The sequence below is a fragment of the Ornithorhynchus anatinus genome, chromosome 5, assembly GCF_004115215.2.
Source record: "Ornithorhynchus anatinus isolate Pmale09 chromosome 5, mOrnAna1.pri.v4, whole genome shotgun sequence".
NCBI lineage: Eukaryota > Metazoa > Chordata > Mammalia > Monotremata > Ornithorhynchidae > Ornithorhynchus > Ornithorhynchus anatinus.
In genome coordinates, this window is record NC_041732.1 from 80,087,880 (window position 1) to 80,150,238 (window position 62,359).

Here is a 62,359-nt window from a genome sequence, read left to right on the forward strand (position 1 = left end):
CACAGTCTTCATCCTCATTTTATAGATGAGGTTACTGAGGCACAGAGAAGTGAAATGACTTGCCCAAAGTCACAAAGCTGAAAAGTGGCAGAGCCGGGATTAGAACCCACTACCAAGCCCGGGCTCTTTCCACTGAGCCACGCTGCTTCTCTACTGCTGCTGCTGCTGCTGCTGGGGAAGCAGCGTGGTTCAGTGGAAAGAGCCTGGGCTTCAAAGTCAGAGGTCATGGGTTCGACTCCCAGCTCTGCCACTTGTCAGCTATGTGACGGTGGGCAAGTCACTTCACTTCTCTGTGTCTCAGTTCCCTCATCTGTAAAATGGGGATTAACTGTGAGCCTCACGTGGGACAACCTGATTACCCTGTATCTACCCCAGCGCTTAGAACAGTGCTCTGCACATAGTAAGCGCTTAATAAATACTAACATTATTACTTGGTTATGAGGATGATTCCCAAACCTACACCTCAAGCCCTGATCTCTCTCCTCCGCAGCCTGGTATTTCCTCCTGCCTCTTCTTGGATGTCCCGCCAACACCTCAAACGTAACGTGTCCAAAACAGAACTCCTTATTTTCCCGCCCAAACCCGGTCCTTCCCTTGATTTTCCCATCACTGCAGACAGCACCTCTTCCCTGTCTTTACGAAGCAGAGTTTCTGACCCGAAACCTTGGCGTGATCCTCGACTCATTCAACCCCAGTATTCAAAGTCGCCGGATCTTGTCGGTTCAACCATCGGGACATCGCTAAAATGGGCCCTTTCCCTCCAGGCTGCTATCACGTTAATCCGAGCACTTATCCTATCCTGTCTTGATTACTGCATCAGCCTCCTTGCTGACCTCCCTGCCTCCTCTCTCTCCTCACTTCAGTCTATATTTTACTCTGTTGTCCAGATCATTTTTCTACAACACCATTCAGTCGATGTTTCCCCGCTCCTAAAGAACCCCCGGTGGCTGTCCGTCCACCTCCACATCAGGCAGAAAGTCCTCACCGTCAGCTTTAAACCACTCAATCACCTTTCCCCCTCCTCCCTTGCCGCCCGATTTCCCGTTACAATCCAACCCGCACGCTTCACTCCCCTAATGCCAACCTTCTCACTGTACCTTGATTTTATCTAGACATCTCACCGCTGACCCCTCACCCACGTCCTGCCTGTGGCCTGGAATGCCCTCCTTCTTCATATCCGACCGATGTTCTCTTCCCCCACCCTCAAACCCTTTATAATAATAATAATGTTGGTATTTGTTAAGCTCTTACTATGTGCAGAGCACTGTTCTAAGCACTGGGGTAGACACAGGGTAATCAGGTTGTCCTCTGTGAGGCTCCCAGTCTTACTGCCCATTTTACAGATGAGGTAACTGAGGCACAGAGAAGTGAAGTGACTTGCCCAAAGTCACACAGCTGACAAGTGGCAGAGCCGGGATTTGAACCCATGACCTCTGACTCCCAAGCCCGGGCTCTTTCCACTGAGCCACGCTGCTTCTCTAACCATTTCTTCCAACACCATATTGACAGAAGACTGTTCCCAAAGTCCCTAATGTTCTTGCCCAAACGTGCTGTGAAAATATTCATTTTGCTAGAACTGAGTGGACCGTAGACCTTAATAAGGGATGAATATGCATCTTGCTAATTGCTCATCCCCTTCAAGAGGCCTTACTCTCACCAAGCCCTTATTTCCTCTTCTCCCACTCCCTTCTCATGGCCCTGGCACTTGGATTTTCACCCTTTATTCACCTCTTCCTCAGCCCCACAGCACTTATGTGCATAATATATAATATTATGGCTGTCTCCCCCTGTGGACTGTAAGCTCATTAGGGCAGGGAACACGTCTACCAGCTGCGTTACGTTATATTCTCCCAAGTGCTTAGTACAGCGCTCTACGCACAGTAAGCCCTTAATAAATACCACCGATCGATTGATCGATAGTAAGTGAGCATGAGATGTGGGCTTGCATTTAATAATGTTGGTGTTCGTTAAGCGCTTACTATGTGCCGAGCACTGTTCTAAGCGCTGGGGTAGATACAGGGTAATCACGTTGTCCCACATGAGGCTCACAGTTAATCCCCATTTTACAGATGAGGGAACTGAGGCACAGAGAAGTTAAGTGACTTGCCCACAGTCACAGCTGACAAGTGGCAGAGGTGGGATTCAAACCCATGACCTCTGGCTCCCAAGCCCGGCCTCTTTCCACTGAGCCATGCTGCTTCTCTGCTTCACTTTGCAGAGTGGGTGGAGGAGAGACAAGTGGTAGAGTGGAGAAGAGGAAAGAGAGACAGCGAGCGAGAGAGAGGGGTCCAGTGTGTAGCTCCAGAAAAGTACAGAGCCCCCTGCTTAACGTGGGGGGAGTCGGCCAGGTCGGTGGCTGGGGAGTCTGCCGGGCTCGAGCTGGGCTAGGGGTGCCGGAGTTGTTCAGGTGGCTGGGGTTGAGAAGCAGCGTGGCTCAGTGGAAAGAGCACGGGCTCAGGAGTCAGAGGTCATGGGTTCTAATCCCGCCGCTTGTCAGCTGTGTGACTGTGGGCAAGCCACTTCACTTCTCTGTACCTCAGTGACCTCATCTGGAAAATGGGGATTAAGACTGTGAGCCCGCCTGGGACCTGATGACCCTGTACCTCCCCCAGCAATTAGAACAGTGTTCGGCACATAGTAAGCGCTTAACAAATACCAACATTATTACTGTTATTATTATTTAAGGACCAGAACAATCTCACTCCCTCCATCCCGTTTCCCGGCTCCTGGGAGTTTGTCAGAAACACACATGCCTGACCAGATTGCAAAGCCAAACTGCCCTCCAGGACCTGCCTTCACCCGACAGGCCGCTCTGGTGGGGCCTGAGATGCCTACCTCCTCCTCCTCCTGCCTTCTCTCCTCTCTCCTCCTCCTCTTCCTCCTGCTGCTTTCCCCTCCTCCTCCTCCTCCTCCTCCCCTGCTGCCAATTTCTCTCCCTCCTTTTCCTCCTCCTCCTGTTTCTGCCTCCTCCTCCTCCTCCTACTGCCTCCTCCTTTTCCCCCTCCTCATCCTCCTTTTCCACCTCCTGCCCCCTTCTCCTCCTCCTTTTCCACCTCCTGCCCCCTTCTCCTCCTCCTTTTCCACCTCCTCCTGCCCCCTTCTCCTTCACCTCCTCCTCTTTCCACGTCAGTCGTCATGCGCCTGAGGTCACGGCTGTGACTGTGAGAGTTCCTGAAGTCCTGGAAGCCCAACGGAAAGATTCGAAATGGGTCTCAGGCCATCAAGCCTCAACCTGATTGTTACGGCCCAGCTGAGGTCCTGGTCAATTAATCAAATTTACTGAGTGTTTACATTGTGCAGAGCTCTGTACTAAGCGCTGTGGAGAGTACACTGCAACAATCAGTGGACACAACCCCTGCTCACAACGAGTTTACAGTCTGGAGGATAATAATAATGATTATGATACCTGTTAAGCACTAACTGTGTGCCAAACACTGTTCTAAGTGCCGGGGTGAATACAAGTTAATCGGATCGGACACCGTCGCCGTCCCACATGGGCTCACAGTCTTTGACAGATTTGACGGAAGAGAGAACTGAGGCACAGAGGAAGTGAAATGACTTGCCCAAGGTCACACAGCAGATTGGTAGAGCAGGGATTAGAACCCAGGTCCTTCCGACTCACGGGCCCATGTCCTATCCACTGAGCCACGCTGCTTCTCAGAGGAGCTTACCGTCTATTAATTCGTTCATTCGATCATATTTATTGAGCGTTCCTGTGGGCAGAGCACTGTGCTAAGCAGTCGGGAGAGTACAACATACAACAATATAACAGATACATTACCTGTCCACAGTGAGCTTACAGTCTAGAGGGTCGAGGGGCCAGGGTTGAGCCTGGGTCTGAGCAGGGCTCTTGATGGTGTCCACGCACACATGAACGCTTTCTCTCTCTCTCCCCACCCCCCGCCCCGTTTTCCTCCCTCCCTCCTCTCTCCCCTCTCTCTGGATGTCCTGTTCCCGGCAGGACTCTCCGCCACGGGCTCTGGGCTAAGGAAACTTCGGTCCAGGGGCCGCCCGGCAGTCGGGGCAGGGGTCGGAGGAGCTCCCGTTGACTCCGGACGGCCCCCTCCTCTGAGCCCCGAGGCCCACGCCCGGCCCCAGCCGGGGTGGGCACACAGGCACTATTGTCCGGGCAGCGGCCGGCCCCCCCGCCGCTCGTTTGCATTGCCACGTGAGGAATGCGAGGGAGCAGAGGCCTGGGCACAAGTAGCCCACGGAGACCGACCCGGCGGGCGGGGGCTGCAGTCGAAGCGGCGCGGCTGGGCCGCTGACCCTTGGGGATCCGAGCCCTGACCCCAGCCCTCCGCTCCTGGGCTCTGGGGGCAGACACCTGCAGGGCCGCCCTCGCGCCCACCCAGGCCCGGGGCATAGCCCGAGCTCTCCCGCTAGGAGGGCAGGGGACCTGCTGAAAAACTGGAAGCAGTCTGGGGAGGGTGGAGCCGAGGGGGGCCCGACCCAGGGGGTGCTGAGTGAGTGAGGGGCCTAAGGGCGGGAGAGGGAGGGGGCGGGCTGGTTGATTCCCCCAGGGTCCCCATGGGCCTAACTAAGCAAGCGTGAGGGGATTTCTAATGAGGCAGGAGGGTGGTTAAACATTCTCTGCATGAGGAGGCCGGGACGGTGGAGGGGGGTCCCCCAACACCCGCCTTCTGAGTCCCTGATGCCAGGCCCTCCCCCAGGCCCCTTCCCGCTGCTGCTAACACCCCCACTCCTCTGCAGAGAGCCCCAGGAAGGGGAGGAAGTGTGGGGCTGAGCTTCCTCTCTTCCACTCCCCCCAGCCGGCCCCTCCGCCCCGCTTCCTTCCCGGGCCCTGGACCGCCCAACCCCGCCCGGGCTCGGCCCGGCCCGCCTTGCCCCATTCCCTCCAACCCCGGTCCTGGTCCCAGGTGAAGTGGGCAGGCGGCGGGGGAAGGGTGACCCCTCGTCCTGCCTCTCCTCTTCTGCCTCCCCTTGCCTGCCCCACCTCCCCGTCTGCTTCTTCCTTCCTCCTGCCTCCTGTCTGATCCTGACTCCTGCCTCCCCACCTGCCTACTCCTCCCGGCCTGTCTGCCCATCCGCTTAACACCTGCCCTCTCGGGTGTAGGAGATTCAGGACAAAACAGGCAGAGAGAGACACCGAGACCTCAGGAGAGTCCCATACAGTCTCCAGCCTCACCCTGTGCACCCAGAACCGTGGATGGGGCAGAAGCCGGCCCTGTGGGAGAGCAGGCTTGAGGAAGGGAGCCCTCGGCCCCGCGGCCCCAGCGCTCCGGACACTGGAGCGACCGTGGCCAGGGCAGGACAGGGGTAGGAGCCACGGACACGGGTCCCGGCTGCTTGGGAGAGGACAGGAGAGGAAGCAGCAGAGCAGTTACGTACATATCTATAATTTTATCGATCCCTTTGCTCTTCCCCCTTCCCAGCCCCAAAGCACTTCTGTACATGTCTGTCACTTTATTTGTATTGCCATCTGTCTCCCCCATTCTGGACTCTGAGCTCATTGTGGCCAGGGAATGTCACTATTTATTGCTGTATTGTACTTTTCCAAGTGCTTAGTACAGTGCTCTGCACACAGTAAGTGCGCAATAAATATGATTGAATGAAAGAATGAATGAAGCAGCAGGGGATTCTCTCCTCCCAACTTGAGAAGCAGCAAAGCCTAGGGGAAAGAGCATGGGCCTGGGAGCCAGAACTTGGGTAAGTCACTTCATTTCTCTCTGCCTCAGTTCACCTGTTCTCCCCCCCGTTTAGACTGCGAGCCCCATGCCGGATAGGGGCTGTGTCCAATCTAATTAACGTTTATCTACCCCAGCTCTTAGAACATAGTAAGCACTTAACCAATACCATGAAAAAAGAAACAAACTCTCTGCCTGCCCCTCTGCAGCTGCCGGGAGACACCCAGAGCCCCTCTGGGAGACAGGGAGAGGGAGAGGGGGCACCTCGGCGACCCACCTGGAACCGTTGTCCCGTTATTCCCTTCTCCTCCCTCCCCTTGGACCCTGATCCCATCCCTCCAGTCCCAGCCCCGGTTCTCACCTCTTCCCCTCGGACCCCCACCCCTTCCCTCCGGCCTCAGACCCGGGCAGGTTCTAACGCCCCTCCCTTCAGCCCCAGCCCCACACGGGTTCTGGCCCCCACTCCCCTCGGACCCCGACCCCTTCCCTTCGGCCTCAGATCCGTGAGAGTTCTGGCCTCCTTCCCTCAGACCGCCATCCCTTCTCTCCATCAGCAGACCTGAGCAGGTTCTGAGCCCCCTCCCCTGGGACCCCTTGCTTCCACGGCAGCCGGGAAAGCGGGCCCGGGTGAGCCCGGGGACCCAGTGGTACGGGGTTGGAGCCTGGGCCAGCCCCAGCGGTCCCCGAGGTCTCTGCCCACTGCAGGGCAGCTTTACCTCCTGTCCCGGCGGGAGTCACTAATCCGGGCAGGGCAGAGCCGGGCAGGGGAGCGGAGAGGACGGGAGAGGGGAGGAGGGAAGGGATTTAGGGGTCTCCAAGGCAGCAAGCACAATCCCCCTGCAGCCTGGGGCTGTGCCCCCCTTCCCGCTGCCTACCTCTCTCTGGGCAGGAGGCCAGACCCCAGCAGGACCTCCGAGTTCAACCTTCTGTGGGCATAGCGTCCACCCCGCCTTCCCACCCGAGGGGCCCCTTCCCATTCTCCTCTCTGGACCTCACTTTTTCTCTCAGTAACAGAGAAACCATGCGGCCTAGGTCATTCCATCCAACCTTCTGCCTCAGGGCGGGATCACTCCTCCCCAGCCCAGGAAGCAATCCCCCTGATTGAGGTTCACGGTCCTCCCGGTGAAGTCCTTTTTGATGTCTAACCTTAATCCCCCCCGCTCCAGAAAGAGGGATTCCTCTTTCCTGCTTGCCGGGCTGTGGGAGGAGCGGGCCCATTGAGGGCGGGTGGGGGAGAACTACCGGGACCGAACGCCCACGTCAGGGGAGATGCAGAGGCAGAAAGTGCCGGGGATCGGGCTGGCCGGACAGATCCGGATGGTGGACAGGGGGAGGGGGTGAGCATGAGAAGGAGGTTTGCTCCACTGGGAAGGGGTGCCAGGGGGTGGGCTGGCTTGTTGTCCTGCCCCACGACCCCGTGTCACCCCGTGGGGGCTGAGCCCGGCCTGGGCTCCAACTCCGGCCCTGTCCGGCCTCGGTGGGCGGTGCTTTGGGCATTCCCAGCCCCCGCACCTCCCCCTGCATTCTGGAGCCGGGAGCCTCCAACTGCCGCCGTCGCCGCTGCCTCTGCTGTTCCCACTTTTTCGGCGGCTGCCCTTCCCAACTGCCCTCCCCAGCGTCCGGCCGGCAACGGAGAGTGCCCGGCCATGCCCCCCGGGCCCCGGGCCTCCCCTCCCTGCTCACAGTGAGCTCGGGCCCTCGATCCCCCGGGCCCCCGGACCGTCGGCGCCGGGCCATGGCGAACTCCGGCTTACAGCTCCTGGGCTACTTCGTGGCGCTGAGCGGCTGGGTGGGCATCATCGCCAGCACGGCGCTGCCTCAGTGGAAGCAGTCGTCCTACGCGGGGGACGCCATCATCACGGCGGTGGGACTGTACGAGGGCCTGTGGATGGCCTGCGCTTCCCAGAGCACCGGCCAGGTGCAGTGCAAGCTCTACGACTCTCTGCTGTCACTTGATGGTAGGAACCCGGGCCCTGCTCCCACTCCCCACCCCACCCCAGCTCCCTCTCTTCTCTCTACCCCACAGCACCTTGCTCCTTCTCCCTACCTCCTTCTCCCTACTGCATCCCACTCCCTCTCCCTACCTCCCCCCACCCCAGCTCCCTCTCCCCAACCTAGAAGCAGCGAGGCTTAGTGGAAAGAACCCTGGCTTGGGAGTCAGAAGTCATGGATTCTAATCCCGGCTCTGCCGCTTGTCTGCGGTGTGACCTTGGGCAAGCCACTTAACTTCTCTGTGCCTCAGTTCCCTCGTGCGTAAAATGGGGATGAAGATTGTGAGCCCCACGTGGGAGAACCTGATTACCCTGTATCTACCCCAGCGCTTCGCTTAGAACGGCGCCTGGCACTTAGTAGGCGCTTAACAAATGCCACCACTACAGGTCCCGAATGCCATGCCTTCCTCCGGAGGCCCTCCTGTGCTCCCCGTGGAGTGGATAAGCGGCTGGGGCATGGCAGCAGGGTGGGTGGTGGGTGGCTGGGGTTCAATATGAGGAGAGAAAGGCACGGGAGGTATACCGGGCCAGGGAATCTTGAGGATCTGGATGCCTTGGCTGAGGTGGGAGGAGACTCTGAGGTGTTGGGGTTCGAGGACCAGGCACAATAGAAGAATCCTGGGGTCCCCCCTCCGCCCCCAGAGCACCCACACCACACCCTCGTCATCCCCCTTGGGGTAGAACTAATTTTGGCGGCTTCATTCCCCCCTTCCCTCTTCTTCCTTTCCCCGGCTGCCTCCCTGTCCCCTCTGTTCCTTTCCCTGCCGCTGCAGTCCCACAGCCTCCAGCGGGTCTGAACTGGGGGAAGGGGCTGCTCCCAGAAGCAGCATGGGGGGAGCCTAGAACCGTGTGGGGTGGGGGTGGGCGAAATAGGACCCCTCGGTGCCTTGGCGGGCAGCTGGCCCCTGGCCCCGGGCCCCAAGGCTTCTCTACCATGAGGCTGGGGGAGGAGGGGTGGCCCTGCTTTCTGGCAAAAACAGGTCTCCCGCTGCCCCTTCCCCCAGACCCCTCGGAACATCAGGAACATGAGCCGGGGCAGCGGGACGCTGGGGGTCAAGGGCGTTGACCAGGCCTTAGAGAAGACAGAGAGGGGGCAAGGGGAAAGGAGTGGGCAGAAGCACGGTCCAAGGCAGGCTCTTAATAGGGAAGGGGGAAGGGGTGCCAAGAAGCTGGCACTGGAGTGGGTGGGGGGTGGATCTTGAAGAGAAACGCCCAGCCGTGACCCCGCGGAGAAATCGGGTTGCTGGGTCCGGCCTTCTGGCCCTCAGCCCGGGCGAGGGGCAGACCGGAGTGGGAGCGGGGGAGAAGGGCTCAGGGAGCAGGAGGGCAGTGTGTGTGCGTGTTTGCGTATGTGGGGAGGGGAGGGTTGCGGCAGGGGGAGGCTTTCTCCACCCTGCCTCTTCCCCACAGTTCACATCCAGACGGCACGGGCTCTCATGGTGGTCTCCGTGCTCCTGGGCTTCATGGGTGTCGTGGTCAGTGTCGTGGGCATGAAGTGCACCCGGGTGGGCGACTCCAACCCCACAGCCAAGGACCGTGTGGCCATCTCTGGGGGCGCTCTCTTTCTTCTAGCAGGTAACCCCTCCCCCTGCCCCCGGGCAACCCCCCCATCCCCCGCTTCCCTGGAGCCCCGTCTGCCCCACGTCCCTCCGTCTCCCAGACCCGTGACCCCCTGTCCTCCCCGCAGACCCTCCCAACTGCCCCCTTTCCTGGCCAGTTCCTACTCCGGCCCCTCAGAGGTCAGGGAGGGGTCAGTTCCGGGGTGACTCTCAGGGAGAGCAGCCTAAAGCCACCGAGAGCAGTGTCCCCCCTCCCCGCTTGCTTCCTCCCACCCCACTGTGGCCCCGAAGGGGCTGCCCTGCCCCCTGCCCACCTCCGACCCGGGACTGTGTGTGCCCAGGACTCTGCACGCTGACCGCCGTCTCCTGGTACGCAACGCTGGTGACACAGGAGTTCTTCAACCCCAGCACCCCATTAAATGCCAGGTGAGGATGTGGGGGTGGGAGGGAGGTACGTGTGTGTGTGTCTTTGCTTTGGGGTCTCGTTGAGGCTGTTACTGCAGGGTCGCCGAAACCCTGCTGTCCTCCCCACCTCTCAGGGCCTTCGGTCTCCTCACAGCCTCTGCTGGGACAGGGGGCTGGGCGAGGAGATGTTCCCTCCCGCCTCCCCTCTCTTCTTCTCTCCATCTCTCCCTCTCTCTCCCCACTTTCCTCTCACAGGTGACAGATCACAGACTCTCTGGCTCAGGCATCCGCCTGAGTTCAGGAGCCACGTTAGGGGTGGGGGTTGGGCGACTAAATCCTGGGTCACTGTGTCCGGAGGGACTGTGTCGGGGCGGGGGGGTTGTCTCCAGGGGACTGTATCTGGAGAGGCTATGTGCGGGGGGTTATGTCCAGGGTGGACTCTATCCAGAAGGGCTGTGTGAGGGGGAGTTATGTCCAGGGGGATGGTTCTTGGGGGACTGTTTCCCAGAGGGAGCTGGGGGGGGGCTGTGTTCGGAGGGGCTGCGTCCGGGTGGGCTGTTTCTGAGGGGCTCTGTGTCTGGGTGAGCCACAGTGCTGGAGGCCGGGGTGGCCTTGGCTGGAGGAGGAAGAAGGGACAAGGACAGAGACAGAGAGCCTGGGAAAGGGGCGGAGGCAGAAACAGGAAGAGAGGGAGAGAGACGAAGCCCACGAGACAGTGGTGGATGGATATAGCGGCCGACATGGGCCATCTTCTGGGTGGCCGGTCCCAGCAGGGTGATGGGAGGCTTCCTGGCTCTACCTAGTCCTCCCGCCCCTCACCCCATCATCCCATCCCCCACGCCGGGGGGGGGAGGGAGGGGCAGGGGAGCCGAGGCTGCCCATCCCCGGGCCCGTCCAGGGCCCTGGAGGCCCGTGGGCTGGCGTTGCTTGTCGCCAACCCAGTCTCCCCTGCAGGTTCGAGTTTGGGCCGGCCCTGTTCGTGGGCTGGGCGGCGGCCGGCCTGGCCATGCTGGGCGGCTCCTTCCTCTGCTGTGTCTGTCCCGGCGATGAGCGAGGCACCAACCAGCAGCACTACCGGCCCGGGCCCGCTTCCGCCGCCCGGGAGTACGTCTGAGCCTCCCGCCAACCCTCACCGGCCCCCCAGCCCCCAGACCCGCCCCGCCCCACCTCCCACCCCACTTCCTCTGTCCCTCCCGGCCCAGGCGGCCGCCACCCTCTCCAGCCCCCCGGCCCCCGCAGGCCGCCCTCCCTTCCCGGCCCCTAGCCTCCGGCCCCACTTAACCTCCCCGTGGCCTTCGGCCCCCACCCTGGCTGCTTCACGCCTCGTCTGTCCGGCCCCGGGGACCTGGCCTCTCTCTGGCCACTGGCCCACCTGAGACCGCTCCCGCCCCTTCCCCACCAACTGCCCACCTGGGAGCGGTCAGGCCTCTACTCCGGGGTCGGGGAAAACTTCAGCCCCGGGGCACCGGGCAGATGGCATCCGGCAAGGGTCAGGGTCAGCTCTGTCCCCGCCCCCTCCATCCTCCACCCATCCCCTGACTGCTCGGGTCCGCTCAGCGGAGCTAACGGCATCTCTCTCTTTTGAATTTCAGACCCAAAGTGTCTGCGCCCATGAGGGGAGACCCGGGTCTGTGATTTCGGGGGCACCTGCCCTCCTGGTCCCCCTCCCGACCCCAGAATCCCCAAACCACCAGCCCCACGGCCCTCCAGCCCTGTCCTAGCCTGTCCACTCTCCCGTCCTCCCGGGGGAAACTGTTTCTGTGAATATTGTCCGTGCAAAGATAAGCCATGGTTTGTTTTTCCGAGTCTGGTTGCCTTCATTTGCGACAGCGATGGCCGGGGAGAGGGTACTGGTGAGGGAGGCAGTCGTCATCGTGAAGTGGTAATGAGCATCTCGCATCTCGGTGGGAGTGACAGTGTTAGAGATGGCCTCTCTCTGGAGCTCTCAACTGCAGGCTCGGGGGCGGAAACAGATTAAGTTTGGCCACCTCCGTTTCTGTCTTTGGGCTACCCACCGCCTGTTTCCAGATGCCTCTCTCAGTGTCTCTCACTGTCTCTGCTCACGGTGGGGCGAGGGAGGGAAACTGGGGGACTCGAGGACAAGGGGACAAGCTCAGGAAGCAGTCTGGGGTTGGTGGTGGGTGACACAGAGGTCCCAGAAACTGCCCTAAGGTCACCAATGACCTTCTTCATGCCAAATTCAACTGCCGACTCCACCTTATTCTAATCCCCTCAGATGCCTTCAATCCCGTGGACCATCCCCGTCTCCTGGAAACATAAAACATTCCCCGACACTGTCCTCTCCTGGTTCTCCTCCTATCTCTCTGGCCAATTCTCAGTCTCTTTTGCAGGTTTCTCCTGGCTCCTACCCTCTAATTGTGGTTGTCCCTCAAGGCTCAGTTCTGGGTCCCCGTCTATTCTGCATCTACACCCACTCTCTTGGAGAACCCATTCGCTCCCGTGGCTTCAACTACCATCACTATGCAAATGGTTCCCAAATCAACCTTTCCAGCCCTGACCTCTCTCCTCTGCAGTCTCACATTTCCTCCTGCCTTCCGGACTTTTACGTCTTAACACGTCCAAAGCAGAACTCCTCATATTGAGATTGAGACCGTGAGCCCCACATGGGACAGGGACTGTGTCCAACCCGATTTGCTTGTATCCACCCCAGCGCTTAGTACAGTGCCTGGCACATAATAAGCACTTAACAAATATCATTTTTATTATTATTATTGTTATATTCCTACTCAAACCCAGTCCTCCCCCTGATTTTCCTGTCACTAAGACAGCACCGGCATCCTCCCTGTCTCACAAGCTCGTAACCTTGGCATTATCTTCAGCTCACCTCTCTCAACCCGCATATTTGACCTGTCACCAAATCCTGTCAATTCTACTTTCTCGACTTCTCTAGAATCTCCCCTTTCCTTTCCATCCGAACGGCTACCACGCCGATCCAAGCACTTCTCTTATTCCACCTTGACTACAGCCTCTGCCTCCCGTCCCTCCCCACTCCAGTCCTTACTTCACTGTGCTGCCCGCATCATTTTTCTAGAAAAGCATTCAGTACACGCTTCCCCATTCCTCAAGAACCTCCTGTGATTGCCCATCCATCTTCACCCCAAACAGAAGCTTCTTCCCGTCAGTTTTAAAGCGCTCAATCAGCTCAGCCCCTAATACTTCGTCGATCTTCTACCTCGACCCAATCCACGCCACTCCTCTAATGCCAATCTACTCAGTCTACTCCCATCTTGCCTATTTTGCTGCTGACCCCTTTCCCACATCTTTCTCCTGCCCTGGAATTCCCTCTTCCTTCATGTATAACAGACCACCACCCTCCCCACCTTCAAAACCTCATTTAATCCCTATTTTACAGATGAGGTAACTGAGGCACAGAGAAGTCAAGTGACTTGCCCGAGGTCACACAGCACTCAAGTGGTGGAGCTGGGATTAGAAACCAGGTCCTCCCGACTCCCCGGCTCAGCCTCAGAGCATTTATGTCCATATCTGTCATTTATTTAATGTCTGTCGCCCACTCTAGACTTTAAGCTCGTTTGGGGGCAGGGAATGTGTCTGTAGACTCCCAAGCACTGAGTCCGGTACCCTGCACAAAGTAAGTTCTCAAATATCATAAAATGTTTGAGGAACTAGGGATGGAAGGGCCTAAGGGGGTGAAGTGCCCCTTTCTTTCCCATCTCCCTCCATAATCAGTGGTATTCATTGAGCACTTACCGTGTTCCCGGTTCACCTCAGCGCTGCCCTTCATCTTTCTCCATCTCTCCCCTTTCCCTTCCCTTCCTCCTCCTCTCCCGGGGGTCTGGGCAGACCCCTGTGCCCCTAAGCCACCCCCCGAGGAGACTTGGCAAGCTCGCAGTCCATGTGACCAGCCCCTGGGGCCAGGGGTGGCAGACCCGAGCTGAGGACCAAAATCAGAGCCAGGGGCGGGGGCTGCACAGACTTTGGCTTCAGAGTGAGGAGGAGAGAGGCTCGTTCTGCTGTCCGGAGCCCAGGTTGGTTTCCCCCCGCCGCTCGCTGTCCCCACAGAGCCCCCGGGCCCCAACACCTCCCTCTCCCCACCAGCTTCTCTCCGCCCCTTCCCCTTCCCCTCTGCCCTACAGGGCCTGTTCCTCTCCACAAACAGGGTGTCCCGGGACCAGGCCCCCTCTCCTCCCCTTCTCCCCCTCATACCTTCTCTGTGCCCTGTGCCAAGCCCCTACGGAAGGCCCCCCCCCCCCCAGCCACTGTCCTCTTATGGCGTAGTGGATAGAGCACAGGCTTGGGAGCCAGAAGATCATGAGTTCTAATCCCGGTTCCGGCACTTGTCTGCTCTCTGACACTGGGCAAGTCACTTCACTTCTCTGGGCCTCAGTTACCTCATCTGTAAAATGGGGATTGACTGTGAGTCCCACCTGGGACAGGGATTGTGTCCAACCCGATCTGCTTGTATCCACCCTGGTGCTTAGTAGAGTGCTTGGCACATAGTTAAGCGCTTAACAAATGCCATAGTAATAAGTATTATTATTCCAGACAACTCCCAACACCTCTCCCCTCCAGCCCTATTCTTTCTCCTCTCGGCTCCCCACCCCCGGCAGCGTATCTCTCCCCGTCATCCCCCCCATTCCTCTCCTCCATATTCCCGCCCCTACTTCCTATTCTCCCCCATGCCCCACCTCCACCCACTGACCCTTGCTCTTCTCTCCTGCTCCCGCTCACCTCTGGGCTCCCTCCATCCACTCCTCTTTCCTGCTCTTTTCCCAAGAGATCTCTGGTGACGGGGTGAGGCAGGGGGAGTGGGCAAGGGAACGCGGATGAAGCTACGGAGCTGACAGACGGAGCCAGTCCCTCCACTGGCCCACTGGCCCACGCTGACTTCAGCGGGGAGAGTGGGAGGGGGAGGGGATGAAGGGGAGGAAATGGGAGAGGATGAATTGGACAAGAGGTGGGTGGCTAAGCCCATGTGATGCACACAAGGTCCAATGCCCGGACCACTTTTACTGCCTATGGGCTGCCTGGCTCTCATCTCCACCGCCCTCCTGGTCACGGCCACCTGGACCGACTGTTGGATGGTCAACTCGGACGACAGCGTGGAGGTGAGCCTGGCTGGCATTTTGGGGAGCTGAGGGTGGTTTGACCCCGGACTCCGCTCCTCCGTGTGACCGCAAGGGGACGGGATCTTGGGAGGGGTGGCCGGGGTGGGGGGCATCGGGTGGGAGAGGCAGGCCTGAGGCTGCAGGGAGGAGGCGGCCAAGAGCCGGGGGAGAACGGAACCGGTTTATTTCGGGGGTGGGCCGGAGCGGGAGAATCACCTGACGCGTCGTCGGCTCGATGCGGTTTGACTCCTCCAGGTGAGTCACAAGTGCCGGGGGCTATGGCGGGAATGCGTCACCAACGTGTTGGATGGCATTCGGACGTGTGACCAGTACGGCTCCATCCTGGCCCGGCACCCACGTGAGCCCCGGGCTCTTCCCCCCGTGACCCTCACCCCCAGCTCCTCCACCGCCCCGGGCGCTTTGGAATTGGAGGTCTCACTGGCCTTCCCTGCCAGGTCCCCCAACCCACCCACCCCACCTCCCTTGCCTTTCACCTCTTCTTCCGCCGCTCCTCTCCTCAGGGCGGGTGGTGCTGACGAGGTCTCTGCTCCTCCTCTCTGGACTCCTCTGTGGCTCCGGGATGCTGGCGCTGCTCCCGGCTCTGGCCAGAGTCCGGCTCCTCATGGACCGCTGGCGACGGCTTGGCTTTGTGGCCGGGCTGCTCCTTGGGGCCGGAGGTGAGGGGGCCCGGACCTCGTGCCTCTTCCTCCACCCTCGCTCCCTCTCACGCCTCCCCTTGCGCCAGGAGTGGGACCCGGGGGCACCTGTCGGAGGGGGCCGCGAATTCAGCCCCCATCCCTGCTCCCTTCCAGGGTTCCCCGGAGCGCTGGGATCCTTCTGGTTTGCAGCAGAGGTGGCGTTGGAGCGGGCGGCGCTCAACCCGGCTCGAGGGCCCCTGAGCGGGCACTGGGAGTGGGGTTGGTCTCTCTGGTTCGGGATCGTGGGCTCTGCGGGCTGCCTGGTTGCCGCCCTGGGTCTTGCCTGTTCCCTCTCCGGACCCCCAGGTCAGTGCGCGTAGTTGCCCCCCTTCCCCGCTTCCCTAAGCAGGCCTCCCTCCCACCCTTTGGGCCCGCTGGTCAGTCGGCGGTCAGAGGGACGGGGCCTCTGGGGCCCCCCCAACTCAGGTCTCTCTTCCCCCAGGTAAAGGGGCCACTGGTCGCCGCTCCTGGACAAGCAGGCCGGAGCCAGGCCCCATGTACGCCTTGAACTCTCGCGTGTGAGGCGCCCGCTCTCCCTTTCTCCATCTCCCGCGCTCCCGCTGGACACTGCCCACTGAAGGCCGCTTTCCTCGACCCGCACTCTCAGCTGGACTCCCCGTGGGGGACCTTGAGGGTTGATTAGCCTGTCAGGCACCGCTTAATAGGGCTGGCACCAAGCAACATTCCTGATGCTCAATAAAATCCTCAAAACAATGGCAGCCTCTCGACCCATCCCCTGGGGCAAGTAGAGTCCTGCAGGGTCATGGGGGCAGTGTTCCTTCTTTCCCCCTTCCCTCTTCCTCCGTGCTCCCCCTGGCCACCCTGGTCCCGGTGGCCAGACCTTGCAAATCCCAGACAAGGAGCCGCCCCTGCCATCGCATATGTTACCCCTAGCGTGGAGCCTAACCTGATGCCATCGTGTGCCATTTTGCAGGAAACACACCCAAGTTTGTGCGATCCTAAAGCTTTCTCTGGGGACCCTTCCGCCCTCCTCCTCACTGCAGAGTCGCTCCATTCCCCACCCAGCTCGGTAGGGACTCGAAAGCCGCAAAACTTGGCAGCAGGAGCTGAAACATCGATAAACCGGGTGTAAAAGCGTAGGGCTCCACACCTCCAGACAGGAGCATCTGCCTGGGATAAAACCTCAAAGTGGGCACTTCCGAGCCCCTCCCTCACCTCCTGGGCTGCTGAGGCCCATCACTGGGCAGGGATTGTCTCTATCTGTTGCCTAATTGTACATTCCAATCGCTTAGTACAGTGCTCTGCATATAGTAAGCGCTCAATAAATACTATTGAATGAAGATGGAGGTGTGGAGTGAGGCATGATCCCTGGAGTCAAAACACCCTTGCCCCACGGGCTCTGGGGCCTAAAGCGGTGAGGTGGGGATCGCCATCGGAGACGGGGAGGGAAGAGATGGAACAGAGAAGTCATTGAGCAGAGATAGGTGAGAGATGCAGACTGACAAAGCCCCCTCCTCCGGGATTGCTGCCCCTCCCCACCTAGGGCGGGGAGGATGGGAAAGGAAAATGTTGAATCACAGGCTAGCCATCCTAGGAGGGGGTCGGGGGGAGTGGGGCTGCTGTTTATTAATAATAGTAATGATGGTAATTGTTAAGCACTTACTACGAGAGGCAGCATGACGTAGTGCATAGAACACTGGCCTGGGAGTCCGAAGGTCATGAGTTCTAATCCCAGCTCCGCCACTTGTCTGCTGTGTGACCATGGGCAAGTCACCTCATTGTCTGTACCTCAATTATCTCATCTGTAAAATGGGGATTAAGATTGCGAGCCCCAGGTGGGACAGGGACTGTGTCTAATCCGATTTCCTTGTAATAATAATGATGGCATTTGTTTTCTCCACCCCAGCGCTTGGTACAATGCCTGGCACACAGTAAGCACTTAAATACCAATTATGTGCCAAGCAATGGTTGGACACAGTCCCTTTCCCACATGGGGCTCACACTTTTAATCCCTTTACAGATGAGGTAACTGAGGCCCAGAAAAGGAAGTGACTGGCCCGAGGTCATACAGAAAGACTTAGCAGAGCCAGTATTAGAACTCATGTCCAATTTGAGCCCAGAAGGGCTAGGGTAGGGCTAAGCTCCTTGTGGAGAGTGAGCGTGTCTACCAACTTTGTACTCTGCACAAAGAAAGCACTCAATACAATTGACTCCCTTCTGATAACCAGCCTTAAGTCATTCGTATTTATTCATTCATTCAATAGTATTTATTGAGCGCTTACTATGTGCAGAGAACTGTACTAAGCGCTTGGAAGGGACAATTCAGCAACAGGTAGAGACAATCCCTGCCCACTGACGGGCTTACAGTCTAATCGGGGGGGTGGGGTGGGGGGAGACAGACAAAAAACAATAGCAATAAATAGAATCAAGGGGATGTACATCTCATTAAAACAATAGCAATAAATAGAATCAAAGGGATGTACAAGAGGATTAACAAAATAAATAGGGTAATAAAAATATATACCTATGAGCGGAGCAGAGTGCTGAGGGGAGGGGGAGAGGGGGAGGAGCAGAGGCAAAGGAGGGGAAAAGGGGGCTTAGCTGAGGGGAGGTGAAGCAGGGGGCAGAGAGGTAGCAGAGGGAGCAGAGGGAAAAGGGGAAGCTCAGTGTGGGAAGGCCTCTTAGAGGAGGTGAGCTCTCAGTAGGCCTTTGAAGAGGGGAAGAGAATTAGTTTGGCGGAGGTGAGGAGGAAGGGCATTCCGGGACAGCGGGAGGACGTGGCCCAGGGGTCGACGGCGGGATAGGAGAGAACGGGGGACGGTGAGGAGGTGGGCGGCGGAGGAGCGGAGCGTGCGGGGTGGGCGGTAGAAAGAGAGAAGGGAGGAGAGGTAGGAGGGGATAAGATGATGGAGAGCCTTGAAGCCCAGAGTGAGAAGTTTTTGTTTCGTGCGGAGGTCGATAATGAAGAATAGACTGGAGCGGGGAGAGACGGGAGGAAGGGAGATCAGAGAGAAGGCTGACACAGTAATCCAGCCGGGATATTATGAGAGCCTTTACCAGTAAAATAGCTGTTTATTGAGCACTTAATGTGTGCAGAACACTGCACGAAGCGATTGGGAGAGCACAATAACAGCTGGTAGACTCCCTGTCCTCAACTGTACATTCCAAGCACTTAGTACAGTGCTCTGCACATAGTGCTCAATAGATACGACTGATTGAACAAGTTTATCTAGAAGGCGGAGGGATACAGACAGTGAAATAAATTATGGACATATACATAAGCACTGTGGGGTTCAGGAAGGCGTGAATAAAGTGAGCAAATCCTAGTACAAGGGAGACATAGAAGGGAGTAGGAGAAGAGGAAACGAGCCTTTCGTAGGGAAGGTCTCTTGGAGGCGGTGTGCTTTTGAGGCACTGAATGTGGGAAGAGTGATAATCTGTTTGATATGAAGAGGGAGGGTGTTTCAGGTCAGAGGCGGGACAGGGGCACGAGGTTGGTGGCGATATAGATGAGATCTAAGGACGATAACTAAATTGGTATTAGAGGACCAAAGTGGGTGGGGTGTGTCGAAGCAGCAGACCACGAGGGAGCAAGGTAATTAAGTGGTTTAAGGTCTATGGTAAGGAGGTTCTGTTGGATGTGGAGGTGGATGGGCAACCACCGGAGGTTCTTGAGGAATGGGGTAACACGGTCTGAACGTTTTCGTAGAAAAGTGATCCAGGAAGCAGAGTGAAGTACAGACTGGAGTGGGGGAAAAACAGGAGGCAGGGAAGTCAGCAAAGAGGGTGATACAGTAATCAAGGCGGGATAGGATAAATTGCTTGGATTACTAAGGTACCAGTTGGGATGGAGAGGAAAGGATAGGTTTTAGCGATGTTGAAGACTGAACCAACAGGATTTAGTGACAGTTTGAATATGTGCGTCGAATGATGGAGCTGAGTTGAGGATAAAGCCAAGGTTACAAGCTTGTCGGATGGGGAGGACGGTGTGTGGGGGGAGGGGAATACGAGTTCTGTTTTGGACATGCTAAGTTTGAGGTGTCCATGGGACATTCAAGTAGAGATGTCTTGAAGGCATGAGGAAATGCTAGACTGCAGAGAACTGATCAGGGCTGGAGAGGGAGACTGAGGAATCATCCATAAAGAGAGGGTAGTTTCCTTCGATTAATAATGTTGGTATTTGTTAAGCGCTTACTATGTGCCGAGCACTGTTCTAAGCGCTGGGGTAGACACAGGGAAATCAGGTTGTCCCACGTGGGGCTCACAGTCTTAATCTCCATTTTACAGATGAGGTCACTGAGGCACCGAGAAGTTAAGTGACTTGCCCAAAGTCACACAGCTGACAAGTGGCGGAGCCGGGGTTCGAACCCAGGACCTCTGACTCCAAAGCCCGGGCTCTTTCCAGTGAGCCACGCTGCTTCTCTTAGCAACCTCCCAACCCCTCCACCTCAACTGCCTCTTCCCAGGGCTGTGCAGCTTCGTTGGCAAAGTAACCCAAGGCCCACGCGCTTTTAGGAACAACCGCCCTGCTGGAGGTGACACTAATAGTTACCGATCTTAGTACAGTGCTCTGTAGATAGAAAGCACTCAATACCATTGACTGACCCCTAGGGTCCACACTGCTGTCTTTCCTTAGTTTCCTCCCTCAAGTCATTCATTTTTCTACATATGACCTGGACTCATATGCTTCAAGCACTTAGTACAGTGCTCTGCACATAGTAAGCGTTCAATAAATACTATTGAAGGAGTCCCACCTCCACGACTCCCTGGAGGGCTGGGAGGGAATCCAAATCAACTCCTGGAGAGGCCGTAGATCTCAGCTAGCTTCTACATCCCTCCTTTCTCCCGCATACCTACCCCACCAGCCACCAGGGCACCCCCATCCCTGGGTGTCAGAAGGCACCCAGTCTGGAAGAGTGCCCCGAGGCACGCTGCCACTAACAGGAGACAAGAGGGACCATAGCTGGGACCAAGCGGGGATTCGTAAGAGCCTCATTTCTCTTAGGAGGGGCTCTCAGCCCCTCCCCCTGGGGTTACATCTTCCTTCTTTGGCTCTCGGGCCAGATTTTGGGCACCAGAAACCCCAGGACAAGGAGCCAGTTAGCCTTCTGCCTGCTCCGAGGCCAGAAGCGAAGTCAAGATGGTGGCTAGAGTTAGATACCGGTGGGCGAGTGCTGTGTGAGGGAGGTCTCCTCGGCCTCTCAGGTTCAGGGGCTGGCCTATAGCCAGCTTCTATGCTCACTGTGGGCAGGAAATATGTTATATTGTCATGTTGTACCCTCCCAAGCGCTTACTATGGTGTCCTACACATAGTAAGTGCTCAATAAATACAAATACCTACCTATTGATCGATCCCATACCTACCTTGAAGCTCCTGCCCCTAGTTCACACCTCTATTAATATTCAGCTGGCACTCTTGACTCCAGTGTGGGTAGGCTGTAGGCTTGACTAAGGCATTTAGGATACGCCCAATCCCCCCTCAGCCATTTTGGCCACCCCTCCCACCTCTGCCCACTGCAGCATTTGTGTATCCCTGGAGACCGAGCATTCCTGAAATTCCTGACCAGCTCGGGAGCTTTGCGGATGCCTCCCAAAGGGCCCCCAGGGGCATAGACTGAAGAAATCTGGCAGGGGTTAAAGTTCGCAGAGAGTCCAGAAATGTCCCCACTCATCCCAACCCTCAGGTACCAACTAGCAGCCCCCAGGGAGAAACAGTTTGCACTGGCAGAATTACGACCCAGGGTCGGAGAACAGGCTTCCAACGGAGGCAATGAAATATATGGAGACAGAGCATAAAGCTTGGCTGAACCAGTGAGTGTCCTGAAATGCAAACTGATCAAAACCTGATTTTTAAGGGAAAAAAGATTGGTATTTAAGTGCTAACTCTGTGCCAGGCACTGGACTAAGTGCTGGGGTAAATACAAGATAATCAGGTTGGATACAATGCCTGACCCACATAGGGTTCAGTCTCAAACCCCATTTTACAGATGAGGTAACTGAGGCACAGTAAAATGAAGTGATTTGCTCGAAAACACAGCAGACAAGTGGAAGAACTGGGATTAGAACCCAGATCCTCTGATTCCTAGGTCTGTGCTCTTTCCACTAGTTCATCTTGCTTCAAAAAGCCTCTCCCTCTCATCCCCCCTTCCTTGGGTGCAGCACACTCCTTTTCCCAGTGGAATCAGGACTCCCACACCAATCACCCCGGCAAGGTAGTCTTCGGGGGGCCCGCACCCCTACCCCCCGCCCCCCCGACTCCATTTCCAAGATAAAATTATGGTTTGGGTGCCTCAGGTGCTTTTTGTCCTCAGTACGAAAGGAAAAGACCCAAATACCTCAACCCGAGCTGATCTCTGCTAGAGAAAGGTGATGCAAAATCTCCTCCTTAGGCCTTCAGGCAGTCAGAGATGCAGATTTGTTATTGAAGTACTGAAGCAGCCGGGGGCCCACGCCAGCAGGGCTTAAGAGAGAGCCCACGGGAAATGAGGTTTCAGAGCAACACACTGCCCAAGTAGAGGTACCCCTTTAAGTGCTAGGATTTGAAGTTGTGGTTTTTCCCTCCGCCGGATTTGGGGGGCAGGTTTGCTTTGGGAACCCTGTCAGACCGAGCTGAGGGCTACAGACCCCAGAGCAGAGGGAGAGTCCATTAGTTTCCAGCTATTGACTCGAGTAAAGCAATTAAAGAGTAGACACAGCAGGCACTGGGGACCCCCCGCTGGATCGAGAGGCTGAAAAAGCCGAGTAGAAAGGCTTCTCGGGGCCCCAAAGCCAAGTAATTTGTAAAAGTTCATCCTTGGGCGGGTGAGGGGGGGAGAAAGGGCAGGGGGGAGGAGGGGAAGGAAAAAGCACCCAGTCCACTAAATCTGTGGCATTCGGGAAAGTACCAATCTGAAAACAGTCTGTGGAGTTTTTTCTCCAGGAAGCATAAGAGCCACTCCGCGCCCTAGTACCAGAACGCACCCAGCCTGATCCAGTTCAGTCCCAGTTTGTCCGATCAGTTGAGCCGGGCAGGTACCCTTCTCTTCTCGTAGCATCTCTAACGTTTGGTTCTCCGGTCCAGGTCACGGTAGGCCAGGCAAAAGCTGCACAGTTGTGTCATAGGGGATTTAATCCAACCTAGCCTCAGACAAGCTCCTAGCTTCCCTCTCCTCTGCCCATTTCCACTTGAATGAGGTGAAAAGGACAAGTTTAATCGGCCCATTCGCCAACAGAAGTGAGCATGAAAACTTGCTTCTTGAATATAAATCACCCTAGATGACTAACGACCACTCCCCCACCCCCCCCTCCTGGGGTAAACGTAAATAGAGACAAATGTAAATAAAGTTGGATCCTCGATCCTCAGTCACTGGGCATCTGGGGAAAGACACATTACGGGACACCCGGCACCAATCCTACTTACTATCAAAAAAAAAGAGAAAAATCACCACTTTCGCAACACTCAAGCCACTTCCAGAATTCGAAGTGAGGTTGTTTAGATGAGGAACTTTAGCACCCCCACATGCCTCCTGAGAGAATGGTCACACGCCTTTTTAATTAGATAAAATATAGTCAAATCAGGCATCGGTTTATGTACTACTCATTAAATCACAGTTCTACAGGGACAGCCTTCTGGGGCCAACCCCACGGCGGCCACGACCCCCAGCCTCACTCACCCTCACTCTGACGGAGCCAAAGTTTCCAAGCAGGCTGCAAGGGCCTCAAAATGGCAGCTCTGAAACCCACCTCCTCCCAGTCTCCCCCACTTCCTCCCTTACAACGGAGCTGGAACCTTCCGAACATCCTACCGGTAGGAAGAGGCTTGCTCCGATATTACGTTGTCGACGGAGTCATCTTCCGGCCCCCGCCTCTTACTCACCTACTCGTTCCGACTGGAAACGGTCGGCGAGGTTCCGTTGACATGAATGGGGAAGGGAGTGATGCGGGGGGCCGAGGGGAAAGAGGCACAACATGGATAGTACTTTGACGCCGACTCAGCTCCCTGCTAGTACTTGGAAGCGTATATATAAAATTTGAACAAAAAGGAAGCCAGAGATATACACAAAAATTATTTAAGACCTTTATTAACAGGTGCTTGCAGTTTGTTGACTTTTTGAAAAAATCAGGTGTACATTTCATACAAATTAAAAATGAGGTTCTTAAAAATCTCAACTTTGACCAGATATGAAACAATTTAAAAACCTTTCAAGGTATATTGAGAAAACCAGGCTTTTTAAAAAACTTGTTTGTCGTTCCCAAAAGGAGACTTCTTTAGGTAAAAATAATAAAAATCCCATGCTGCATAGATAATGCAGATAGTTCTAGTTATCTGGTCAACAGCAAAAAGCAAGCACTTAAGGTCTTCAGTTCCAATTCTTTTGTTCATTTCTTATTGCTGGAATTTCTTTTCTTCTTGTATGATGACTAAACTAAAAAGAGAGAAAAAAAACTAGTTGTAGCATATCAGGTGATGACCGTTATCCAATGTTAACCACCCCCCAAATAAAATTTTTAGTACAGCAAACCACTAGAGGAACTTGCTTGCGGTTCTAGGTACCAACAGAGGAAAGAAATAAATAAATAGGGTTATCCCAAATAGTTGCTCGATCTTTCAAACAGAGGATAATCTCATAGCATGACTGAAGCAAGGAGCACCACCTCTCCTTGAGGGCTGGGATAGAGGCAATTGTATTTTTCCCAAGCACTGAGTTCCGTACTTAGCACACAGTAGGGCGTTCACTAGATCCCACTGACCGACTGAACCTCAATAATAAATGTGGTATTTGTTAAGCGCATACTATATACCAGGCATCACTTATTAAGCGCTGGGGTAGATCCAGGATAATCAGATTGGACACAGTGCCCGTCCCACACAGGGCTCCCAGGCTCAATCCCCATTTTATAAATGAGGGAACTAAGGCCCAGAAAAGTGAAGTGACTTGAGAAAGGTCACACAGCAGGTGCACGGCAGAGCCCAGATGAGAACCTGGGTCGTTCTGACTTCCAGGCCTGCGCTCAATCCCCTAGGCCATGCTGGAGACAAGCAGAGTTTTCCCATTTAAAACAGGGAAGTGAGCCCAAGTGCAAACGTAGCTCGGTTATTTAAAAACACGCCTCCTGAGGATTCACTCTGGATTACAGTACCACACACTGCTGCGGCTGGACCACCTGCAACACTACGACGAGCTATGCTCTCTTACCCAGATAAGGCAACCTCGCCTACAGTTTCAGCCATGCTCATAATGTTACCACAGTGAGGACTTGGCCCCTTTAAATGGCTAACAGGCTCTGGCCAGGACCACTCAAGGAAAATATATATTTAAATGTTCCCTTTTGTTTTGGCCTTAAGCCACTTAGTCTTATTTATTTTCCTTTTCTGCATGCAGGACCCCCTGGACTGCCTCACCCAACAGTGGGGAGGCTGCCTGTGACTAAGCTCAGCTTGGTGATGACCAACTCGGTCTCAGGAGGTCTGAGTTACAGGAGACCGTGGCACCTTCCCTCTCCCTCCGGTTAGAAGGCCAAAAGTTAAGCAAAAGTAAATGACTCCTGTTGATGTTCTCTTTTTAAAATCTCCCCAGAGTCTGCTCTCCCTTCTCCACCCCTTCACAAACACGACAGATCTTGGTCTGCCTTAAAACAATTTTCACTCATCAGTTAAATACTTTATTTAAAAAAAAAAAGAAAGAAAAATAAAAATAAATCCTCTCCCTTCCTCCCCGCCGGCCCCAAATCCACCACCGTCTTTCTGCCCCACTCGTCCTGCAACTAGATGCGATGTTCTAACCTTAGCACCATGACCTCTCCCTATGCCAAAAAAAAGAGTATTGTGGGGAGGAGGCCAAAGGTTATTCGAGGCTTTGTGCTGGCCCAACCTGATCTTGCAGACTCAGCACCCCTACAACAGACCGGGCCTGTTGTGCAGGCTGATCTCCTGGCTCCTTGAAATTTACCACTCACCTCGAGCTTCCATCCCTGGACTTCTCTGCCACATGACTCACTTCTCCCACCCTGCTGCTCTACGAAATCCTTGTGCTTCTCTGCTTCGGCCAGAGCAGACTAATTACTAAATAAAGACACAGGGGGGTCGGCGGATCCACTGCTGGGCCCTGGCCCCTCTCCCCGCAGCTCTCTCTGAGGGTCTCCAACTGGCGTCAGGGCGACTTTATATGCCAGTAAAAGTGATAACGTGCATATAACGTGCATTCTGAAAAGTTGCTATTTCCAAGGCTCAGATTTCTAAGTGACGGGTTTATCACTTAGCTGCAAAGTTCCAAGGAGCCAAGGAGTCAAGGCACTACACGGACACAGAACCTCTTGCCGTCCTGGCAAGTAACAGACCGATTTACACTAGGAGCACTGCCCCATCCCACAGTAACTCCTTGCTGAGTTCGGGCTCCCGTTCGACTCACCCGGATGATGGTAAAGATGGTAAGCCGGTATTTACTCAGCCCCGCCCTGCTCAGCCTCGGGAGCGGACGTATTCTCAGCTGGTGGTTCGGCTGCTTTTGTCTCTTTGCCATCTTGGGGTTTAGGGTTTTCTGGGCGTCTGCGTCGGTAATTGAAGTTACGGCGGTACCGACGTTGAGGCGGCTGCTGACCCTGGGTTTCATCTCCTTGGTTCTCCTTATCCTCTTCGTTACCTTCCTCCCTAGGCTGTCTTTGACGAGGAGGGCCCCTGCAATCAAGGGAGGAAAAGCTTGGAAGGATGCAACCAATCTTTCCTCCACACCATCCCCAAGTAGGTCAAGTAATTAAACAGGAGTCTACTTCCTAGAGGAAAGGTGAGAAATCAGATCTTTAGATGCCTTTCCTGTTGGTAACTTTCTGGCTCATTCCCTCGTCTGTCTCTGGAGGCCGGAACGCTTTTAGACGACCCCAACTAGACCCTACCCACAATGATCCCGAGATCCGAACCAATCACACACCAACGCTTAAGTGCTTAGCAGTAAAGCTCACAGGCTTAGAGCCACCTGCACATTGAGTCAAATATTTCGCCCACACCCACCCAAAGTAAGATCTGAGGGTCACCTCTAGACTGCAAGCGCGTTGCGGGCAGGGAATGCGTCTTTACTGTTCTACTGTTCTCTCCCAAGCGCTTAGTACAGTGCTCTGCACACAGAAAGTGCTCAGTAAATATGGCTGAATAAACTGAACGAAAGGCATGACACTTCGGGGCAGGTTTACTCCAGGTCTAGACCTCCTTCCAATTAAGTCCGGTACTGAAAAGTCTGGGGGCTCGGCTCAAGCACAGAAGCCTTGAGCCAGCAAGGAGGAAAAATGGGAGGGGGGAAATTCTCACAGGAAGCTCAAGGAACATCTTCATAGGTGATGCCTTACAGACTATCGTACAAAATATTCAGGCATCCTTGTTTTTAGGTGAACTATAAAACAATCATGCCTTCCCTTTGTACGTAATGCTTTCCCTTCAAATTCAACTCAACTCATTTTGCTCTTAATGTACTTCTTTACTCCTCCAACTGTTTTTTTGGAGGGCTTCCCATTAGTTTTTACAGTATTCGGCTCAAATTCTTGTCCCCATTCTCCACCAGGCCCCCAAAACACTTTTCTGTTTCTCTAAATCTTGCTATCACTTATTTTTAAATATATTCTACAAAGGTGGAAAAAACTCTTTTTTAAAAATGGTATCTGTCAAGCACTTAGTTTGTGGCAGGCACTAAGCGTTGGGGCAGGTACAAGCTAACTGGGTTGGACTCACTCCTTGTCCCAGGATGGGGCTCATAGTGTTAATCCTCATTTTACAGATGAGGTAACTGAGGCACAGCGAAGTTAAATAAATGACTTGCCCAAGGTCACCCAGCAGAGAAGTGGCAGAGCTGGGATTAGAATAATAATAATAGTGGCATTTGTTAAGCGCTTACTATGTGCAAAGCACTGTTCTAAGAGCTGGGCCGGGGGGGAGGGGGCAGCGATTCAAGGTGATCAGGTTGTCCCACGTGGGGCGCACAGTCTTAATCTCCATTTTACAGATGAGCTGAGGCACAGAGAAGTGAAGTGACTTGCCCAAAGTCACACAGCTGACAGGCGGCGGAGCCGGGATTTGAACCCACGACCTCGGACTCCTAAGCCCGGGCTCTTTCCACTGAGCCACTCTGCTTCTCTAGAACCCAGGTCTTTCTGACTCTCAGGCCCACGCTCTCTCCACCTAGGCCTCATTACCCCTCTTTCTCATGAGGTGATGGCAGGTAGTATTCACCGTCATTTCTGACTGAAGCCTAACGCTTCCTCAGTGTCTTCTCAAGGGATTTAAAATTCAGCCGAGCGTTTCACTGAAGTGCCGCTTGCAACCACAGAAGGCCGTTATTAAAGCATTTACCCTCCTAGCCCCACAAAGTCTAAAAAGCATTAGGTTAAGATTAAAGTCCAGAACAAAACTGAGAACTATTACATACAGTTGAGCAGGTGGGAAATTGTCCCGAGCTCTCATTGCTGCCACTTGGCCATCACTGAAAATGAACAGGATTAAGTATTGAACAGTGAGGTGAGTCAAGTACCACCGCTAAAACTTTACTAAGTAGAACGCACAGGTTGGTACTTCCAAACGCTTACGTTGTCAATACTTCAACCCGACACGCATTCTAAAAACTCTACGTTCTATGCCCCCAAATTAACGACTACTTACTAATAAATCAATGGTACTTATTGAGTGCTTACTGTGTGTAGAGCACGGTACTAAGCCCTTGGGAGAAAATGCAACAGAGTTGGCTGACATTCCCTGCCCACATGGAGCTTACGGTCCAAATCTACAGGCTAATAAGCCTCTCTGACGATGCCGGAGAAATGAGACTTGTGAAGAAATGAGAAATGAGAGATATGTGAAGGCCCGTCTGCTATTTAAGATGGGAGGGGTCAGCCGTTTGTATTCAAGGGTTACTGACACCTGAATAATCTCGGTCCACAAGAGATCGGGCCCTTGAATTATTCTTCGTCCACAATGTATTTATAGAATCTTAAGGCTGAAGGAGGCCTTGGAGGTCATCGAGTTCACCCCACTGTCAGTCAGGATTGTATCTAATTAACCCAGATCCTGGAAGGGCCTGCTGAATAAGGGTTTGGCCAAGGTGAGAAGAGGAAAAAAAAAAAGTGCTCTTTACGGGCCACCTTCAAGAAGAAGAGCACTTGAGGCCGTTGCTCTTCTTCTTGAGCTGCCCGGAAAACAGTACTCCCTGCTGGCCACGATGCCCACTCTGCTCATTCTAAACTAGCCGGAGAAAATGCCCTACTAAAGCTCAGACAACTTGGTGAAAGCACCAGGATAAGAGAGGAGAGTCTCTCCCTTCTGCTGCCACAATAAAACCATTGAGGGACAGGAATCTACAGCCTCTTGGGGCCTCAGGGCCGGGAGAGAAGCCCTGCTGAAACCCTACTGGGCAATGGGGAAGTCACTGCAGCCCGCTTGGAAGAAAGAAGTGGTGCTGCCACGGTGGTTTTCCCTTGCCCTGCTGGTTTAGAAGGCTAAAGCCCCACCCCAGCAAAGGGTCAAGTCCATAGAAGCTACTTTCGTCACCCCACTTCCTTGCTTTCCCACACCTGCCACTCAAGGCACAATTTTACAGTACACAATATTGCCGCTATAATAAAGTCCTCACTACAATCTCAAGTAACAGTTAACACACCTGTGACAGCTCTTCAAAAGTTCACCGATCCCAACCATTTGTAACACTGCATGGGCTTTAGGGACAACTGGCTCAGGAGTGACCCATGAAACAAAAATAAATGGAAAGACACATTTACATTTTAGTTCAGAAGCTAACCTAAGAACCTCTTTCCATACCCAAACCCTTTCTGAGTAATATGCAACTTCATCTTCACTAAAAGTTGGAAAAAACACTGAACATAAATCACACCTCAATGGAGGTTGCTGATCATTATTCTATTCAGACCAAAAGGCCCGCTCCTCTAGACTCTAAGCTCACTATGGACAGGGAATGTGCTTACAAACTCTGGTATACTGTACTCTCCCAAGTACTTAGTAGAGTGCTCTGCACACAGAAAGGGCTCAGAAAAATACCACTGACTGACCAATTCTTCCTTCAATACTACTTAGGGAGGAACTCCTATGGGGATTCCGGGTGAACTCTGGGAACAAACTCAACATTCTAGAGAAATATTTATGGAAACTGCCTGGTTCTCCAGAAATCAGGAGCCTGAAAAATGGGCATAAATCTCTTATTTCCCCAGGGCAGAGAACTCCGTTTTTGGCTAGCCACATCCTCCAGATGAAATCTACAGTGCTATATGCTTCCCCGGCCGTCCCCCACCCCCACAAATAAAAAAAAAATCAATCTGGAATTACTTAAGTGTGAACATCAACATAATGCTCCTCATACTGGCTCAGCCCTCAGGAAGTGAAACTTACCTCCAAGGGCACCTTTAAATTAAAGGCACTTGGAAGCCAGACTCACATGTGTGAATTGTAACCAACTACTCTCTCACAAATCTGTTTAGGGAGAAGTAAAATAATGCAATGTCTAAGGACACTGGAGCAAAAATGTACGTAATTACTAGTAAATAGGCCTCAGAAGCTTATTACATCGGTCCGCACACAATATGCACTGAACCTCTCTGTGCCTCAGTGACTTCATCTGTAAAATGGAGATTAAGACCTCGAGCCCCACATGGGACATGGGCTTTGTCCAACCTGATTAGCTTGTATCAACCCCAGCGCTTAGAAAAGTGCCTGACATATAGTAAGCACTTAAATAACATTAAAAAAAAGAGAAATAGCACTAATTAACTGATTTTGGGGTACATTCTAAATTTTACACCAAATGGTTGGCTATTCTTTCAGTCCAATATGGTGAACCACCAAAAAAATGGGGGTTTGAGGGCTAGATTTAAGTCATGAATTAAATACAACTTTTAATTCAATTGCTCTTTGCTAGCTTCATGGCTTTAACTGTTACTTTAAGAGAGCTGCTCTACAATATAATTTCCAAGTCATTTGTTACTTCAATTTCATCTCTTTTCCACCACCAATCTCAGATTTTCTCACTGCATTACCACTCCCCAACCAACAAACCATCTTTCTTGTCGCTTACATTCAGAGTCTAGCCCAGGCCAGAGGGGAGAAAGTTCTTGCTCTACTAATGACAAAATATTTACTGAAATATCCTTACTCCTCCTCCAGTTTCTATTACTTCTTTTGCTGTAGTCATCCCGCTACCTACTAGCATCTCTTCACTGTCCCCCCACCTCCTGTTAGTTTGGATAGAGTGGATATTGTATATCCACTGGAATATAAAATCCTAGTAGAAAGACTGTTTTCTTTTGAGAACTTCCATAAGGCACCTCAAACAATATTTGGGGGATAATAATAATTGTGGTATAATTTGTTAAGGGCTTATTAGAGGCCAAGCACCATATTCAGCGCTGGGGAAGAGACAAGTTAATCAGGTCGGACACTGTCCCTGCCCCACGTGGGGCTTGGTCTAAGTAGGAGGGAGAGCAGATATTTAAACCCCATTTGACACATGAAGAAACTGAGGCCCAAAGTCACACAGCAGGCAAGTGGCAGAACCCAGGACTAGAAAATCAAGACTTCTGACTCCCAGGCCTGTGCTCTTTTCAAAAGACCACCCTGCTTCTCTTTTCTTCATGACCATGAAACAGCTTAATAGAAAAGGATAATGAACCCACTACAGATCTAAAACTCCTATGTTGGCCCTCTGATTTGTGGTGCAGTTCACAATTACTCTCAAGTTTTAAAGTTGTGTCTATCAACTGTGTTGTACTGTATACTTAGTACAGTACTCTCCACACAATAAGTGCTCAATAATTCCATTGATTCATTTATCAATTGATTAAAATCTTTCACTAACAGCTTCTAGTGACCTCACGATCAGATTATTTTAGCACACCTAGGAAGAGCAGCCTCTGCTCCTTCCAACTAGATTTTCGGAGTAATTTTTCCACTTAAATCATGTTCAACAACCCCCACCCACCCCCACCCCCTGAAGAAAAACAAAACTAGGAAAAAAAAACACCCTTCTAGATTGCAAGCGCTTCGAGAGCAAGGATCACGTCTACAAACTCTACTGCAGCCTCCCAGGCATATAAAGTGCTCTGCACAGAGGAGCCACGCAAATACTATTATTTGATTTTGAAAAAAGGGGGATTGCCCGGGGAGGAAGTGAGGGGTGGAAAGGTACAGCACACCAAAAACAAATGAGATCCAGAATATCCAAAAGTTTCCTCTGAGCCACTGATTGACTGCCAGGGAGCAGATCAGGTGAGCCACTGACAAATAGCAAGAGGCAAACAGAGGTCAATCCACATTTCTCTGCCACTGGTTAGCAAAAGGGGCCAACAAATGGGGACAAGACCACAAGGAGCTGAACAAGGACCATGGGCAATCTGTCCCCGGGAAAAGGGTGCACTATTTGTGAGTTATTTTACAGGGTACACTGTGTCTCATTTAAAATGTATGCCCTCACAGGTATCTGATGCAATTTTTTATTCCAGAATACGGAGCATTGACAGAGCATACCTGCGGAACCGTGGTCTATAACCTCGATACATATTCTGCCTCACTGGTCTTCCTTGTTCTCCTGCACCCTGGTTGTCAGCACCCTGAAAAACAACGCACGTCTAAGTCTACTGCCTGGAAGAGACTAACAACTAGGCAGACACCGGAGAAAGCGCTGAATCTAAGAAGTGTCAAAAAAAATAAAAATCCAGCCAACTAGGCTTGATTCAAAATTTCTCATCAGGAAGGAAGGCACATATTAAGGCAAAACACATCACCGGCCACGGTGCCATAGTTCACAACAGAAATTCCGGAGCTTATAAAAACATTATGACAAAATATAAGTTGGCTGTGTGATCGACACTCAGTGAATACTGTTCCTTCACCGTATTTTCGTAATAATAATAATGTGCTTCCTATGTGCCAAGCACTGTTCTAAGCGTTGAGGAAGGCACAAGGTAATCAGGTTGTTCCAAGGTGGGCTCCCAATCCTAATCCCCATTTTACAGAGGAGGTAACTGAGACCCGGAGAAGTGACATGTCCAAAATCACACGACAAGTGGAGGAGCCAGGGTTAGAACCCACGACCTGGCTCTTTCCACTAAGCCAACGCTGCTTCTCTATCATTATCATAATAAGAGTGGTATTTCTTAAGCGCTTATTAAGTGCCAAGCACTGTTCTAAGCGCCGGGGTACATATGAGGCAATCAGGTCGGACACAGTCCCTGTCCCACCTGGGGCTCGTAGTCTTAATCCCCATTTTACAGATGAGGTAACTGAGGGGCAGGGAAGTTAAGTGACATGCCCAAGATCACAGGGCAGACACGTGGCAGATCCGGGATCAGAACCCACTTCCCCTGCCTTCCGGGCCCGTGCTCTTTCCGCTAGGCCACGCTGCTTTTCAAACTGCTTTGTAAACTCGCGTCCGGTTGGGGCGAGGGGCATCAGCAACGATCCTGGCAATCCGGGGTGTTTAAACGTCCTTACCGGACCCAAGATGAATCCCAGAGGGGCTCGATTCCATACGACTGCCTAGGAGAACGAGTGCCGGGCTCACCTCCCAAGGAGGCCCGAAGGACCCAAGGTCTCGGAGCTCGGAGCTTTTCGGCGGGCGGGGAAACGGGGCCCACCCGTGTGTGCAGTGAGATGCCATCAAGCTTACCTCCATCGCTTCTCCCTGGACGGGAGGGTTGGCATACTGCGGTCGCCGCCCATAGGGCCTCCGCATGTAGTAAGGGGGGAACCGCCGCCTGCGGTAGGGACGGCGCTGTTGGGGCTGGCCTTCCGGCGCGCTCTCCGATCCCTCGTTCTTCTCCCCGCTCTCACTGTTCTGGTAATTCTGCTGGTAATTGCGTGGAGGGCCCCTGCGACGCGGGTAACGTCTGTAATGGTTACGGTCTGCTGCGTATTTACTGCCTTGCACTGGAACTCCACCAGGACCTGTAACGTTAGCTGCCTCCGCACCCTACGAGAAAGCCATCACGCGGGGTCAGGGACACGCTGAGAAACCGGGGACGTGAGCTTACAGAGTGCACGGGGCTCCTCCACCACCCCTTCCCCACCAAATAAGAACATAAGAGGGCATTTGTTGGACGCTTAGGACGTGCCAGGCACAGTTCTAAGCACCGGGGCAGATACGAGCTAAACGGGTAGGACAACGGTCCCTGTCCCACACAGGGCCTGCAGTCTTAATCCCCGGTTTACAGACGAGGGAGCCGAGGCCCAAAGAAGCGACTTGCCCACGGTCACGCAGCCGAGCCGGGATCAGAACCCGGGTCCTTCCAACTCCCAGGCCCCTGCTCTATCCGCTAGGCCACGCTGCTTCTCTAAATAATGACTGAAAAATCAGTTACTCACAGTTCTGAATAACTGCAGCCAGCAGACAAGGGAACCATAGAGCTTGATGATTTATGTCACTGGCCTTCTGATTCAGCTACCGTTCGAGCCACCATAACTGATGAGACCTCCAAAATACTTCCGAACCGAAGCCAACCTGTACACGGAAAACATCCTCACCTTTTCTCCTTCGACGACATCAAACTCCACAGTTTCTCCATCTCCTACACTGCGAAGGTACTTCCTGGGGTTATTCTTCTTTATGGCAGTCTGAGTAACATCGATTTCCAAAATTGGATTTTCAGGAGAGAATGTATTTTTTCATTTTGAATGTAAGAGTTCAAGGGGAAAAAAAGGAAAAAAACACCCCAGTCATACAAATTTCAAGGAAGTTACCCAACGCCAGCATTCAAAGTTATGGAAGTTATTAAACTTAATAAAACCCCAGAATTCTTTTAAATGGTGTTTTTTGGAGTGCTACGCGCCAGACACTGTACTAAGCACTGTGACAACCATAAACTAATCAGGTTGGACGCAGGCCATGTCCCATGGGGGGCTCACAGTCTCAATCCCCATTTTTACAGATGAGACGACTGAGGCCAAGCAGGAGTGAAGTGACCGGCCAAAGGTCACACAGCAGACAGGGAGCAAAGCAAGAATCGGAACCCAGGTCCTCTGACTCCCAGGCCCATGCTCTTTTTGTTTAGGTCACGTGGCTTCAGAATTCTGTTGAGACACTTCCGTCTCAGGAGAGAGTGATAACACTTTTCCCAGAAAGCGGCTACATTGCTCAAGACGAAACCCTTTGGTTGGTTCCGTTTACTCAATCATTTTGGTTGTGGGAGTGTTTCGTTTCCTTGAAAATGAATGAGAAGTTACTGAATCCCTAGAACCTAGCCAAACATGGTACGGCGGCTCCCCCCATAGCTGTTTAGCGGCCAGGCAGGTGTGGTGATGGGTGCTTCCATGCCGACCAAAGCCAACTCTGTTCATCAGCCTACTACTAGTTTGTAGGCATGGCGGCCAAGGATCCTTCAAATGTTCTACTTCAAGCTTTGGACAAGAAGAGTTCCTCGCGTCCTCGCATGGAGTTGGGTGGCTCGCCAGATTGTGTCACCTGGCCCATTCTGGCCCTTGCCAGAGGGTTATTCTCTCCAGAAACGCAGACCAGCCGTCTCCGGCTCTTTACGTCCACCAATGAAGTCGATCTCTCTACAACGCAAGCTCGTTGTGGGCAGGGAACGTGCCTGCCATCTCCTGTATTGCATTCTCCCAAGCATTCAGAACAGTGCTGCGCACACAGTAGGCACCCAAATACTGTCGATGCACTAAGATCAGCACCCGGTTCATGCAATGCAGACCTGCTCTTGCTCATGAGCATTTCCAACCTTACTGTGACACTTGATGGGGGATGGGGATGAGGAGATTCCACTTGTCCAGGTTCAAAAAAATCCCAAGGCGGCACGGTGACCAGGAAGAGGGGCAGAGGAACCGAGACAGGGAAGAAAGGTGAGATTCCCTAAGGGACTTCTCCTGTTTCCTAAAAGGTGGGTTTCCCACACAGGCTAATTCCTAACTCAGGGTGGGTTGACCCTATTTGGAAGGCGACTGCTAAAACCCGAGGCCGAGTCGGAGGAAGATTTGTATTATAAGGTTGTCACAGAACTTCTCAGGACCAAGAGCATCCATTCGCATTTCTGGCTATCGCTCCTGCTGCCACTACAAACAGAGCGGGCTAAGAAGAAGCCTGAAAAACTAAAATGGCGAACCATGGGAAGTCAGTGCCACCAAAACCCTAGGGGGAAGCAAGCTGGATGGAGGTGACAACATGTGGGTCAAAGAAAATTCAAGAGAAAAATGGGGATGACCGTATGCCAGGTGGGACACGGACCGTGTCCCAACTGATTACCTTAACGCTTAATACCTCAGTTATTACTACTACTATTAAGCAACTTGGAGAATTAGTCATTTGTTTAATCATATTTGAGTGCTCACTGTGTGCAGAGCACTGTACTAAGCGCTTGGGAGAGTACAATACAACAATAAATAGACACATTCCCTGCCCACAGTGAGTCTGGGGGCGGGGAGGTAGACATTTATATAAGTTACAGGTAAGTGGTTTGGGGGCGGGAGGTGGAGGGGGGAGGGAAGAACAGAAGGAGCAAGTAAAGGGTGACACAGAAGGGAATGGGAGAAGAGGAAAGGGGGGGCTTAGTCAGGGAAGGCTTGCTGGAGGAGATTTGCCTTTAATAAGGCTCTGAAGAACGGGAGAGTCATTGTCTGTCAGATTTGAGAAGGGAGGGTGCTCCAGGCCAGAGGCAGGAGGTGGGAGATGGGTCAGCGGCGAGATAGGCGAGGTTGAGGCACACTGCGAAGGTGAGCACTAGAGAAGCCAAGTGTGGGGACTGGTTTGTAGAAGAAGAGAAGCGAGGTGAGGTAGGAGGGGGTGAGGTGGATGAATGCTCTAAAGCCAATGGTGAGGAGTTTTTGTTTGATGCGGAGGTGGATGGGCAACCACTGGAGTTTGAGGAGCTGGGTGACACGTCCTGAACGTTTTTGAAGAAAAATGATCCGGGCAGCAGAGTGAAGTATGGGTTGGGGTGGGGAGACACAGGAGGCTGGGAAGTGGGCAAGGAGGCTAATGCAGTAATCCAGGTGGGATAGGATGAGTGACTGTATTAAGTGGCAACCATATGGATGGATGAAAGGGCGGACTTTAGTGATGTTGTGAAGATGGGACTGACAGGATTTAGCGATGGACTATGAATTGTAAATGGGGATATCACTTACTGGACTGAGATACGCTACCAAACCAGTTTCCAGAATTTTCTCAAAGTCCTTGGGTGCTAAAATTGTTCTTGATATATTTTAAACATGTAAAAATCTTTCTTATGGAATCATGGGTTAAGCTAACTTTAACAAATTCTTATTCTGGGGGCAGCAAATGTAATCTTCCTTTCCTAAAAGGTGTTCACCCAAATAAGAAAATTTTTATATCAATCATTATCACCTTCCCTACCTACTTTGAAAACTGGAGAGGTATTTGCTTTGCCTTCTAAATTTATTTTTTAAATTGGGCATCGGAGGCAGAGTGGACATGAAAAGGCTGCTGTATCCCTTCAATGCCATTAAAGTACTCAGAGGGAAAAAATGATTAAGGGGCTCAAAGTGGTTTTTATAGTAAATCACCCATTTTAAATGCTGTACTCACTAAAGTGCATATTTAGCTGTGGGATAGTCACTTATTTCAAGACCACTTATTTATAGGAGTCACCAACACTTTCCCCACCCTTTCCTTTTTATTTGGGAGGAACTTTTTTCCCCCTAGAAATAGGCCTGTAATTCAAAATGTATTTAGATTGCAAAGGCTTTCAAGAACAGGCTTTGAAATATTTGTGTGTGTGTATATCTTAACTGCCCATATTTGATCTTCAGCTCTAGAAGTAGCTCTGCCTGACTCCAAAAGGGAAAAAAAAGGCTGAAAACATATATGCCTAATAAATATAATGGTCCACAAAATTTAATTCAGCAACATTTAATAAATTACCAAAACGCAAATACATAGAAGAAAAACATTACCGCTACTATGACAGTTTTTTCAATGAATTATCTCAAAGACGCATGGAGGAAAAACACACTTTTACCCTTCTCTCAAACATAATCAGAGTCAAAAATATAAATGCATACTAAGTACTGACCTGGTGTACAAATACATCTTCCTTGGTGTCATTCCTGAAAAACATAATCAAAGAACAACATTATTCACAAGGAAGTGGAACTGGTATTTACAAAAGGAACAAATCTTGCCAAACAAGGCTTTTTGGCAAAAGTATCTAAAATCCTGTCCCAGATATTCTTGGAAATTGAATTCAAAATGGATTAGACAATGCGCTATTACAGAGTACCAGGATTAAGAACTGTAAAAAGTAAGCCAATAATAACAAATGTATAGCACTTCAGTCAAGTTTTTCCAACGAGGCTTTCCAGACAGTGTAGGCTCCTATCTTAAATTTTACTCTTATTTGAATGAGCAAACTTTATTTTTTGAAATTTCTTGTGAATATGAAACCAACCAGGTGTTAGAAACACCAGTTGGTAACTATGTAAGGCTGGACAGCAGGGATTGCCTCTATTTGTTGTTGAATTGTGCTTCCCAAGCACTTAGTGCTCTGCACATAGTAAGCGCTCAATAAATACAACGGAATGAATGAGAAAACAAATAATAACAAAACAAAAAAGGGTATCTGAAAATATACACCTTTATGGTTAGGACATTAATGCCAGCTTTCATAACGTTTTCAAGAATAGCAAAATGGGAAATGTCTCACATCTGCATACATAAAGCATTCCATTTTGGCCTTCCTAATGACTTCTAAATTACTTTTCTAACATGCCGGGAATACTAATTACTGCCACATTATAATGAAATGGTAGGTACGATGAACAAGGGTCAGGAAAGCTTCAAAAATTGAGCATTTTTTCCTCATTTTCCATTTCCCTAAAGAGATTTAAGCTGAATTATTAAATTCTGCATAGGTTCTAATTAATTTGCAGACTTCCTACCTGGAACGGGGAGGAGAAAGGTATGGAAGCTATTCTCGGAGATTAGTCACCTCGCCTGCAGATGTAAATACTAAGAGTGAAACTGGCTTTTTTAATTTTTTTTAACCCAGAGACCATTAAAACCATCCGAATGCTCATTGAGCACACCCAATATGCCCAGCTCTAGAGAAACTGCGTGACAACACACCTTCTCAAATCCCTTTCACCTTACTCTAGTTTCACCGAATGGAGATTTAAAAAAAGCATTAGCCTGCCCAAAAATTAAGGAGCAGAGATCCAGCCGAAAGTAAGGTACAGGTGCCTGGAGATGGGATGTACATCACACCCTTCAGCTAACCAGAAACTCCAGCTGGGCAGCCTTCCCTCCTCTGAGGGGTGGGAAAGGGTCACCTGCCTGAGCTCTCTGCACCAGCCTTGGTGACTGGCTTGCAACACCATACACCTGTCTCTCCTCCTCATCACTCATGATATTCCCCATCTGCAATACTCTTCCCTCACAAATCCTCCCTTGACTAAACCCATCTGAGTCAGCCTTTTAGTCATTTCAGCTGTCCTCGGGGCCTGTTTAACTGTAATTTATGTGTGCAACCAAGGGTTACTTTTCCACCTCACTCGTGCCGTAGCTCTTAATGCTCCTGACACACCCCTGTGCATATGGTGCCATGGGGGGAGGATTCAAGCTGCAACACTTCACTCGTTCATTCATTCAATCGTATTTACCGAGCGCTTATTGTGTGCAGAGCACTGTACTAAACACTTGGGAAGCACAATTCAGCAACAGAGACAATCCCTGCCCACAAGGGGCTCACAGTCTAGAAGGGGGGGTGTGGGGGAGACAGACAGCAAAACAAAAAGCAAAAAAAATAAAAAGCAAAAAACAACAAGACCAAAAGCAAAAAAAAAAGGCATCAATTTAAATAGGATTAAAGATATATACACATCATTAAGAGAATTGAAGAGAATTATAAATATGTACATATATACACACAAGTGCTATGGGGTGAGGAAGGGGGTAGAGCAGAGGGAGCAAATGGGGGCGATGGGAAGAGCAGAAGAAAAGGGGGGCTTAGTCCGGGAAGGCCTCCTGGGGGCCGTGGAGACTCTACAAATTTTACACCTTTGGGGAGCTTTGATTGTGACTGCTGGACTCTGGCAAAACCCCAAAGTCTCCTTTCTCACTGGACTTGTCGGACTCTCATCTGTGGGCGGCGAGCAGATTATGTATTGTACTCTCCCGGGTGTGTAGTTCAGTGCTCTGCACGCAGTAAGCACTCACACGTTCTTTTGTATTGGTATCATTTTAATCTTCCTATTGTGTTTGTGACCATACTCTTCCCCACCTATTTTCAAATTGTAAACTCCCAGAGTCAGGGACCACAGGTCACTGGGTGGGGTACTTCTTCCCCAGCGTCCGGCAGTCCTCTGCACACAGTAAGCAGACGAAGGCGACGACTCCTATTACTACTGTACCCAAATGTGCTCACATTGCCAAACATCGCCTAAACCATTCTAGCCAAAACACATCTGAGCAGAACCGAATGCCCTTCTGCAATTTTCGTCCATATCTGACTTTTACTTCACTCCTCCATTTGTGTCTTGAGGTCAGGAATTTGCTTTTTTCTTCTCATTTTGTATCTTTCAAAGCATCCACCGGTACTTTGCAGAGCAGGGGAGACATCTCCCTATCATGCTTTTCTTGCCTGAGCGGGAGCTCTCCCTTTCTGATGTTACATCCTTCCTTTTCTGCTTCTCCTCTTCTTTTTTTCCATTGCAGGGTTTGCTCTTGCTTTTCTTAACCCTCTCTTGTTTTTCTTAACCCTTTCACTGTTTTATCTGTTAACTTACAACTACATCTTGTAGCATCTGTCTGGCCAGTTGTCAGTGTTTTCAGTCATCAATAGGATCGACAGGTTTCGGAATGTGATACCTGGAAGATCTAGTTATTTTTAAAATGCACTGACTTTTCTTTTCCTAGGCCATGCCCTTCTCCCTACTCTAAAGTCTGGAATTCCATAACCAGTTTTTCAGTGACTATTACTCTCCTTACTTCCAAAACAAGATTCGGATACAGTCGAGACCCACCCGCTAATTTAAACAAGGTTACTTTAATATAAAGTTGAGATGATCCTGACTGTTCATGAAATCCATCTGCATTATTTACATACCCGAGAAAGGACTATTTTTGAAGGGACGCTTGCCATGACAGACGTCTGTGATTCATAAAACTAAGAGCTGAAATGAAACCTCAGGACTTTTAAACTTGATGTTTACTGAAAGTTATTTTTTTTAAAAAAAAACCCAAAACCCTCAACTAACCATCAACTGGTACCCACAAAAGAACACTACACATATAGCTAGGAAGATATTCAGAGCGTGGGTGTTACTGACAAGAATCTCTTCTACACCGTGCACACAGACAAGGGCTAGACATAAAAAAACAGAGTCAACTAATCGCTCTCCTCCAGGAAAAGGGGACACGACCATAGAGAATGTTATTGCCGTTAGTTACCTCAGACAAGACAGTGGCTTTCAAGTAAAACTTTCCAAGATTTGCCAGGATACCTGCAGCATGAAGTGGTACCTCTTAAATCAGAGGCAGCACTACATAAAACATCACTTGATGGGCATGACGAACCAAGACTAACTCACTCGGGGGAGACTCCCACTTTAGATGGGAGGAATGGTCAGGGGAGGAAGGTGTGGTTTAAGGAGATGGATGAGAAAGTTCTGGTTGTGTTGTACTGACTTTCCCAATCACTTAGTCCAGGGCTCTGCATACAGTAAGTGCTTAATTAAGTCATCAGGATTAATATTTATTGAGGGGCTTCACTATGTGCAGAACACAGAGCTAAGCACTTGGGAGAGTACAACACAACACAGCAGACTTTCTCTGTTCGCCAGGAACTCACAGTCTAGAGGGACTGTTAATGCAGACAATCATATAAATAATTTGTAATTTAAAGATATGCACAAGACATTGACTGACAAAAACAGAAGAGATCGGGATTAGACCCGCCCATGGTTAACATGACCCCAAACCATCTAAGTGGTCCCTCAGAACAATCTGGGAAACTCTGATTTAACTCAAACAAAAAGAGGTATTTTCTTGCACCATATCCCAGAAGGGCTGCAGAACAGAAGCAGCGTGGCTCAGTGGAAAGAGCACGGGCTTGGAAGTCAGAGGTCATGTGTTCAAATCAGGGCTCAGCCACTTGTCAGCTGTGTGACACTTCACTTCTCGGTGCCTCAGTTACCACATCCGTAAAATGGGGATGAAGACTGTGAGCCCCATGTGGGACAACTTGATCACCTTGTATCCTCCCCAGCGCTTAAAACAGTGCTTTGCACGTAGTAAGCGCTTAACAAAATGCCATTATTATTATTCAGCAAAATGCATCTCCCTCAGTTTGGAAGTCTAATCAATCAGTGGTATTTATTGAGCGCTACGTACAGAGCACTGTAATAAGCACTCGGGAGAGTATGATACAACAGTTAGCAGACACATCCCCTGCCCACCACAACCTTAGTCTACTGTGTAAACCCCAAAATTTGACTTATGACAAGTTTTTCCTGTCTTACAGTTCCTTAACCAGATTGTCCCCTCGGCTTCAATCTAACCAAATGATGGCAACTTTTCCTAGTAGTTCACTCTTGCAGTTTTGGAATTAAATGCAATATTATGACACTTGGCTTGTGACTTCCACCGAAACATGAAGCAACTGAATATTAAGACTCCTAGGGAGCCCTCGGAGCTATATACAGTGTGAGTCACAGGCAGAAAAGATTTTCCAGTTTTTGGGTTGAACTTTAATCTGAGCCTTGAAGCATTTTCTTAACCCCAGGCCATCATTTCCCAGAAGTTCCCCCCCGAATCATGCTTTTTAACAAAAATGCACAGGACTTGCCTACCCTGGGAAGACAGTAACAGAGGTAAAAGAGGATTAATGTTGCAAAAAGATCTCACTGTGCTCTTACTTGAAATCAGAGTTAATGATCCTGAAAAATAGAAGCCAATAAATTAAATCTGGACTAATACAGTATTAGTATACTGACCCTGGAAAACACCATTTTATATTAAACTGTTTCATCTGAGTTACCGAGTCGACAGTAAATGGGGGTTCTCGAAGTATCAAAACAGGAGGGATCCTTTCTATTTTCTCTTCCAGTCTTCATCCAGTTCCTACCCCGATCTCCTTTTCCGCTCCCCCTAACTCTAGTTCTGTCCTGACAGTCCCTCTAAGAACCACTGCTGGGTTCAGCTACTGGGGAAAATGAAGGCCTTATAGTAACTGTGGTATTCGATAAGCATTGGGGCAAATGCCAAGATAAGTCAGACACAGTTCCTGTCCCATAAGAGGCTCACAGTCTAAATAGGGGGGAGAACAGGAATTTGATCCCTATTTTCAGAGGAAGAAAGGCACAGTGAATTGACTTGCCTACGGTCAAACGGCAAGCAAGGGGCTGAGCCGGGATTAGAGCCAAGGTCCTCTGACTCCCAGGCCTGTTTTCTTTCCACTACACCACATTACTCCAGTTCCCTATCCCATTCTCAACTCTTCTCCTTTTGTCCTCTCTCCGCCACCTCCCAGAACACTACTTAGGGTGGAAGACCTTCTTCCCTGCCCCTCCTATTCAGCGACTGATTGTCCAGCTTTCCAGTGCTAGGGGAACTGTTTCAAAGGCGGAAATCAGCAAGGGTCTTCCCCGCCAAGATGAGGAGGATGATGGTTAAGTGCTTACAACGTGTCATGCACTGTTTTAAGCACAAGGTGATCAGGTTGTCCCACGTGGGGTTCACAATCTTAATCCCCATTTGACAGATGAGGTCACGGAGGCACGGAGAAGTGACTTGCCCAGGGTCACGGAGCAGACAGGTGGTGGAGCCGGGATTAGAACCCACGTCCTCTGACTGCCAAGCCCGTGCTCTTTCCACTAAGCCACTCTGCTTCTTGCTGCAACGGTGATGCTGGGCCTCACAGGCTTTGCGGGCCGCCGCCTCCTAAACCTGGCAGATACTGGCCCGGGAGCATCACTTGGAGTTGTGACTCCACAGTTTCATCCCAGTCCTGGTCCTGATGGATTCCCCGAAACTGCCTAGGTGGATTGGGCAGGGGGTGAGGTGAGCGGGGGGGGGGGCCTCATGGATCTCTGCGAGGAGCTGCTCCTCCATTGGCACGCTGCTCGGCTTCTTCTCCCTCCTCTATCTCCCCAACTCTTTCTCTCTCCTGTCCCTCAGAGCCCCGCCACCAAGTTTGCCCGCACGTTCAAGATGAAAAGCTGGCACCCCTGCCTAGCTCCAAGTTACTTCTTCCTAAGTTTTCTTCAAATGTGGCTTGTCAAGCATGTTGCCCGGGAGTCAATCTCCACGTTTCCCAGACCTCGGTAGATTCCTATAGGAACGGTGATTTGGTATATAATTTTCTGAAGTCAGAAACGGCATCGATAAAGGCAAAATGTAACCCGCAAAATGCAAAGCCCTCAGTTTAACCTTTAGCCATGGTCTCGACCTTCCCGCGAACGGAAATGTACTTGGCTTCCAGCGGAGAAACAAGTACAGGCCAGCAAAGAGCCGTTCTCCTCACGGTACGACTTGGAGCCGCTGGAAAAGTATAAGGGCACCGAGTCAGTGGGGATGCCTGGGACAAAGAAGTATCTTCTGTGCCTCTCCCCGACTCTCCTTTCTGTAAGAAACACTTGGCACTGGCCACCTTTCACCTACACACCATGAGCTTGTTTCTAAAAGCAACAGCAGCACAGGCAGAGTGGACAGAGCTTGCGCCTGGGAGTCACAAAGTCATGGGTTCTAATCCTGACTCCACCGCTTGTGGGCTTGAGCAAATCACTTCACTTCTCTGGGCCTCAGTTACCTCGTCTGGAAAATGGAGACTGAGACTGCGAGCCCCACGTGGGATAGGGACTGGGCCCAACCGAATTTGCCTGCATCCACCCCAGCGCTCAGTTCAGTGCCTGGCACATAGTAAGCGCTTAACTGATACAAGAATTATTATTAAAATAGGAGAAAAGTGGTTTGGGTGAAGGTGTTAACTCAAGTCATCTGGATTGGGGCGGGAGAAGCAGCGTGGCCTCATGGATATAGTACGGGACTGTGAGTCAGGAGAACTTGGGTTCTAATTCCATCCCCATGTCTGCTGTATGATCTGGGGCAAGTCATTTAACTTCTGTGTCATTTATCTCATCTGGAAAAGAGAGATCAAGACTGTGAACCCCATGCGGGACATGTACTGTTCCCAACCTGATTAGCTTGTATCTACCTCAGTGCTCAGTACAGTAACTTAGTACACACAGTGCTTTTTTTTTAAAAAAAAAAAAAAAGAAAAAAAAAGGGGGGTGGGGATGACATATTTTACACCTTCTGTAGTAGTTCTCTCTCACAAGAATCACACCAACAGATCTAGAGTCAAAATTCTGGAAACTGACACCCAGAAATCCATCTCAGAATTTTCCGTTTTACAAAGTGTGCCTTGTATAGGTTAACCACAATGGTTTTGTTGACAACTAGAGCTATTCAGTCTTCACCCCCACTTCAATAACCAATGGTATGGATCGGAAGAGTCATCCAGCATTCTGGGATGTTCAAACTGCATTTTCAAAGCAATCAATCGTATTTAATGAGTACAGAGCACTTTACTGAGCACTTGAGAGAGTCCACTGAGATTTGGTAGACATATTCTCCGCCCCCAAGGAGCTAAGAGTCTAGAGGATTTCTGTGGGACCTTGACTGACCACGTGGAAAGGTAAACCTGGAAGTTTACTCTGTACAGTTAGTAAACCCATCTGGGGGACTACTGAAAGGCAGACGGATCGGTTTAGTCAGGATAGGCTACAAAAATCTAAAGCTTTCCTTTCTAACCCACATGATCAGCCTAGTGTTAAGCCTCAGCCTCAGAAGAGGAATTAAATGGGACTCTCATAGAATCGAGGTAAATATGGGCTCAAATCCATTAAATTAACAGGAACACTGACCATGACCCCCAGGGTCCACACCAACACTATTCCTGCTGCCTACTGATCCACGAACCAAAGAACAGGGGAAGCAGTTGGAAAGGGAAGGGGAAGCTTCAAAAGAAAGATCAGAGGATGGGGGCGGGAGGGGAAGGCACAAATGAATGCTTTAGGTTAAAAATTTGGCAACGGACCACTCTTTGGTTTACTTTTTCCACTGCGCTATGAATGCGATCAAAGGGAAGTTAGCTAAATCCTCCAGTCTCCTTTACCAAGGAGATGTAGTTCAATGTGATCCTCGCAACTTGCACAGATTTTCTTTACTCTGACAAGTTTTTCTTTTGAAAATTATTGACTCTAACCCCAATTCCTCTATTGGGTTCTCGATCTCCTCATTCATCTCCTGATCCCTATGATTCCCCCTCCATGCAAATCCTAAAGCTTTTTCTTCAAAGCTCCATTTCTAACACCCTAATGTGGTCATGGGCTTCTGGTGAGCATCCCATGGTCTTGTCCAAGGGAGTGGGAATCCTGGTGCGAGGAGAGAAATCTTGGCGGTGGTTCGTTGGCAGGAGGTGCGAGGGGCTCTAGAGTCAAGGCAACCAAACAACTCCAGGAAGATCTGAAACCATTCTGTTGTCCCAGACAGTGTAATGTTCAGCTTTTCCCTTGACGCCTCGGCACAAGTGGGAGCGGATGCTGCCTTTAAACAGCTCTACAGTAAAGGAGTTTCAGGATAAACCTGGTCCTCTTGACAGTCATGAGGGGAAAATTTTTTTGTTTTTTTTTTCCTTAAAAATCAATCAAGGGTATTCACTGAACTCTTACTATGTGCAGGGCACTGTACTAAATGCTTGAGAGAGTACAAGACAACAGAATTAGAGGCTCATTCCCTGCTCGTAACGAGTCTGAGGTCTAGAGAGGATGTTCAACCCACCCTGTATGATTTCCTTTTATCCCCACCAAGTGTTACACCACTTTGCCACTATTAGCTTTAGAACCTTTGGTTTGGGGAGACCCTTTTTCATTTTGAGTGGCTGGAGGGGGCATAAACTTGGCCATCGCTGGCATCTCCTCCTCCTCCACCCCCACAGCTGCCAAGAGGCACCGGACGCTAACAGCAGTGGACAAGCGCTTCCAGAGACCAGCGCCTGGGGCTGACTGACATTGCAGCGTTCGGTCTGACGCCCACCTGGCCGTCAGTTGTGCGGCAGATGGGGAGGCCAGCCACGAGAAGGGCAAGTTCCTTGTTCTACTGGGCTCGGATCCAGGGCCAAGCGGCACACACAAATCCCAGCTCCTCACTGCACCCCTGTCCTGGCTTCTAGGGTGGGACGGGCCCCATTCCCAAACTGGTGGGAGCACATCTAATGGCTCTCCCCAACAGATAATAATGACGGTATTTAAGCGCTTACTGTGAGCCGACCACGGCTCTCCTAACCTGCATGGAGTTGGACTCTTTGCGGGAGACGTGGTGGCTGGAGAGACAGTGGCCAAGCCATAGCGAGTTAACAGAAAAAGGAACTGGGCATCGAGATCCCAGACGTCCTTCTCTAGAATACCCAGAAGCTTGTTCCAGAACTCGAGGGTTACATTTCTGATGAACTCTACGTTCAGGAAACGACAGGCAAACTTGTGATGTGTTCCTTATTTTTAAAGCCCTACTAAATCACATCTCTCCCAGGAAGGCTGCCCTCATGAATCTCTCATTTCCCCATTCTCTTCCCCGCCCACTGCTTCGCCTGTGCATTTGATCCCTCACCTCCAACCCCTTCCCTCAGAGCGTTCTGGTCATATCTTTACACTCTGCTGCTCCCTCCTAATTTATTTTTCCGTTTGCCTCCCTCACTAGTCCGTAAACCATCTCTTCCGACATCCCATCACGTTCTATCCAGATGCGACGTCAGAAGAGCGTCCCCTAATTCCCTAACGGGAGCCTAAGCAGAAGAGAAAGTATGAAAGACATGTTACGGGAGAGCCGAGTACTGCGCGAGGCAACTGTTTGGTAGACGTGGAGAATGAAGTCCCTCCTAGCCAAAAATCTTTTTTGCTTTAAAGCAAAATATCTCCCTTTCTCCCGTCCCATCCAGCATAAACTGCAGGCCGTTAGTGACCTTTGGCAAATGGGAGCAACACACTGATAATAGCTGGGTGCAACAGGCAAATTAAAGTACTAGAGGAAAGCTAAGAAACAGTCAAAAAGAAAAGAGAGAGGAGGGGATGTCGACTGCTACTCGGCCTTAGCCTACCAAGCACCGGAATGTTGAATACCGCAAAACTCGCCGTAGTGGAACAGTGTTGACTTTTCGGATGCCGGACAATGCCAATGAGGCTCATCTCGAAACCTGGAGGTGGCGAAGCCTTTGGTGAATATCCAAAGTGTGCCGACACAGATAACCTGACTAAGAACAGGAACTTAAGAATGCACCTCATTCACACTATACAGAAAAAAGAAGAAAAGAAAGGAAAACCTGCCACCAAGCCATGGAATGCACTTGCCAGAAGCAGAGCTGGCAGGTAAAGTTGGAGGCAGGGGATGTGAGAAAGGAAAGAACTGAGCTGTCCCATTAATAGCCAAAGTGGGGGGTAAAGAAATACAGAGACAGAGCTTCTCCCTAACTGAAGTGGCTCCCGAAGCTCTCATGGTCCTTCTCATTGTAGTGTACTCTGCCAAGCACTTAGTACAGTGCTCTGCACATAGTAGGTGCTCAATAAATACCGATGATGGCGATAAACTTAAAAAAAAGAACTAAGAAGTGTAGATTCACAACAATTACTCAAAGTCCCGATGGCTCCCGTGCCAGAGTTGGCCAAGTTAGCTTCTAAGCTCCTGGAACTTTTCAGCACAGTCCCCTAAAGATGATCAGTCCCTCACCACTCTTCCTCACAGCCACTAAGTACTGAGGGTCTATTAGAAAAAAAAAAAAAAATCAGTGATAATCTTGTCCGGGCAAATACAAAGAGTTACTAAACAACTGCTAAGATGGCTTTACTCATCAGCTCAAAATTTTAAAATTCGGCCAAACCCAAAATAAAAAGTAACTGTTATGGTGAAAGAAAAGTAAGTGTATTTAAACTGCTAAAATAAGTCTAAAATGGGGACCCCTGGAACGCTTAAAGCCTGCAAGCCACCGCTGCTGTGCTCCAAAAGATCTAGGCTTAAGGCAACAGTTGAGCTGTATACCTTTAAACAACGTTTTAAATTAAGCCTTCAGATAAACCCTTCTGAAACAATAGAGAAAAAAACCCCATCTTCCTATAGCAAAAGATTTACCTAAAGCGGCACTTTCTAATTGAACAAAATGAAAGACAGGCTGATTTTTCTCTCGCTTGCATCACTTGAGGTACTTAAACTCCTATCCAGGGCTAAAGGGAAATGAAAAGCAAGAGAAAATTTGTTTACTGCTCCAACTGGAGAAATCCAAGGGTACAGACTTAACTCTTAAATGGTAGGTTTTTAGACCCGTCTTAAAAGAAGTAGGATGACATCCCATTTATCTAATAAAGTTTCTTTTTATCAAATCTGCTCACCCTTAGAATGGAATACAGTGGTTAAATAGCCAAAGAAATATTAAACGGTAGCAAAGAAAAGAAAGGGGAAAGGGTCTCTTTCCCCACATCCCAATACCTCTGGAGATAGCATTTCACTTTCACCTTTCACATGAAAATCCTCCCAAATGATTACTCCAAACTCACCGTAAAGTATGGCTTAGTGACAATTTAAGGAAAATAAAGAGCTTTACATAATTCATTTTCAACTGTTCCTTTCAATAGATAAAATCTCACAAGCAAAAGCCATTTCTCCAAAGCCAGAACTAAAAAAAAAAAAACTTAACACTGCCAGACACACTTAATATGTGAACTCACTGGACTTCACTGGAAAGGCTTAAAAATACTGGGGGGTCTACCAAGCAAATGAAATCAAGTAGACGTTGAGTCAAACCATTCTTCCTCTCTAGATTCTACGCTTGCGGGCAGGGAACGTCTCTACCAAACTCTGTTACAGTGTACAAATAATTATGGTATTGGTTATGCGCTTACGCTGTGCCAAGCACTGTTCTAAGCGCAGGGGTAGATGCAAGGTAATCGGGTTGTCCCATGTGGGGCTCACAGTCTTAACCTCTATTTTACAAATGAGGTAACTGAGGCACAAAGAAGTTAAGTGGCTCGCCCAAGATCATGCAGCAGATGAGCGGCGGAGCCAGGATTAGAACCCACGTCCTGATTCTTGAGCTCTTTCCACTAAGCCAGGCTCCTTTTCAAGGGTACTCTCCCAAGTACTTAGTACAATGTTCTGCACCCAGCAAGCACTCAAATTCCATGGATGATTCGGCGCATTGGTTGCCATATTTTATCTTTGTATACACCATTTTCAACCTAAAACATTGAACGTTTGCCAGAACATACCATTCTTTCAAAATACCGTTTTGTAGATGGCCATTTGAATAGAAAACTTGGCCCGGTCCAACCCACCGACGCCTGCACGAAACACCACGACTCGCAGGTGCAAACACCCAGGCTACGTGGCCGTGGTTTATGGCCTTCATGAAAATGATAGGAAGCTTGAGAACAAAGAAGAGAAAGGGTTGAGAAAAAGGAATGATCCTGTGCTGCTCCTGACCGGAAAACCCCCAAAACATGCAACATGGGGATGAACATGCTGCGGGGGAGGGAAAGGGGGGAGAAAAATCAAGCTTTGGCTGCAACAGCAGCAAGTCTCAGACCAAATATAAGGGATCTGAGTCGGGAGTCACCTGGTGTAGTTATGCGCAGATATTCTGATAAGTACCGACCTATCCAAAATCTCCAGGTGAGAAGGAAAATACAAAGGGCACAGAATTTTACACGGGTAGAAGTCAGTGGAATCTCCTGCCCAGGTAGTGTCACGGAGTGAGGGGAATTATAACGGAAGACACTAACCCTGTATTTCCAATTATTCTTTCCAACAGCTGATTTACCTGCTGTCCACTTGCCTTACGAGATCACACCACATGTCTCAAAGTCAGCGTCGGAAGTTTAGCTGCAACCAGCTGGCCACATTTCCTAAAACCCACTCCGCCGTACTCAGCTACCTCGTGTGACTGAAGTCTAAATTACTGAGGTGACTAAGGGCCTCCTCCCTCCAGTAATGAATCAGAAACGTCAGACGCACACCCTTCTTGCCAAAATTTTTAAGGGCAGGATTCAATTTTCCTTTTTTCCTCTTTCCAATAACCCCGGGCCATAAAAGCCGGCCCGGCCGGAGACCTCAAAGAGAGCGGGACGAGGAGGGAAGGGAAAGCAGGACCTCTCACCTGTTGATGAAACCATATCCATTTCTTACATTGAACCATTTTACTGTTCCCAAAACCTTCGTTGCTGAAAGAGAGAGAAACTCGGATTAGGCAAGGTTCTTTGCTGACGGCCCCAATTCTTCCAGCGCCCTGTTCCTCCTGGGGTGGCCGTGGGCCCCTAACTCTGAGAAGCACTGAGCCGCGCTAGAGAAGCGGCGTGGCTCAGTGGAAAAAGCCCGGACTTGGGAGTCAGAGGTCATGGGTTCGAATCCCGGCTCTGCCACTTGGCAGCTGTGTGACTGGGGGCGAGTCACTTCACTTCTCTGGGCCTCAGTGACCTCATCTGTAAAATGGGGATGAAGACTGTGAGCCTCACGTGGGACAACCTGATGACCCTGTATCTACCCCAGCGCTTAGAACAGTGCTCTGCACATAGTAAGTGCTTAATACCAATATTATTATTCCTTCAATACAAACTTCTCAGAATTACCCCCGTGGGCTGCTCCCACTGGCCGTCCCACCTCCTTAACGGTTCGAGCTACAAATAACCCCCGGGGCCGAGGAAGCCATGTGGCTTAGTGGACAGAGCCCGGGGCGTGGGAGTCAGAGGACGTGGGTTCTAAACCCGACTCCGCCACCCGTCCGCTGCGTCATCTTGGGCCAGCCACTTAACTTCTCTGTGCCTCAGTCACCTCATCTGTAAAATGGGGCTTTTCCGGCGAGCCCCACGTGAGACAACCTGATCACCTTGTATCTCCTCCTGCGCTTAGAACAGTGCTCCGCACGTAGAAAGCGCTTAACAAATACTATCATTATTACTAAGCGCTACTATGTGCCAAGCACTGTTCAAAGCGCTGGGGCAGATACAAGTTAATCAGGTTATCCCACGTGGGGCTCACGGTCTTCATCCCCATTTTGCAGATGAGGGAACTGAGGCCCAAAGAAGTGAAGTAGCTTGCCCGTGATCCCACAGATGATGGAGAACCCAGGTCCTCTGAGCCCGAGCTCTCGCCCCTAGGCCAGGCTGCTCCTCGTAAGGGGTGTGTGTGTTTTGTGGGTGACCGTGGGCAAGCCCCTTCGCTTGTCCGGGCCTCCGCTCCCTCGACCTGCAAAATGGGGATGAAGACTGTGAGCCCCACGCGGGATAACCTCCTTATCTCCTACCTACCCCCGCGCTTAGAACGGTGCTTGGCACATAGTAGCGCTTAATAATAATGACAGTGATGCTAATGACGCTTGGCACATAGTAAGCGCTTAACTAATACCTTCACCACGATGGTAACTAGGCGGTGGGTTCGACTCCCGGCCCCGCTCCTTGCCTGCTGTAATCATTACCTACCAAGCGCTTACTACGTGCCAAGCGCTGTTCTAAGCGCTGGGGGCCATACAAGCTCATCAGGCTGTCCCACATGGGGCTTGGTCTTCGCCTCCACTTTCCAGGTGGGGCCCGGAGAAGCGAAACAGCTTGCCCAAGGTCCCGCTGTCGACAAGCTGACGGAGAACCTGGGTCCTCTGCCTGCCCCCCGCCCCCTCGGCCTGCAAAATAATCATGGTTTTTGTTTAATCACGGTATTTCATTCATTCAGTGAAATGCTGGGGAAGCAGCGTGGCTCAGTGGAAAGAGCCTGGCCTTCGGAGTCAGAGGTCATGGGTTCGACTCCCGGCTCTGCCGCTCGTCAGCTGTGTGACTGTGGGCAAGTCATTTCGCTTCTCGGTGCCTCAGTTCCCTCATCTGTAAAATGGGGATGAAGACTGGGAGCCTCACTTGGGACAACCTGATGACCCTGCATCTACACCGGCACTTAGAACAGTGCTCTGCACATAGTAAGCACTTAAATGCCATCATTATTATTACTCATTCATTCGATAGCATTTATTGAGCGCTTACTATGTGCAGATCACCGGGCTAAGCGCTTGGAATGGACAATTGGGCAACAGATAGAGACACGGATTTGTCACGTGGGACCACCCGATAACCCTGTACCTCTCCCAGCTCTTAGTGCTCTGCACATGGTAAGCGCTTAACAAATACCAACATTATTATTATTCATTCATTCGATAGCTTTTATTGAGCGCTTACTATGTGCAGAGCACCGGGCTAAGCGCTTGGAATGGACAACTGGGCAACAGATAGAGACACGGATTTGTCACGTGGGATCACCTGATGACCCTGTACCTCCCCCAGCTCTTAGAACAGTGCTCTGCACCTAGTAAGCGCTTAACAAATACCAACATTATTAACTGGGAGCCTCACGTGGGACGACCTGATGACCCTGCATCTCCCCCAGCTCTTAGAACAGTGCTCTGCACGTAGTAAGCGCTTAACAAATACCAACATCATTATTATGAAGGGCTTACTCTGTGCCAAGCACTGTTCTAAGCGCTGAGGGAGATACAAAGGGGGCAGGTGGCCCCACGTGGGGCTGACACTTTGAACCCCCCTTTTCCAGGGCAGTGACTTGCCCCAGCGGACGGGCGGCGGGATTAATAAGGTTGGCATTTATTAAGCGCTTATTCTGTGCAGAGCACTGTTCTAAGCGCTGGGGGGGGGGGGAGAGAGAGACAGGGTGATGGGGGCGTCCCACGTGAGGCTCCCAGTTAATCCCCATTTCCCCGATGAGGGAGCCGAGGCCCAGAGAAGTGACTGGCCCCCAGTCACCCGGCTGACAAGTGGCAGGGGTGGGATTCGAACTCACGACCTCGGACTCGCAAGCCCGGGCTCTTTCCACTGAGCCACGCCGCTCCTCAAAAAGGGGGGGGGGGAGGCCCGCGGGCCCCGTTACCTTGTCAGGCGGGGCTGGGGCTCAGCGCTTCGCGCAGGGTGGGCGCTTTCGGGCGGCCCGCAAGGCGCCGAGGAGAACAACGGGTGGCGCACCGGGGGCGGCCGCTGGGGGGCGTAACCCACGCGCTCTCGGGGCGGCGGGGGGGGGCGCGCGCGCGCGCGCGAGGCAGCGGCGCGCGGGGGTCTGTAGGGGGCGCGCGGGCGCGCGAGGGGGGCGGCTCAGGGCGCAGGCGCGCGGAGCCCCGGCCGCACGCGCTCCGCTTCGGTTAACGGTCCCCCGGCCCGCCCCTCCCCCCCGCCCCTCGCCGCGGAGCCTCCCCTCACCGATGACCTTCTTGTCCCCGCCGGCGGGCGCCGCCGATGTGAGGCCGCCGGGGCCGCCGCTCCCTCCTCCGCCGCCGCCCGGGGTGGCGGGCTTGGTGTCGGGGGCGGGGGCGGCGGGGGCGGCGGCGGGCGGCTGCTGGGTCTCGGCCTCGCTGCTCATCGTGGCGGTGATGGTGACTGGGGCCGGGGGCGGCGGCTCCGGCTCCTCCCGGGGTGTGATGGTGACTAGGCCGGCGGCGGCGGTGGGGCTGCTCAGGGCTCTCTGGGGGTCCGCTCTCCGCTCCCGCTACCGATCGAACTAGCGAGAATGGCGGGACGGGCGGGAGAAGCCCGCCGAGCGGCCCGCCCCCCGGCGCTCCCATTGGCCCGCGGCGCCGTCGCTCACCCCGCCCGACGCCGGGGGCCGCTCCCCATTGGCTCGCCGCGCCGGGCTCCCGGCCTCCCATTGGCTCCTCCGACCCGCTCGCCCCGCCCCCCGGGGCGCCGCCACAGAGACCGGAAATGGAACTAGAGGGGAGCCGCCGCAGAACCATAGAGAGCCCTGAAGGGGGGCCAGAGCGGCCCCAGCCTCTCCTCAGCCGGGGGTCCTCCCCGCCCCCCCCCCCCCACCCATCGAAGGACAATCAGAATAAAAAAATCATAAACCGTCGCCTCCGTTCTGTGCTTACTATGGGCCAGGCGCTGTGCTAAGCGCCGGGGTCGGGCCCCGCCCCTCTCCCACGTGGAGCTCACCCTCCCACTCCCCATTTTGAAAGATGAGGCCCAGAGAAGTGAAGTGACTCGCCCAAGGTCACACAGTGGGCAGGACCTCCCTCATTCATTCATTCAGTAGTATTTATTGAGCGCTTACTATGTGCAGGGCACTGGACTAAGCGCTTGGAACCTACAAGTCGATAACAGAGAGAGACGGTCCCTGCCCTTTGACGGGCTTACGGTCTAATCCCTTACTCATTCGTTCATTCGCTCCTACTTCTCCAGCGCTCGCCGTGTGCAGAGCACTGCGCTGAGCGCTTGGGAAGAAGCGCTAATCGTAATGATCGTGTCATTCATTCATTCAATAGTATTTATTGAGCGCTCACTATGTGCAGAGCACTGGACTAAGCGCCTGGAATGAACAAGTCGGCAACAGATAGAGACAGTCCCTGCCGTTTGACGGGCGCTCAGTCTAATCGGGGGAGACAGACAGAGTGTCGGCGTTGGTTAGGCTCTTACGATCTGCCAAGCACCGTTCTAAGCGTTGGGGTGGACGCAGAGGTCATCAGGTGGTCCCACATTGGGCTCCCAGTCTTCTTCACCGCTCTCAACTCCACCCTCTCCGCTCATCTCAACTCTCTTGCCCCCCTCCCTCCGCCGCTCTCGCTCCACTAACCCACAGCCCCGGGTCACTGCCTCTGTCCGCCTCCTAATCACCTACGCTCGAGCTCCTGAGCGCTGCTGGCGAAGGTCCAAGCCGAACTTATCCATTGCAAATTTATCCTTTCCTGCCTTAACTCTGCCCTCTCCTCCACCAGGCAAAACTTCTTTTCTTCCCTCATCGACGCCCATGCCCATCACCCCCGCCGATTGTTCCGGACCTTTAATTCTCTCCTCGGGCCCCCTCTTCCTTCCCCTCCCCCATCCCTCACCCTCAACGATCTGGCCACCTACTTCATCACGAAAATTAACACCGTCAGGTCTGAGCTCCCCAAAGTCACTCCTCCTCCTCCTGCTTCCCCCGCCCCCAATCCTCTCCCCTACTTTCCCATCCTTCCCTGCAGTATTCTCAGAGGAGATTTCCTCCCTCCTCGCAAGTGCCACCCCATTCCCGCTCATCTTATAAAAGCCATCGCCCCTTCCCTCCTCCCCTCCTTAACGTCTATCTTTAACTGCTCACTCTCCAATGGCTTCTTCCCCTCTGCCCTCAAACATGCCCATGTCTCCCCCATCCTAAAAAAAACCCTCTCTCGACCTCACTTCCCCTTCCAGTTATTGCCCTATCTCCCTCCTACCCTTCCTTTCCAAGCTCCTAGAATGAGTCGTCTACACTCGCTGCCTAGAATTCAACTCCAACTCTCTCCTGGACCCCCTCCGATCCGGTTTCTGTCCCCTCCACTCTACCGAGACTGCTCTCTCAAAGGTCACCCGTGACCTCCTTCTTGCCAAATCTAATGGCTCCTACTCTATCCTAATCTTCCTCGACCTCTCAGCTGCCTTTGACACCGTCTACCATCCCCTTCTCCTCCGCATCTTATCTCACTTTGGCTTCATGGACTCTGTCCTCTCCCGGTTCTCCTCTTATCTCTCTGGATGGTCATTCTCGGTCTTCTTCGTGTGTTCCTCCTCCCTCTCCCATCCCCTAACTGTAAGGGTTCCTCAAGGGTCAGTTCTTGGCCCTCTTCTGTTCTCCATCTACTCACTCCCTTGGTGAACTCATTCGCTCCCATGGCTTCAACTATCATTTCTCTGCAGATGACACACAGATCTCCATCTCCTCCCCTTTCCTCTCGCCTTCCTTTCAGGCTCGTATCTCCTCCTGCCTTCGGGACGTCTCCACCTGGATGTCTGCCCGCCACCTAAAACTCAACATGTCCAAGCCTGAGCTCCTTATCTTCCCTCCCAAGCCCTGTCCTCTTCCTGACTTCCCTGTCCCTGTGGACGGTACAATCATCTTTCCTGTCTCTCAAGCCCGCAACCTCGGTGTCATCCTTGACTCGGCTCTCTCATTCACCCCACACATCCGATCCGTCACCAAGACCTGCCGGTCTCACCTTTATAATATCGCCAAGATCTGCCTTTTCCTCTCCACCCAAACGGCTATCTTACTGTTACGGGCTCTCATAATATCCTGGCTGGATTATTGTGTCGGCCTTCTCTCCGGTCTCCCTTCGTCCTCTCTCTCCCCGCTCCAGTCTATTCTTCATTCTGCTGCCCGGCTCATCTTCCTGCAGAAACGATCTGGGCATGTCACTCCCCTTCTTAAAAACCTCCAGTGGTTGCCTATCAACCTCCCCATGAAACAAAAACTTCTCACTCTGGGCTTCGAGGCTCTCCATCCCCTTGCCCCCTCCTACCTCACCTCCCTTCTCTTTTTCTACTGCCCACCCAGTAGGCTCCGTTCCTCTGCCGCTCCTTCCTCACCGTCCCCCGCACACGCCTATCCCTCCGTCGACCTCTGGCCCACGTCCTCCCGCGGTCCTGGAATGCCCTCCCTCCTCACCTCTGCCAAACTAACTCTCTTCCCCTCTTCAAAGCCCTCCTGAGAACTCACCTCCTTCAGGAGGCCTTCCCACACTGAGCACCCCTTTCCCACCGCTCTCCCTTCCCTCCCCTCCCCCCCACCCTCTGCTCTTCTCCCTTCCCCTCCCCTCAACACTGTGCTCATTTGTATATATTATTTATTACCCTATTGATTTTGTTAAGGAGTATATCTCCTTGATTCTATTAGCTCGATGATGTTGTCTTGTTTTTGTTTTGTTCTGTTTTGCTTTGCTCTCTGTCTCCCCCCTTTAGACTGTGAGCCCATCTTTGGGCAGGGATCATCTCTATCTGTTGCCGAATTGTACATTCCAAGCACTTAATACAGTGCTCTGCACCCAGTAAGCGCTCAATAATACTATTGAATGAATGAAAGAATGAATGCAGAGCACTGTACTAAGCGCTTGGAATGTACAATTCGGCAACAGAGAGAGACAATCCCTGCCCAACAGTGGACTCACAGTCTAAATGGGGGAGGCAGACAACAAAACAGAACAGAAGTGGCTAATTTGTGCTGTTCAGTGCCCAGCCAGGTGGTTATCTGTGATCCTAATAGTATTACTTGGGGATGGACTAGGCAAGACCTCCACTGTTCCCATTTTTTTAAGGGTATTTGTTAAGCATGTACTGTATGCTAAACACGGGGTAGGTTGGGAAGCAGGGTGGCTCAGTGAAAAGAGCCCGGGCTTGGGAGTCAGAGGTCATGGGTTCGAATCCCAGCTATGGTCAGCTGTGTGACTGTGGGCAAGTCACTTAACTTCTCTGTGCCTCAGTTACCTCATCTAGAAAATAGGGATTAAGACTGTGAGCCTCATGTGGGACAATCTGATGACCCTGTATCTACCCCAGCGCTTACAACAGTGTTCTGCACATAGTAAGAGCTTAACAAATACCAACATTATTATTACCTGCTAATCAAGTTGGACCGAGTCCAAGTCCCACATGGGGCTCCCAGTCTTAATCCACATTTTACAGATGAGGCAACCGAATCCCAGAGAAGTGAAGTGACTTGCCCATGGTCACACAGCAGTCAAGAGGCAGAGCCGGGATTAGAACCCAGGTCCTTCTGACTCCCAATCCTGGACTCTAACCATTACGCTACCCTGCTTCCCTTAATTTACTCCAAGGAGATCACAGAGGCTCCTTGCCTTTTGTAACTTGAACTCTGCAATTAGTTGTATTGTGTAATCAGTCATAACGGAAAAGTCTTAAAATAGAACAGAGCTCTGCACATAGTAAGCGCTTAACAAATGCCATCATTAAAATACCAAAGAAGAGAACAGTGTTGCCCAAGCCGTAAACACCATCAGAATTCACCAAAGTCTCTCAAACCAGACCAGTTAGTCAATCAATACAACGTAAGCTCCTTGCCGGGAGAGAAGGTGTCTACAAACTCTGTTGTATTGTACTCTCCCAAGGGCTTAGTACAGTGCTCTGCACACACTAAGCACTCAATAAATGATTAATTGAATCATCAATAGTACTTACTGAGAGCCTAATGAATGCAAAGCCCTGTTCTGTACTGCTCTGTACTGAGTGTCCGGAAGCGCACTACAGAAGCCAGAGCAACAATTCCCTGCACCTCAAGGAGGTTATAGTATAATGGAAAGAAAAATTACAGAAAATGACAAAAGGAAGAACAATAAAATTATAACAAGTTGTACAAGTATGTCAGGAGGAGTTCGCTGAATAAATAAATGAATATGCTGTGCAAATATATGGACATAAATACTGAGGATATTAATAAAATCAATGCGAGGTGTGACGGGCTGACATGATTAGGGTGTTGAGAGCCAAAGGCAGCCTTTCCAGGCACCTTGGCCTCAACAGTCAACCCTCTCTAATGTTTTCACCAAATTTCCCACCAGAGGTATCAGGAAAGAAATAGAAATGGTATGTATGGGGTCTTAGTGCCCACGTCCATTCCATACAGCATCCTTGCATTATTGATTATCGATTGACATTATTGTTGCCTGTCTACTTGTTTTGTTTTGTTGTCTGTCTATCCCCTTCTAGACTGTGAGCCTGTTGTTGGATAGGGATTGTCTCTATCTGTTGCTGAATTGTAATAATAATAATAATAATAATGTTGGTATTTGTTCATTCATTCATTCATTCAATAGTATTTATTGAGCGCTTACTATGTGCAGAGCACTGTACTAAGCGTTTGGGATGAACAAGTCAGCAACAGATAGAGACAGTCCCTGCCGTTTGACGGGCTTACGGTCTAATCGGGGGGAGACGGACAGACAAGAACAATGGCAATAAACAGCGTCAAGGGGAAGAACATCTCGTAAAAACAATGGCAACTAAATAGAATCAAGGCGATGTACAATTCATTAACAAAATAAATAGGGTAACGGAAATATATACAGTTGAGCGGACGAGTACAGTGCTGTGGGGATGGGAAGGGAGAGGTGGAGGAGCAGAGGGAAAAGGGGAAAATGAGGGTTTAGCTGCGGAGAGGTAAAGGGGGGATGGCAGAGGGAGTAGAGGGAGAAGAGGAGCTCAGTCTGGGAACGCCTCTTGGAGGAGGTGAGTTTTAAGTAGGGTTTTGAAGAGGGAAAGAGAATCAGTTTGGAGGAGGTGAGGAGGGAGGGCGTTCCGGGACCGCGGGAGGACGTGACCCGGGGGTCGACGGCGGGATAGGCGAGACCGAGGGACGGTGAGGAGGTGGGCGGAGGAGGAGCGGAGCGTGCGGGGTGGGCGGTAGAAAGAGAGAAGGGAGGAGAGGTAGGAAGGGGCAAGGTGATGGAGAGCCTCGAAGCCTAGAGTGAGGAGTTTCTGTTTGGAGCGGAGGACGATAGGCAACCACTGGAGTTGTTTAAGAAGGGGAGTGACATGCCCAGATCGTTTCTGCGGGAAGATGAGCCGGGCAGCGGAGTGAAGAATAGACCGGAGCGGGGCGAGAGAGGAGGAAGGGAGGTCGGAGAGAAGGCCGACACTGTAGTCTAGCCAGGATATAACGAGAGCCCATAACAGTAAGGTAGTCGTTTGGGTGGAGAGGAAAGGGCGGATCTTGGCGATATTGTAGAGGTGAAACCGGCAGGTCTCGGTAACGGATAGGATGCGTGGGGTGAACGAGAGAGACGAGTCAAGGATGACACCGAGATTGCGGGCCCGAGAGATGGGAAGGATGGTCGTGCCATCCACGGTGATAGAGAAGTCTGGGAGAGGACCGGGTTTGGGAGGGAAGATGAGGAGCTCAGTCTCGCTCATGTTGAGTTTTAGGTGGCGGGCCGACATCCAGGTGGAGACGTCCCGGAGGCAGGAGGAGATGCGAGCCCGAAGGGAGGGGGAGAGGACAGGGGCGGAGATGTAGATCTGCATGTCATCTGCATAGAGATGGTAGTCAAAGCCGTGAGAGCGAATGAGTTCACCGAGGGAGTGAGTGTAAATGGAGAACGGAAGAGGGCCAAGAACTGACCCTTGAGGAACTCCAACAGTTAAAGGATGGGAGGGGGAGGAGGCTCCAGCGTAGGAGACCGAGAATGACCGGCCAGAGAGGTAAGAAGAGAACCGGGAGAGGACAGAGTCCGTGAAGCCAAGGTGAGATAAGGTATGGAGGAGGAAGGGATGGTCGACAGTGTCAAAGGCAGCAGAGAGGTCAAGGAGGATCAGAATGGAGTAGGAGCCATTGGATTTGGCAAGAAGGAGGTCACGGGTGACCTTAGAGAGAGCAGTCTCGGTAGAGTGGAGGGGACGGAAGCCAGATCGGAGGGGGTCTAGGAGAGAATGGGAGTTAAGGAATTCTAAGCATCGATTGTAGACGACTCGTTCTAGGATTTTGGAAAGGAAGGGTAGTAGGGAGATAGGGCGATAACTAGAGGGGGAAGTGGGGTCAAATTTGTTAAGCGCTTACTATGTGCCCAGCACTGTTCCAAGCGCTGGGGTAGACACAGGGGAATCAGGTTGTCCCACGTGGGGCTCACAGTCTTAATCCCCATTTTACAGACGAGGGAACTGAGGCACAGAGAAGTTAAGTGACTTGCCCACAGTCACACAGCTGACAAGTGGCAGAGCTGGGATTCGAACTCATGAGCCCTGACTCCAAAACCCATGCTCTTTCCACTGAGCCACGCTGCTTCTCCACGCATTGTACTTTCCACGCGTTTAGTACAGTGCTCTGCACACAGTAAGCGCTCAGTAAATGCGACTGAATGAATCTCAATTTAATACAGTGCTGTACATGCACTAGGCAATTCATAAATAATATCACTACTCTACTTCTGCACAAGTTGAAGTACCTTGTAAGTAGAGAAGCAGCCTGGGTGTCAGAATGAATCAATCAGTCATATTTATTGAGCACTTACCGTGTGTAGAAAACTTTACTAAGCACTTGGGAGAGTACGGTACAACGGAATTAGTAGACACATTCCTTGCCCAGAACGAGCTTACCTTCTAGAAGGGGAAATAGACGTTAATATGAAGGGCTTGGTTCTAATCCCAGCTTCTCCATTTATAATAATAATGATGGCATTTGTTAAGCACTTGCTTTGTGGGAAGCACTGTTCTAAGCACTGGGTTAGACTTCATTTTACAGATGAAGTAACTGAGGCACAGAGAAGTGAAGTGACTTGCTCAAAGTCACACAGCCGACAAGCAGCAGAGCCGGGAATTAGAGCCCATGATGTCTGACTCCCAAGCCTGTGCTTTTTCCACTGAGCCACGCTACTTATCTGCTCTGTGTCACTGGGCAAGTCACTTAATTTCTCTATGCCTCAGTTACCTCGTCTTTAAAATGCCATTGACACTATCAACTATCCCCTTCTCCTCCACACCTTATCTCACCTTGACTTCACGGACTCCGTCCTCTCCCGGTTCTCCTCTTATCTCTCTGGCCGTTCCTTCTCGGTCTCCTTCGCGGGCTCCTCCTCCTCCTCCTCCCATCCTCTAATGGTAGGGATTTCTCAAGGCTCAGTTGTTGGTCCTCTTCTGTTCTCCATCTATACTCACTCCCTTAGTGAGCTCATTCGATCATCTCTATGCAGATGATGCCCAAATCTATCTCTCCTCTCCTGTCCTCTCCCCCTCCCTCCAGGCTCGTATCTCCTCCTGCCTCGGACGTCTCCACTTGGATGTCTGCCCGCCACCTAAAGCTCGACGGGTCCAAGCCTGAGCTCCTCATCTTCCCTCCCAAACCCTGTCCTCTCCCTGACTTCCCTGTCACCGTGGACGGCACGACAATCTTCCATTCTCACAGGCTCGCAACCTTGGTGTCGACCTTGACTTAGCTCTCTCATTCACCCCACACATCCAATCCGTCACCAATGCCTGCCAGTCTCACCTTCACAGTATCGCCAAGATCCGCCCTTTCCTCTCCATCCAAGTGGCTATCGTGCTGGTACAAGCTCTCGTAATATCCACGCGGAGAAGCAGCGTGGCTCAGTGGAAAGAGCACGGGCTTTGGAGTCAGGGCTCATGAGTTCGAATCCCAGCTCTGCCACTTGTCAGCTGTGTGACTGTGGGCAAGTCACTTCACTTCTCTGGGCCTCAGTTCCCTCATCTGTAAAATGGGGATGAAAACTGTGAGCCCCACGTGGGACATCCTGATTCCCCTGTGTCTACCC

General features: G+C 51.6%; 3 protein-coding genes across 4 annotated transcripts; 2 read left to right on the forward strand and 1 right to left on the reverse strand.

Annotated features, from left to right (window-relative positions):
* The first annotated feature begins 7,105 nt into the window (after positions 1-7,105).
* CLDN19 (claudin 19) lies at positions 7,106-11,408 on the forward strand. The gene is made up of 5 exons (XM_029064626.2): positions 7,106-7,606; positions 9,050-9,214; positions 9,540-9,624; positions 10,558-10,707; positions 11,196-11,408. The coding sequence occupies exons 1-5, from the start codon at positions 7,384-7,386 to the stop codon at positions 11,236-11,238; spliced, it is 666 nt and encodes a 221-aa protein (XP_028920459.1). The 5' UTR covers positions 7,106-7,383; the 3' UTR covers positions 11,239-11,408.
* A 3,192-nt stretch (positions 11,409-14,600) lies between these two features.
* LOC120638405 (claudin-16-like) lies at positions 14,601-15,910 on the forward strand. The gene is made up of 5 exons (XM_039912220.1): positions 14,601-14,690; positions 14,946-15,048; positions 15,212-15,367; positions 15,503-15,694; positions 15,831-15,910. Exons 1-5 carry the CDS (start codon positions 14,601-14,603, stop codon positions 15,908-15,910), a joined length of 621 nt encoding a protein of 206 aa, XP_039768154.1.
* A 7,473-nt stretch (positions 15,911-23,383) lies between these two features.
* On the reverse strand, positions 23,384-53,860 carry YBX1 (Y-box binding protein 1). 2 transcript variants are annotated; one of them, XM_029065742.2, is made up of 9 exons: positions 53,556-53,860; positions 50,471-50,534; positions 37,349-37,382; positions 33,831-33,920; positions 32,977-33,279; positions 31,836-31,918; positions 27,739-27,792; positions 25,738-26,003; positions 23,384-23,754 (listed from the first exon to the last, which is right to left on the reverse strand). In XM_029065742.2, exons 1-8 carry the CDS (start codon positions 53,713-53,715, stop codon positions 25,769-25,771), a joined length of 1,023 nt encoding a protein of 340 aa, XP_028921575.1. In that variant the 5' UTR covers positions 53,716-53,860; the 3' UTR covers positions 23,384-23,754; positions 25,738-25,768. The 2 variants fall into 2 exon arrangements, with proteins under 2 accessions (XP_028921575.1, XP_028921576.1); XM_029065743.2 differs by lacking the exon at positions 27,739-27,792.
* Positions 53,861-62,359: the final 8,499 nt, after the last annotated feature.

Excerpts from the sequence above, each read along its gene's own strand:
- CLDN19 (XM_029064626.2), top strand. The coding sequence starts at position 7,384 with ATGGCGAACTCCGGCTTACAGCTCCTGGGCTACTTCGTGGCGCTGAGC. Across the intron at positions 7,607-9,049 it reads CTCTCTGCTGTCACTTGATG|TTCACATCCAGACGGCACGG; the intron begins GTAGGAACCCGG and ends TCTTCCCCACAG. Across the intron at positions 10,708-11,195 it reads CCCGCTTCCGCCGCCCGGGA|ACCCAAAGTGTCTGCGCCCA; the intron begins GTACGTCTGAGC and ends TTTGAATTTCAG.
- LOC120638405 (XM_039912220.1), top strand. The coding sequence starts at position 14,601 with ATGGGCTGCCTGGCTCTCATCTCCACCGCCCTCCTGGTCACGGCCACC. Across the intron at positions 14,691-14,945 it reads ACTCGGACGACAGCGTGGAG|GTGAGTCACAAGTGCCGGGG; the intron begins GTGAGCCTGGCT and ends TGACTCCTCCAG. Across the intron at positions 15,368-15,502 it reads GCTGCTCCTTGGGGCCGGAG|GGTTCCCCGGAGCGCTGGGA; the intron begins GTGAGGGGGCCC and ends GCTCCCTTCCAG.
- YBX1 (XM_029065742.2), bottom strand. The coding sequence starts at position 53,715 with ATGAGCAGCGAGGCCGAGACCCAGCAGCCGCCCGCCGCCGCCCCCGCC. Across the intron at positions 37,383-50,470 it reads GGATATGGTTTCATCAACAG|GAATGACACCAAGGAAGATG; the intron begins GTGAGAGGTCCT and ends TATGTTTTTCAG. Across the intron at positions 31,919-32,976 it reads TCCAGGGAGAAGCGATGGAG|GGTGCTGACAACCAGGGTGC; the intron begins GTAAGCTTGATG and ends GTTGTTTTTCAG.